General features: G+C 37.0%; 1 protein-coding gene and 1 long non-coding RNA gene across 4 annotated transcripts; one reads left to right on the plus strand and one right to left on the minus strand.

The window, feature by feature from the left end:
- Positions 1-1357: 1357 nt before the first annotated feature.
- tfpia (tissue factor pathway inhibitor a) lies at positions 1358-39073 on the minus strand. 3 transcript variants are annotated; one of them, XM_077216002.1, is made up of 7 exons: positions 38714-39073; positions 19206-19409; positions 13624-13794; positions 8690-8773; positions 8309-8377; positions 3230-3409; positions 1358-2389 (listed from the first exon to the last, which is right to left on the minus strand). In XM_077216002.1, exons 1-7 carry the CDS (start codon positions 38793-38795, stop codon positions 2322-2324), a joined length of 858 nt encoding a protein of 285 aa, XP_077072117.1. In that variant the 5' UTR covers positions 38796-39073; the 3' UTR covers positions 1358-2321. The 3 variants fall into 3 exon arrangements, with proteins under 3 accessions (XP_077072117.1, XP_077072118.1, XP_077072119.1); XM_077216003.1 differs by having other exon boundaries at positions 19206-19406; positions 38714-38973; XM_077216004.1 differs by lacking the exon at positions 8309-8377 and having other exon boundaries at positions 38714-38900.
- A 7129-nt stretch (positions 39074-46202) lies between these two features.
- LOC143723502 (uncharacterized) lies at positions 46203-47912 on the plus strand. Its single transcript, XR_013197133.1, has 3 exons — positions 46203-46321; positions 47540-47692; positions 47786-47912. It is a non-coding gene; the product is annotated as an uncharacterized LOC143723502 (long non-coding RNA).
- The last annotated feature ends 24177 nt before the right edge of the window (positions 47913-72089 follow it).

The raw sequence follows: 72089 nt of genomic DNA on the forward strand, positions 1-72089 counted from the left end.
TTTTGGTCATTTTCATACTGTCCCATCTCTACTGCCAACATGTTACAGAGCTAGTCATGCTAAACATGTCTGGAATATCACCCCACCTTTTGAAGAAGTAAGTCAGTTTCCTCTTCTTGGGTGAATATGCTCCACTCATTTCAATTTATCTCTGAAAGTTGGAGAATAAATGCTTGATTTAATTTTCATTAACCACAGAGCTTGGTAGCTAAAAGTAACTTAGGTCTAGCAAGTCTTACATTTCTGTAATTCACACAGATCAAATACAAATATGCTGACTGAATAGATTGCTAGTTTATTTTAAGTAGCCAGCTAACGTTAAATTAGCAATTCTCTTGGCAGTTTGCTGATAATCCGGTATCTGAAGTAAAATGCTCAAAACATCTCCTGAGAAAAATCACATGGTCAACCTAGTCCTGGTTATTTAATTTTGATTTAGTCTTATTTTTCTTACCTTGTCATTCAAGGCCAGGGCACTTTTTTGACATTTCTGGAACATCCACATCCCGCGCAACCACGGTCTCCCAGGAACATTCATTATTGCTGCGTACATTTATCCGTGTCAGATGCGCATGCGCGAGCGGTGCGCGATCATGGTCGACTGACAACGAGATTAAGCAGCTGAACAAAAATACGGCCGTGTTCCGATTTTTCTCATCTCAGCTCCGCCGAGACAAAATAGACATGCCATTTCAAAAATCTTTCATTTATTGTCAGAAATATGTTTTCAAAAGCATCACTTTCATCAAATTGTATGTGACATAATTTCCAGTAGGCAACTGACTGCAAACGAGCAGGCTTATGTGCCGGGGCTGAGCCCCGGAGAGCCCCGGCCCAATTTAACCACTGCCTATTAGTATATCCAAACAATACTAGCTTCTACAAACTAAACATCTTTTTAGTTTTATTATTTGCTGATACCTTTTTTCTTAATTTACTTTTTTTTCTTAATGTAGGCTACATTACATTTTATGTTGCAATTTAAAGTTTTATGTCAATTTGATAATGGGATATTTGATGACAGTAATTTAGGTAACACTTTATTTGAGTGTCCTCCTTGTTACACATTACATGTACTTACTATAGTAATAACAGTAAATACATAATGATTACATGCAACTAAAGCAAACCCCATTCCTAACCTTAACTCTAAAGTAAGTAGCTACATGTTGTTAATTAATATCACTCAGTACTTAAATGCATAATTACATTGAAACAAGGACACATTCACATAAAGTTTAACCTTAATCTAAATTTGAAGAATGTACATTCTTATTTTGAAGTAAAGAGTTAGACCCTCTAGGAAAGATGACCCCCATCTTATGACATTTTCACAGAAAAATATGTACACAATAAGTACATTAAATCAAATGCTTAAAAGTTTAATAAACTCCACTAGTCAACTCTAAGAAACATAATGAAAGATAATTCAAATGTAATTGTTTAAAAAAAAGTTCAGGTAGAGGAATATTAACAACTGGTAGTGGATTCCAAAATGTCTTTTCAAGAGTAACAGCTCCATCTTGTGTAGTATCTTAAGCATTTTTTTTGTACAAGTCTATCATCAAGTTCTACAATATTTTTCACAAAATAATCACTAGCACTCTATTGGTAGTTATGCAGCTATAGAGAGGTGAGATGTTCTTACTGATGATCTGTTAGTCACATTTACGGTAGTATATTTTATTATACCTTTTTTAAAAATATATATTTTTTAATGCTAGACTCAACTCTAAATGGATCTATCAGTGTCCTGGATAAAAGACAGTTATTTCCCTCAAGTAATAACATACAAACAATGGCATAAGTTCAAGAGCACAGTGCAAGGGCAGCAAAAGTAAACATTTTGGAGTGTTTACTGTATACACATTATAAAAAGACAAATAATTAGTATGTTTAAACATTGAGAACAATTTTACAAAAAAAATGAAAGGATTTAGAATCCTCAGCAAATATTTATAACTGCCATAAATACTCAGTGTTAAAAAGATCCATCGGCGGCATTGTGAAAAAATTATAAGAGTGATTTATAATGTATGTTAATAAGTAATTTAGTATGTAAATTTGTCCTTTTTTCCCCATAAAACAATATAGAGGGGAAAATTATGTTTTACACTTAAAATACATAGAATGTCTTCATATACTGTATGAAGCCCAGATTAAAATTCATTAACTGTAATATTTATATACAAGATAATAATGTGTGGGTCAGCAAGATACAATCACATGCTGCTCACTCTTATTTTCTCGACCACAATATCAAAGCTGCACAATGTGGATTAAAGAGTGGTTTAGCATTCGGTATCATGTAAATATATGTCCTAGACAGATCGGAATAAGATATTTGAGTTCATCGTCTTTATCCGTATTTGCCTTCTTCGACTGTGATCTGAAAGAGAAAACGTTGAGAATCAACAATACACATAAATCTTGCTTTAGTTTTCTTGTGGTTTTTGCTTTCACTCTGTCTCTTTGAGCATGCATCATCATCACTTTTGACACTAAACCATGCAGTTCTTCTCAATCAAAATATTAAAGGTGCAGTAAGCGATTTCTGGTAAATGCTGTTGATATCTGAAATCACCAAAACAAGCACACCCCTAACCAAATGTATCACACCCGTATCTTGATGACTCCCCCCCACATTCACGTACACACTATGCAACACAGGCAACGACTATGGCGAAGTCTGCTGTGCCTGCCGCCCGAGGGTATGATGTCATCAATAAGTGAAAGCAGTTTGTGTTACTATGATAATTCAAGTCAAATGTCTAATAGTTATTTAGCTCCTCTAATCCTTCGAAGGATCCTTCCTTAGTTCTGTGAAACACAGCAAAACCAACATTACCCATGTGTCGAGAAGAAATAAAGCAACCTCGGCATCCGTGTTCAAAAGGCATCCTGGAAAGCTTCTGATATTAACGTGGATCCTACCTCTTGCCTGATCGTAACCCTTTTTTAAAAAAGTTTTATTCCCCTGGCCTGTTCCTCTTTTGTATTTTCCCTGGCATCTCCCTTAGTCTTCTAATCTCTGTCTTATGCACTGAGCTCTCTCTCAAACACATCATGATACACATCATGAGTGTATACGCCCCTTGCTGATGATTGGCTACAAGTGTGTTTTGGTGCTCGGTCTGATCCACTTTTCAACAACGTTTTTCACAATTTGCTTACTGCACCTTTAAACCCTCAAAAAACAAAAAACAAAAACAAGGTCTGCAGTAATCACCTTTTGTGCACATCTTCATGCAGTGTCTCTTGTGGACAAAATTGTTTTTGTTGCCTCCACAGCCAGTGTATCGAAAAGCCTGGCATCTCCCAACCCTGGGGTTGTACACGTATCTCCTCTCAGAGCTGTCACAATCGCCCCGATCAACTGGACTCATGCAGATTTCTGGGGGACTGAACTCTGAAATGCAATAACAAAATATTGACATTATCACTAGCTGTTTAAATACTCTGCATGTTCCACAGAGACAAAACCCATAATAATATGACATAATATCATAAAAGTAGTACAGGTATAGTGCTATATAAATAAAGGTGACTTGACTTGACTAAGCTGTTTGTGAATATAAAAGGTCTGCAAAGTTTGAAAGATCAAAGTGCACACACAAAAAAAAGATGGTCTCCGAAAAGAAAAAAACAATTCTGAACTGCCTAAAACGAGTCGTCAGTATTTCCAGTTTTACTTCCTGCTCGAAGCTACGTAGGCTTGTAACAAATCTGGTCTTCATTAGTTGACCATGAACAATGTCTACTTTGACGCGTCCTCAAACACTGTAGTTGTAGCGGAGGCCTGGAATAGTTTGGTTCGTGTTGTCAACTTGTCGGGAAGACACTTTTCTCCACTACGAAAGCAAATCCTCTTATGTACTTCCAAAAGGTTGAGGACTCGTACTCGAATTGATACTGTATAAAACCGATGCTATTGTTACTGTCGTATCACTGTGTATACAAGCGCAGAGGAAGCTGAAATTCAGATATGGTTAAAGGGGTTTCGTTTCTGACACGCTCTGGTCAGTCTTTTGTGATTGGTCTAATTATTATAATCAAAGCATAGTAGGCTCTCGTAAAGGAGGGGTTTAGAGAGAGACTGGATCCTTTATCAAACTGTTTCAGACACTGTGAGTGACTAGGTGTGACCACCATTTGTCTGACGTAGTGCAACACATCTCCTTTGCATAGAGTTGATGAGGTTTTTGTTTGTGGCCTGTGGAATGTTGGTCCACTCCTCTTCAATGGCTGTGCAAAATTGCTGGATATTGGCAGGACCTGGAACATGCTTTCGTATATGCTGATCCAGAGCATCCCAAAAATGCTCAATGGGTGACATGTCCAGTGAGTATGCCTGCCATGCAAGAACTGGGATGTTTTCAGCTTCCAGGAATTGCGTACAGATCCTTGCAACATGGGGCCGTGCATGATCATACTGCAACATGAGGCAATGGGCCTCAGGATCTCGTCACAGTATCTCTGTGCATTCAAAATGCCATCAATAAAATGCACCTGTGTTCGTTGTCCATAACACACACCTGCCCATACCATAACCCCACCGCCACCATGGGCCACTCGATCCAAAACGTTGACATCAGCAAACCGTTATAATTTTGTTCATTGTACATTATGAGATAATTATTTTTATGTTTTATCCTGAATGCATGTAAACCATGTAGGAGACCTCCAAAATAAAAATAGAAACTTTTAGAATAGCATAATAAGGGCACTTTAATGATTTATTATTATACATTGCACTGCACTTCTGCTACACAATAGACCTTATTCACATCAGCGGCATCTTTGATTTTTAACGGGAATGAAAGTGAGGCTGTGAGGGATAGACTTCCATCTCTTCAGTGGGTTGTACTGTTATTTAATCCGTCTTTGGAGTGTTCTCCTGACGAAACACCGGACAAATATTTTTACAAGGGATTTCAGTAGACAAAAAACTCCAGAAAACAGAGCTTTGGAAAATTGTAAGTTATCTAGGAGCTTTATACAGCAGTTTACAGCAGATGCCATTGAAAACAAGGTAAGTCTATCGCCCACAGCCTCGCTTTCATACCCGTCATGCCGCTGCTCTGAATAAGGTCTACTGAACAATTATCCACTTTTAATAATAATGATAATAATGATAATAATAATGCTTTTTTTATAAAGCACCTTTCCCAAGCTGAAGGTCACTACCGAGTAGCAATACTAAAAATGTTCATGTCCCTTTGCTGCTAAGGACCAATTACAGTCACTGTATTATTTGCAAAGAACACTATTGTGCATACTATAAGTAAACCTCACATCTGATCTCAATTGTATCTTATTTTTTGTTTATTCAGTATGTTTTGTTCCACCGTACAGGATGTTGTAGTTTAAAATATGATCCACGTTGTTACATCAATGTTATTTTATATTATATTATTACATTAAGTTATTATTTAATGACTAATTTGAAGTTATTATTTAATAACATAATTATAAATGTTTAAACAGAAGTGTACTACTTCCTGTATATTCTAGCTGGAATGACATTAAACTTTATTTGACTTGATATACATGATCCACTAGATGGCAGTAAAATCTAAGCATCATCATTCAATGGCGCAACAGAGAATTTGGCCATCTAATCCTGCGTCCTAATTAGCATACTTATTCTACACTCTATGTACTGTATGTACTCTTTCTTTTTGTGCAGAAAAAGTAGACACTTTTCAGTGTGTAGCAGAAGAGTAAGCCAGCTTTGGGGCATAATGTACTAACACGTCATACAATTGTTTCTTTAACAGAAAGCTCTGTCGTATGGTTGCGTGCATCCTGTCAAGTAAACTGGCCTGTCAATCATTTTGTTACAGTTAACATTTTCCACATTTTATTCATTTAATTTCCTACCATTTTGGAGAGAAATGCAGTAGCATGTTGATCTGCAGTCATGGGTCTTTCATCAGAGAACTCTCCTCATATTTTTGCATTATGATGCATTTAAAAGTTAACCCCTTAACTGTCACCCTCCTTTTTGAGAATGGACAATAAAATGCACTATTCAAACTTAAATGGTTGTAATTCAAGAATGCTTTGGAATATAGAATATAAGTTTGATCTTGTTTTAAAGAAAACACTTAGCAGACTATTGCTGAAGTGAAAGTTATGGAAGTTTACATTTACAGTAAATCAAATTTACTGTACTTAATATTTTTTCTTTTATATAAAATATATTTTACAAAATGTTTTTTACTATAAAATTACTATACAATAAAAGCCATATATCCAACCAAGTTGTGTTCCAAATTTGAAGTTGATATCACAAAAATTGTAGCCTGGTTAAAACCAGACCCTTCTCAGTCGTAACTGAGTCTAACTGGGTCTGGGTAACTGGGTCTGGGGAAGGTTCATTCACAGGTCATTTCCAAAGGGGCGTCACCAACAGACGTCGCTCAAATGCCTCTGTAAGCAATTGCATAGACCTTAAAACCAATCAGATCGATCGTCATCTTGTAAAGCCCGCCTCAACGTATGTGATTGGTGCCTCGATTTGGAAAGATTGGAAATGAGCTTGAATGGGCTCTTCGCCAGAGTGAGACTAACTTGCAGAGCAAATCTAAATTTGCCTGAAGTTCGTCTGGTTTTTCCCAGGCTACAAAAATTGAGGTTCCCATGAGATTTTGTTTAGGCGTAATACCAAAAATAGCCACCGGGTGACATACATTCCATTGAATTTAATTGTATGCATTCTGTCGTAACAAATTAATAAATTTCTGTCCAAATATCACTTCTGTCACAAAATATGGAACCTTGAGACTCAGAACTTTCTGACAACATGTGTTTTGTCAAGATTAGAAAAGGTTTTGATAATAAATTATGAAACATGATGATGCCAAAAAGGGGAGGAGCTCGATAAAATAATTTAGAGTACTGTTTTTTATGGTAACGCAACGTCCAATTTCGCAGGGCATTTTCACAGGATGAATTCTGAGTTTGTAAGCTTTCAAATGATACCTAATTATGATAACTACTAAAATATGTGATGTAATAAAAAATGCGGTAAAAAAATATATACTTTTTAGAGGATAATATTATTTTATAATTCTTTATTGACAAATACTAGATTATATGTTTTATTATGAACTTTTAGCATGAAGACCAAATTTTCAATTAATAAAAGTATGTGCATTGACTTTTTGTGACAAAGGTCAGAACTCCTGTTATGATGTAGAATTTTTGAGGTACACTCTTGTCATAAATTCATCTATTACTGTTCCTACATAATTTGTAACAAAAAACAGTGCTAAAATATCTATTTAGGAGTCTTAGACCTTACCAGATATATAGTTTGTCATGATTAGATTAGGATTTAATTGTAGTATAGTGAAGTAAACTTAGGCGTCCCGCTAGTGGGACGGTAAGCAAAACAGATCTTTATAAAAGTTCACATTGCTGTTGCAGATGAAATATAACACGGATAACATTAAATAAATATTTTTACCAGGTTAAATTTTGATTATTAGTCACTCTAACCGAGCACATCCAACATGCCAAGTTTGTAGTTTTTTAACACTTTATTTGTTTGTAGTTCTGAACCAAATCCTCTTACAAAGTGCAATGGGCTTTGGGCAATATTAGCCTTTAGAGTGTGCACGGATCCACAAAAATCTACTGGAAAAGTAGACCATCTGGGGACTTCTGGGATACTCTTTTCAACATACTATGCTTTGGGACACACTCGTTCTAAACTCACATACTATTTAGGATGGATAGTATGCACAGTGGGACACAGGGTGCGTGATCTTTTAACCCATAATCAATTACTGTTATTAATTACAATTAACTTTTGACTCAAATTGTAAATTGCAAATAATAAATTAGTAAAACAGACAACTGACAGGATGGTTTATCTTAATTCACTTATTATACTTCATTAACCGCTGTGATTAAAGAGACAAATGTGGTGTAGTATGAATAGCTACCACTAACACATTGTAACCATGCAAATGTTACAATTACAGAAACTGATTTTTTTATATTAATATTAGGATTAATATTATAAATATCACATATTTGACTGTGATTTTCATGTGTCTCAGTGTGTGCTATCTCTGTGCCAGACTGGGATATGTCATGAGCCCTGGAGCTGAGGAGCAGAGAGCAGCTCTTAACTGTCAAAATAAGCAGAAGGAGTGTGTGTTTGTGTGTGTGTGTGTGTGTGTGTGTGTGTGTGTGTGTGTGTGTGTGTGTGTGTGTGTGTGTGTGTGTGTGTGTGTGTGTGTGTGTGTGTGTGTCTGTGTGTGTGTGTGTGTGTGTGTGTGTGTGTGTTTCTCACCTGCTTCCTGAGCAGCTGGTTGGGACAGTTTTTGCAGTGGCAAATGGGATGCATCCAAAGGAGAATACTCTAAAAATAACCAAATACTTACTGAATCACAAAAAAGATTTATATAAAAGATATTCATATAAAAGGTTTTATTGTTATCATTTGTAAGTTGCATTGGGTAAAGCGTCTGCTAAATGATTAAATTACTAAATGAATGTAAATGTAACAATGGTATTTCTACAAAACAATAAAACTCTTTGTGTGATGCTGCACCTGTACCTAAAAGGTACTAAAAATGACTTAGTGCACCTTTATATACAGATTATTGTAATATACAGTATACATAAAAAGGTTTTCTGACATTATAAACAAGCAGGTTGTGTCTCATCTCACCATGTTTAGTGAGAGGTTCTGTCCCAGGTTTTGCTTCCGCTTCCTCTGGTTTTAATGGAGAATTTTGTTCCATGTGGTTTGAGCCTGTTAAAAGGAGGAAACAAAGTGAAAACATCACATTTGATGACGTTTTGTTACAGAGGATTCTTTCTCATGTTGCACAAACATGCACCATTAAAGGGTTAGTTCACCCAAAAATGAAAATTCTGTTATCATTTACTGTACCTCATGTAGTTCTAAACCTGTACTACTTTCATTCATCTTCGAAATACAAATGAAGATATGTTTAATAAAATTGAGCGATTTCTGTCTCTCCATTGACAGCTATGCAACTACCATTTTGACGCTTCAAAAAGTTCATAAAGAGATCGAAAAAACGAATCCATATAAATCGAGTGCTTCATTCCAACTTTTCTGAAGACTCGATCACTTTATATGATAAACAGATTGAATTTAGATTTTTATTCACATATAAATATTAATAATCTCACACATCAGTTCAGTTATGGTAAATGAAAGCTCAAGCATGACATGCAAGAACCAATGAGGTACGTTTGAGCTTCTTTAAGAACCAATGAGCTTTATTTTTGTTTGTTACGCAGCATTTTCGCACATCATAGAGGTTCGTTTGAGCTACTGTTTATGTTCGCTGATCAATGTATATATGCGAATAAAAGCAAAAAATCTGTTCATCATATAAAGTGGTCAAGTCTCTTCAGAAAATTTGGACTAAACCGCTCAATTCATATGGATTAGTTTTAAGATCTCTTTATGAACTTTTGGAAGTGTCAAAATTGTAGTTGCGTAGCTGTCAATTGTGAGACAGAAATCGCTAAGATTTTATTACAAAGATATGAATTTGTGTTTCGAAGATGAAGGAAGGTCATACGGGTTTGGAACAATATGAGGGTGAGTAATTAATAACAATTTTAATTTTAGGGTGAACTAACCCTTTAATACGTTTCCTGTCTGTCTGTTTATCCAGGTTTAGTGCTTTTGTGGTTATATATTAGTCCGTTTCATTTTCGTTGCTCTTTTACGACATTTAGGACACTTAGAGATTAAAGGTGCAGTAAGCGATTTCTCTGAAGCGCTGTTGAAAGTGGATCAGACCGAGCATCACAACATACTTGTAGTCAATCAGCAGTAGGGGGCGTATACACGGAGGAGAGAGAGTGAGAGTCATTCATCTTCGTTTTTTTTTCGTGAAGCATTATTTTGCTTCACTTCACCTATCATAAAGAGACATCTAATCTTGTATTGCATGTTCGTGCATTTTGGGACCATACAGTGTCTGTATCGCTTTTACTGGCACTACGTAACTTTGGGGTACGGGTAGTAACCCGAGCACAAAAAGAACTACAAAATGCGACTGCTTTACGGCTTACCTCACTTCCCCCGACACCCCCCACTTCCTCAAATTCTGACGCCCAACTAGCGTTTGTTTGCCGTCTGTATGTTGTTGTCATGGCCGAAGCAGCAACTAAAACGAAGGAGGCAAAGGTTTTGTCGGAGGAGACTAGAAAGAGAAAAAGGGAGCGTGACAAAATAAAAGGCCGGACGAGGATCAATATTGGTCCAGCGTTCGCTTGCTGGCGTGAGCTAAAGAAGGAGGAGGAGGGGTACCCGACGATGCTGACCTGGCCGTCATGCAGTTGGAATAGTAAATATATTGCTTGCATACTATCTCTATTTTTTCGAATTTGTTGTCTGCCTGGCCATGTTACGGAATCTATCTGGTCCTCCATTTATCTTCATGATAGTCATGTTTGTTTATTTATTTTTCGGGTGAAAGTGTCTTGCCTCAGGCTATAATGCAAATCGATTTTTCAAATTTGCAGATTCATCTATGGTAGCTTGATATTATATAATATTGACGATATATGGCTATTACCTACCACACAATGAATTGAATTACCAAATCCATTATGTAAAACAGTAGCCAATAGGCTACTATAATGACACTGGCTTGTAAACGTAAGCTACACAATCTTTTGGCTTGTGAAAAAAATAAAACCCATGAAAGTATATTCATATGACATGCTGAAATATATGCCAATGTAACTGGGATGAAGAGATTTCACATGCAATGCTGGCAGTCTGCCCAAGACGTGACAACTCGCGAGAACTCAAGACGGTATCGGCTTGTCAACAAATGCACTCCCCTGGTGTAACCATGACAGATTTTACGACCGTAGTAGAAGACAATACTGTTTCCCAACTGTAGGGGGACCCCGAGAGCAAAAACTACATAGTGCTGCTTTAAATATGATATTTATGGTATGTGGAACAGTTATCTAAACAAAAATCCAATTGTGTTAAACAAATAATAATTTATTGCGTCCACCCTTTGGTCGCCTTAAAGTTTTATTAAAGGGTGTTTTGTTTGACAATTGTTTTCCCAACTTTTCTGACTATAAACAAGCTGCTGCCCCTTTAAAGGTATTGTAGGTAGAAATCCACAAAAATACTTTTTGTCCAAATTTGTTTAAACCGTCTTTATATTTTATACTTTTATACTTCATACTTTATATGAATTTGTAAGATTCATAACATAAGATTGTTTACAGATAAACTGAGTAACATACACTCAAACACCTTCTCACAACTGCATTGCAGACCCAAGATAATATAACACACACACAACATATATTGTATAGCACATACAGATACAACATAAAGACATAGGTAAACATATGTAGAGCATATAACAACAAACCAGAGGTGAAAAAAAGGAGCAGGTAGAGTTCACGTTGAAAATAGGAACAAAGTTTAGGCAGAGGGTAAAGCTAGGTATAAAAATAGATCCCCTAAACTTTTTAACCTAAAGTTAGATTTGGCGAAATTAAACAAAACAGCTTTCAACTGCAGATAGGCCTATTGCTTATTTATCGTCTCAACCCTGGCTCACTAACAGTAACGTTATACCAGTCGACACTAAAGTTAACTGTCATAGCTAAGCCAGTACCGTTTGTTATGCTAGGTAACATTAGGTAGCTATATTAGGTAGCTACGTGTGCTAGTGGTACATGCTTCATGAAAAAATAAATGCCATCAAAATGAAAAGTCAAGTCAAGTCATCCTTATATAACTTAGCGCTTTTAACAATGTAGATTGTTTCAAAGCAGCTTTAGAGAGATAAAAAATATACTTTAAGGTAACAGAGATTGGTTTAGTTTTATAGTGGTTCTTGAAAAATGTTTTTTCCAGCTAAAGTTAGTTTTGATTGATTCACTTCTGTCTATATGATCATTTGTTATTAAATTAGGGGCCGCTAAGATGACACCGTTCTCTCTAAACAGACTTTAAACGTGAACCTGTGATAGACGCTGATGGCGTTCACATGCGCATTAAGAATTGATTCTATAGTTATGTGCGTTTGAATATATGTGCGCAGGTTTGTAATTCCTTACAAACCATGCCTAAACAAACCACTTGTCTTGTCTATAAATTTTGATGCAGAATTTTATTTTACCTTATCACTCAAAACAGCAAGATTACCTGTCCAGCAGAAATAAAGCCATCATGGAGACCGAAACGAAAACATAGGACTTTTCTTTGTAAATCATCTGTGAATTTCATTTGTGCTTTTTTTTTTTTTTTAAGCTGTTAGCTACTTACATCTTACCTCGCACTTGACCGTAATCTGAAGCGTCTGAAACGTCACGCTGCTAAAATTCTGTGAACGTAAAGTCGGCCTACTTTGATTTGATTGGTCATTTCAAATGTTCTGACATTGACAAGCAGTGACAGGCCAATGAGGCTGCGATGAACACACACACACACACATAGGCCTCTGTATTCTGATGATTCTGAGTCTAACGTGCTCTGTGCTTGACGCTGCGGATTTAGGAACGCGCTGATTATAACAAGAGGGGGTGAAGCCAAAGTCATATGTTTTGTGTGCAAAGGCACCGTGTATTTAAAGTACACGCTTCATGGCCCAATGAAAAAAAATGAAAACCAGGACATTTTGATCACTTTTTAAAAAACAGACAGGACGGCCAGGACAGGACGTGAAAACAGGACATGTCCTGGGAAAAACAGGACGTTTGGTCACCCTATATTATTAGCTTCGGTGCCTCTTCAAACGGGTGCGCGCATTTGGGCTGCTCCTGTATCAGCAGAGGTGGTATCCATGGTAGCGAGGGAGAGTGACAGTCGCCCCAGCCAATCATTTCTTTCGTCCCGAATGGAATAATGAGCTGTGTTTATTACAGTCCTGAGAGAACTACAGAAACTCGATTTTTATAATTTCTTTTCCAGAGTACTTACATTTTAATTATGCATTGATATATAAAGACAGTTTAAACAAATTTGGAAAAAAGTATTTTTGGGGATTTCTACCTACAATACCTTTAAAGGGTAACTAAACACTAAAATAACTTTTTTTAGTTAATGATCTGTAAGAATGGAGCTTCATAAATGCTGTTCATTGATTCGATTAAATTTTTTGTCATTTGGGTTTAAAGTGTTTTAATTCTACAATATATGGTGTAAAAATGTTTGAGTGCTGCCCTCTTCAGGTTGAACGGTGGCTACTGCAGTTGAATTTTCCTATTGGAAGTTGTGGTACCCTCTGAGGCTAACCACGCCCTTGCCTACAGAGAGATGCGTCTCAGGTGCACCCCCCCCCCCCCCCACCCCCATACTGTAGTTTTTAACAGTATATATCTTTCAAGGACAATTTAATTCCTAAAGATATAATTTTCTACAGTGAATTTGACTGTTGAAATTACTGCTAAAAATAGAATGCAACAAGCTGGATTTGAGTCTAAATTAAAAGTGCAAATTGCTCAATAAAATGAAGGTTAGAATACCAAAGGGCTGTAACCTTTGTCATGCAGATGACTTTAATTACTGAGCTTGTACAAAAGCAATATGTTATTATTGAAAATTGCAGAGAAGAGAAATGTTTCATTGCTGGTACATACGTAGACATCTCTCATTGCATTCTTTTATGGTCTTGAAGTTGTTGGCATTCCCAAAGCAGCCACCATAATAGAATCGTTTGCATTCATGGCTCTTGGAATCAAAAAAATAGCGAGGCACCAGTCCTCTGCATGGCCCCGGCTCGTCCTCCAGATGACATGGACTCTTGTCCTCTAAAAAACAACAAAAGCAAAAAGATTGGACAGCCATAAATCATGTGCTCCTTTTCATCAACTTCAGTCTCAGAAAATGTTATGTGTTTTTTTTCTTTCTTCTTCTTTGGAATACCAGATAAAATATCTATGATCATGATAAATTATCACAGCAGTCTCTGTGACTGATAAACACGAGTTGTAATAACTAAAATTTCTGGCTGCAAAAAGCCATGCATTGACAAAATAATTATTTTGCAAGCAAAATAGAAATTGTAAACACTTAATTATATTACAGTAGCTATTTTACCAGTGCCTGATTTTTCATGGTCTCTTCATTGAAATTAATATTTGTCCCCATTTGCTAGCTTTAATTTCACAGCTCTGGATAGTCGCTTACAGCATTTTCAAAATAGTTAAAAGTGCGAGAAACTGCCTGCACAAAAAAAAAATAGCATTCATTTTCCCATTATTTTTATGCAAGATGGATTGTACAATGAGAACACAGAAATTAGCAAAACAGAGAAGCTATGGCATATTAATATATATATATATATATATATATATATATATATATATATATATATATATATATATATATATATATATATATATATATATATTGAGTGGTTCATGATTAATCTAGACAAATATTGGAATTGAGTATTAAACCAGCGGCTTTCATCAGAAGCAGTTTGACCGTTGCCTTAACCGATCCCCTGGCCATAAGCCACAGACAGGCCAGAGTGATTGATATATTGTCTCTCCATCTAGCACATACCCTGTTGATAAATTAATGGCTGGATTCCAAAGTTCAACAGATTAAAAAAATCACTTAATTTCCTGCCACGTTTTTGCCCTGTAATGCAGAATTTATTTATGGCTGCTGCTAATTAAAATATTTAACTTAAGTGGCAATTCATCATGGAGAAAGGCAGCTTTAATCCAATCAGCTGGGAGAAATCGACAGGGTATTTTGTTGTTCTCTCTTCTTTTGGATAGATCAAATTTACAAGCAACAATGAGTTGCACAAACTTAATCATAAACATCACATAGTGACCATACAGATTGAAGCCGGTTACTGCTCAATTGCAGTGTTACCAACTGCTTGAAAGTGGTTAAAATGTGATTATGGTCGCGGGGGATCAGAAAATAGCAGAAAATAGAAAAGAAGATATTCTAAAAATGTATTCTAAAAAGCACATAAGTCTATGTGGCTGCAGCACAGTCATGTGGGTGTCCAAAAAAACATCCAAAACCGTAAATATTCACTTTATAATCATAGATATAACAGGCATTCCACCAAAATACTTTTATGGGAACAGGGAAGAGTTCTCAATGACTCAATACACACACACACGTTCTGTAGAAGAAATAAAGTCTACATGTTTGAAACATTAGAGTGAGTAAATAATTTAAAAAATGACTAAATACATTTTTAGGTAAACTATCCCTTTAAGATACTATAGTTGTTGTCAGATTTTATTTGCACGATTACTGTGTTACCAAGATGGTTAAAAGGTGGATTAAACTTGCAAGCTAAATAACAAGTAACATACATCAAGTAACAAATACAGCCCCTGCAATTTCTACACTGTTTTGTACATGTTGAAGTGGGAGGACTCATCAGTCAGCAGCTAAACTCACTGCATTAGATACTGACTGTGTTCTGATACTCTACGCCCCAGACAGTCGTCCTGACCGAGAACGGTGGAGGAATGCTAATCAAGCTTAGCAAATGACCACTCACATACAGCATTAGTCAAAAGTTCACATTCATAAGGACACTTAACAAACTGAATGAAGGTAACTGAATATTAATTCTAATAATGGATTACGCAATTTTAAATAGTCAAAGTCAATATTCTAGCACAGAAAAGTGCAGATGGGCTGCATCTAAAACACTTATCAAAATGAATAATTCAAAACTGCTGTTCTCCTGAGCAGTCTCATGGGTGCTAGGAAAGGAGATTGTATTGATGCCTGCCTAGTGTCTCTCACTGTGTGTGTGTCATTTACTCAAAAAGACAGGACTTATGTGTAATATGTTTAACTGAGTGCCCATTAACAAAGATGTCAGCAAGACAGGTAATTTCAAGTAGGTTCTGCACCAGCTGACCAACTATCATTGAGATGAATATAAATGCTATGGAAGGCATAATAGACCTCCTCGGCTCAAACAAACAGATTGCAATTCCATTTACAGAAATTGCACACTTTATATTTCAAAAGAAATATGTGTAATGATACTGGATCAGTCTAGGAGGAAAAACATTCAGAAAATTATGTTTCTCTCCTCGTATGTCTTTTTGTCTCATACTTGAAATACAAAAGAAAAAACAAGCCACTCTTTAAAGAGCATTGATGATTTAATTCACTAGATGGAGACATTCATCATAAATTTCTCACAATGGTTTATTATTTGATGTTGGTTCCATATACTGATTCCAAGTTCCAAGTGATTCTCTTTGAATCTGAATTTTAAAAATTGAGAACAGCTTAAATGCAAACAGTGTGGACTCATTAAATTGTTCCCTCTTTATTTTGAATATGCTTTTATCCAAAGTGACTTGCAAATAGGAGCATCACAAGCAAGAGCCAAAGTACCGCAATACAGAGTTACAAGTGTTACAATGCAGAAAAGCAGAGAAAAAGGAAAGGAAGATGAGATTCTTTAGTGTTATGGTTAGGTATATACACTCAAAAATACTTAAAAATACTTAAAAATAAAGGTTCTCTATTGGCATTAATGGCACTATGAAAACCTTTATCATCATGGCAACTTTCCATTTCAAAAGGTTCTGTATAGTGGGAAAAGTTTCTTTAGATTATTAAACCATTCATTACACTAAGAAAATAAAATCGTTCTTTTAAGAACTTTCACTGAAAAGTTCATTGGGGAACCAAAACTGGTTCTTCTACAGCATCACTGGAAACCCACCTTTTTGGAACCTTTATTTTTGAAAGTGTAAAGAAGAGTTTGTGATGGTGCTGCTAACATCAGAGCTTCTACCAAGAGGAGTGTGACATTAATCCTCTTTGGTTCATTGAAGACCAGATGTTATGTTAGAAGGGTTGTTATGTTTAAAGGGTTAAAATGTTCTTTCTATTACCAGGAAAAACAAGTTTGGTGGCCACAGAAATTATAAACTGACTTGGCAGAGCTGAAAATAAACAGGAGCATGTGGTGAAGAGAGCAGGAGAAATGAATCCAAACACAGCAGTCGATTTCCTCTTCTGCCTCTATGGGGGATCTTTGGCAATCCTTCGCAGGCATTTACGAGTGCTCATGTCCTTGGAGGTGTTTTTCCAAATGAGCTGCAAAGTTTCTGTTTTCCCCACTCTGTGATGGGACTGAGGCTTGTTTAGTAGTCACATGACAGAGTCTGTTTTGTGCTGATTATTACGATGATCTCTCACAGGAGGCAAGGTTGCAGGGGCCCGTCCAATTTACAATGACCCCCACTGGAAAGCGTAATGAGATATGACTCACCCAACCAACCAAAGTGCTTTAAATAATCCAATGTGGCTTGGCTTTACTGTGAACCGCACATTTGTCCTCTTTTTAATTGGAAAAGGACCAAGAATTCTTTATTATTCTAGCAGAAATAGTCAGATTGTTTAAATTGTATCTCCCTCATCTCAGTCTTGGCTTGTTGCCATGAACTGGACTCTTTGTTCTCGAGTAATCTCCATTTCCCCCTTTATATACTAATTTAATGCCAATATTGAAGATGAAACGTAATTTGCTATTTGGTTTGTTTGCTTCAAAGCACTGCTTTGAAGGACTAGAAAAATGCATTACTCCACGTATGGCTTCCCAACATACACATATATGTATTTGTGACATACACAATGTCGTTGTTTGAAAGCATTTGTTCTGAACAAAACAACTGCTTTTCTTCTGGTCTGAGTCTCAGTATTTTTTAAGCATCTGTCATGCCCTCTACAAAAAAAAATAGTTCAAGTAATAATCATGACACTTCTATACTAAACCATAATTGCAATACCGCACCAATGCATTACATTATTGTTTTTTTATGGGATGTTAAAGAATCGTTGGGAATTACTCCCTCATGGTGAACTCTTCTCTGTTCCCATAAAAGTATATGTTGTGGTGGAATGCCTGTTATATCTATGATTATAAAGTAAATAGTTCCAGTTTTGAATGCTGATTGGTCAATACAGGATTCCAGATGTAGTAAAGTACAGATATGACATGCAACACCCACATGACTGTGCTGCACCCATAGACTAATGTACTGTTATTGTTACATGTCAGGGATTACACTGGGGTCCATAAAGCTGATAACAATGCTTCATTTTTTTCATATAAACTTACTTAAAAGAAAATATTTTCAGGAAAAAAGGAAAAAACAATGACATTCTGAAATTCATATTAAATCATCTTTTCAGTCAAGTTGTTATGCTGATAGCAAAAAAGATACAATTTTAGTAGTATATACGGTATATACTACAATAGTATTTAGCTTTTATTTTTATTATACTTTCAGTTTTAATTTTAGATAATATTTTAGTAATGTTATGGGCTTTTGTCATTTTCATTATATTTGTTTTTGTCTATATAGCTTTAATACATTTTTATTTCAGTTTTAGTCGTTTTAGTATGTAAACTTATTTCAATTAGTTTCTAAGGCATTTAATATATTATAATAATATAAATATAATATTTTTAGTTAACAGTAACAACACTGTTAAAAAATGGGTAACACTTTATTTTACACTGTCCTTGTTACATGTTACAAGTACTTACTGTAGTAATAACAGTAAATTATGCATAATTACATGCAACTAACCCCAAACCAAATCCTATTCCTAACCTTAACCCTATAGTAAGTACATGTTGTTAATTAATATTACTCAGTGAGTACTTGTAAATGTATATAACATTAAATAAAGTGTAACCGAAAAAATGCAAAACAGAAGCACTTTAGTACTTTAAGACTTTTGGTACTATTGTATATTGAATTAATGGATTAAGTTATTCAAAATAATGCCTTTCCTTAATATTTTTCTGTAGCAGGTGTTTCATAAAAGCAATAAAGCCCTCAAAGCTGTGCTATATTGTGATCATTGCTCTTTATCTTTGAGTCAATCACAATATTGCACAGCCTCTCATAACTTATTGCTTCATTCTATATTAGTAATATGTGCTTTTACTTAACCCAAGATACGCTTATCTGGAATGCTGTTTATAGCATAGGTGTGTAGAATACTGTCATGACACATGAGTCTGGGTCAGTTCATCCAATATACAGAGTGAAAATGAAATAGGACTAACACATTCTGAAAGGTGCATTGATTCTGAAAAGAAATTTTTTTTGCCATTTCCTAGTCAAAAACAACATTGACATTTGTATTGATTTTAATGGTTATTCGTCATTGAAAAGTTAGGTAAAGATTGCCTTACCTTTCACATGACACATATCCTCGCACTCCTTCAGGGTCTCGAAATTGTTTGCATTGCCTTGACAGCCTCCATATTCAAAGAGCTCACAGCGACCTGTGTCAGTGTCGAAGTAGAACCTGTCCTTCATTGCCCTGCATGGCCCTTCGTCTTTCTTCAAGGCGCATGAGTGATGGAATATGTGGAGTTCAGACCTCACTCCATCTGCTGAGGGTGGAAGGAAGCCAGAAGTTATAATTTGCTCTGTACATAATTTACAAAACTCTGCGTGCTAAATTTAAGCCATCTATAAGCTTTCACCTAAGGCTTTGTATGGGATAAAAAAGCTTTCTGGCATTGGGAAGTAACCATACACCTAACTTTTAATAGAGTCAGCACCCTTGCTTAAAGAGATCTCATTGACATGAAAGTCTTTAGATTTTTAGGGATATCACAGCTCTGCCCTTGGTGTTTAACGCTTGCGTAAATCAGGATGAACCTCCTACACCATTCCACTCTTAAGCCAACGAGGATGATAAAGCACTCTTTCTTGAATATAAATTTGGACGGTTTAAATGAAAAAAATATATATATTTGATCTTAATCCCTACCAAGAATCAACCATATTAGTCTGTTCTAAGAGAGTGTGCTGGGTAAAGTGAACTCAGTGGTCCTTCCAGTTCACACAACAAGGACTGAATCCAAAGTGCCACAAACTAAAGAAACAGATGGTCTTGCACTTGAGTGACAACATCCTGCGGGCGGCTGGATTACTTATCCTGTCACATCCTGATGTTCATCTCCCCACTGCTCTCAAAATCCTCTCTCAACCCTGCCCTCGGGTTTGAGAGAGCTCTGCTGAGGTATTCCACAGGCTCTGGATAAATTTCTTGCCTGCACAAAAGCAGGAAACACAACCCCCATTGCGTGATGGGCTTTCCATTGTAGAAAATAACAAAGGCATACATTTTCTTATTTGCATTATGATCTAAGAAGAAGACGAAGAAGAAAACACTAAGCCACTCATAGAAAGTGCTCACATGAGTTTTCACTGATGGTTCAATTTGCCTACACAAATTTAAAGGGGCATTCAGCAACTATTTCAACTTAATAAAACCATTCATAAATAATTTAGATGGTTTAATAACCTGTTCTGGTGAGAATGGTGACTTTCCCCGCTTCTCCCAACGTTCCCAGGCGGAATACCAACCTTGCCACATGGGGACTAACGTCCCGGTAAGTTGGAAATAGGAAGTCTTGTGAGGAGCAAGAACAAGCGAGAAACACAAACTGCTTTACGGCAAATTGACATAGACACACACACCGCCCTCAATGTGTTTGATGTATTACCCACCTCGGTAGACATAGCTCCACACGATAAAGTTGGCCGGCTCCGATAATAACAAATGCACATGAGCGGCGGTAGAAAGGGGGAGGAGGGTGCCGCAAGTGAGTTTTTTTTACAACAGTGTTGTGAAATATATGCCTCACAGCTGTAGGGGGAGCTAGTTGACAAAACATGCGACAACAAAAGTGAAAATCAGCGAAGAAATAGCTAGAGTTGCCGAGTGCCCCATTAAAGTAGGGATGAGCGAAATATATTGGCCACCATATCGGAATCGGCCAATATATGTTCATTTTTAATGTTATCGTTATCGGTCCGACAAAAAAAAAAGTATGGCCGATAAATTGAAGCCAATAAATAAGGGATTATTTCCTTAGCTTATGTACATAGCTCACATTAACTTCCGTTCAAAAGTTTGGGTCTTTACACTTTTTTAAATAAGATTTTCTAATGTTTTTCTTTTGATTGTTGTGTAAGGCTAAGTATTTATCAAGCTAACCAGAGAACTCACTTGCCTTACAAATCTTCAAACACATGATTCAGGAAGTTCGGTTCCATAAACTTGATGAAAAGTACTCCGGTCTTCAGTATCAATGTTGAAAACAGTTGTGCTGCTTAATATTTTTGTGGAAACCATGTTGTTGTTTTTTTTCAGGATTCTTTGATGAATAGAAAGTTGAAAAGGACAGTGTTTATTTGAAATAGAAATCTTATATAACTGTCACTTACTTAATGTTTTTTTAATCAGTGTTTTGTTGCTGCGACTTTTGAACAATTTATAGCTTCATTGCTGAATACAATTTCTTTAAAAAAACAGTGATTTAATCTTTGAGGACTTTTCACAGAATTTGGGGTTTTGCTAAATCTGAGCACAGTTGAGACAAGAGACTTTTTTACTCAAGAGAAGAAAAAAGAGAAGCAGGAGATGCAAGTTAAGTCTAGAAAGTCTTTTCCTTTTTTAAAGTCTTTTTTTTCTCCATTTCCATGGATACAACAGCTTTTTAGGACAACAAGGTGGCATAGGTCCTTTACAATTTAACTTTTTAAATGTACCAATTAAACATGCATTCCAGTGTATCATAAAAATGTTAATTCAAAACAATAGCTGGCCCTGCAGAATTTCCCCAAAAAGTTATGTTAATAATGGTAAAAAATATGTCTGGCTGTTAAATTTTCAACCGCCAGCTGCTTTTTTAAGCCAGCGTGAATTGTCTGTTCTGCTTGGCTTCAGCCTCAACACACCTCAATTTGGATATTGGTCAGAACAACCTAAAATGGTTCTTTGCCAAACTCATTGCCAATGCTGAGCTTGGGCAGGTTGCCCCATGTTGAGACTCAGCCCTTTCTTGTTTTTATGCCTGTTTGAAAGAGAGGTGTTGATTTTATCACAAGCTGGAATTCAGCACATCGGTCAGTATCTGAAAAGTGTAAAACATTCAGGAACTCTCAGTCTGAAGAAAAGCACAATGCATGTAAATATCTGTTACAGGTGTCAAAGTGTCATGTTTGCTCAGGGTTTGCTGTTACCTTTGCAACAATGCAGTGATTAATAATACCGTCAGCAGCGGATCTACAGTAATGCAATGCAACTATGAGGATGAGTGGAAAGGTATTTGTCAATTGTAAATTAGTAACCAGTGAGTCAGTTTTAAATTCAGACCTTTTCTATATGTGACATAATAATACTTTCCTCATCTCTGATTTGTCAGAAAAAATGTCAGAAAAGCTTACAGTACAGTACTTACAGTGTACTTACTTAGAAAGTATAAGGTAAGTACATGGGTTTAGGGGTAGGTTCAGGGTTAGTACCTAGTTATAACCCAGTTATTACCCAGTTATTGTAATTACTATAATAAGTAAATAGTATGTACATGGGAAACAGGACTGTAAAATGAAGCATTACCAAAATATCCCTGGTACAGATGTGTGTTAGACACAATAGTCAAAGAAAGAGAGGTTTCATACTCAGAGGGTATGATTTTACCAGTCTGAGTCATGCTTCTGATTTAGTCACCAAATAGAGTCCAAAGTCCAAGGGAACAGTCACTCAGGTGGGAACACTCACTAACAAACAGGAAACCAAATGGCCATCCTTCTACAGTAAATATACAGTATATAGATATTTGACATCAAGTTACAAAATTCTGTTGATTTTGTCTTTAAGGAAATGGAACTAAATCAAAAACTTGTTGCTTGCTAACTTGGTGTAAGGCCGAACTGTGAGGAAAAGGAAAGGCAAGGCAGTCTTGTTCCCGTGATAAATCTGGCAACATGGACTTTCACAAAATCAAACTGTTGCTCCTTAAAAGGTCAATTGTGTAATTTCTTTCACCAAACTGAAGTGCATTTAACAAATGTTTAAAGGGGGCATGACATGGGTTTTTAAAAAAATGATTTTAATGTTTCTGGGCTAGCTGTGCATTAAACGATTTTAATGCACGACGTGGAGGCAAAGAATAATCAACAGAGAAGTGCATTAAAATCATTTAATGCACAGCTTGCCGTGGATTATCCCACTTTATATATCGCTATTAGCTATTTAGATTTAGCTTTATTTAGCGTTCGGATTCATCAGAGTGATTTCATTCTGATTGAAACAAAATGTGTCCATGTAAACATAGCTACTGTTATTATTGGCTAATGTCATATGAAATATGAAAACGTGCATATGAAAAAGTATCAATGCCCCCTCACTATTGCACATGAGTAAGAACATTAACATTAAAACTGAAAAATCATTTATAGATAAAGCATTATGAAATTGTTTACTAATGGTTTGTGATGTACTGTAGCTGATGTCAGATCCAGAAGAGTTGGCTGCTTCATCTTTAAACAAAAGTTTATTTGCCAACTCTCCATTACACTGTTCATCATTTACAAAACAATCTGCAAATGCTCCATTTGATTGAAGATTACTAGGGCACATGAATAAAATAAAAAATGTGCATAGATAAATAGTTTATAAAAAAAAACACTGCAATATTCCATAAAAAATAAGAATTGTCAATTTTGATTTCATGGTGATTTTAAACATGACCCGTCAAAGCAAACATTCCTTTACTCTTCCATTTGTCATTTGAGCATATGGTGCGATGTTGTGAAACTATTTGTCTATTTGTGTCTTGCTCTAGATGCAGTCATATTCAAATGCATTTCACAGATCCATCAGAATGTCACAAATCCCACTATATCCAAACAAACCATTATTGGATCTTGGTTAAATAATTACATTGTTTTTTAATGAGGAGGATGTTTTAAGCTTTGAAACTTCCAGAAAGTTTTAATGGTACAAAAACATCTTATACTTTGTCAAAAGATCAAGACAAATGTGATTTCTCATGTCATGAAATCTTTAAACTAGGCCACAGTGCGTGACAGTGAAGTTATTTATATTGTTACAAAAAAAATTTATTTCAAATAAATGCTGTTCTTTTGAAGTTTCTATTTATCAATGAATTTCTGAAAAAAGGTATCAATTTCCACAAACTAGTATACAATTGTTTTCAACATTGATAATAAGAAATGTTTCTTGCAGCAAATTATTTTAAAATATATCAAAATTGAAAACCGATGTTTTAAGTTGTAATAATATTTCACAATATTCCAATTTTTACAGTTTTTTTTTTTTGATCAGATAAACGCAGTCTTAGTGAGTATAAGAGACTTCTTTGGTGTTGTCTGGTTATCTTGATAAATATTACAACACAGGCTTGCACAGCAATCAAACTCTTGCTCAGGAAAGGAAAATGTGTAATTTCTGTCACTAACTGGTTCCCAGAAGATCTTTTGTGCACCACAGGTTTACCAGGTTTAAAATGTTTACCCTTTTTAAATAGCTTTCAAAAATACATTTGAAATAATTTACTTATATAGTTGTCTCTGCAAGTTAAAGTGTGATTAAAGCATTTTAACATGGAAAAAAAGAAAAACGATATGGGTGTTTTGATTTGGTTATCTTTTGCACTGACTTGTAACCTAGCTTTTTTCACTTTGTTGTTGTCAGGTAAACTGACTTGATCCGCGTCTCGGCCTGTTTGCCAGTGACATTGCAGATCGTCTTTGTCTACAAAATCCTTTGGTTATTTGCAACACCTTAAAATCCCAGATAGGTCCGAACTTGTTTATTCTACTACCGTTCAGAAATAACAACAATGGGTGACCTAGTAAACCTTGCCGTGTCGGATCCATGAAACTCTTATGGGACAGAAAATCCACCTCACTGTCACCTTGTGCAATTATCTGAGGTCTGCAGTTCGGGGCTCGCTGAAGCAAATAATCCCATACACTCCAATTAATCATTGTCAGGTCTGCAACTGACTGCATGAGAGGATTCTGGCTCTTTAAATGAGTGTGTGGCCACGGGTCTGCTCAACCGGGACACCTGATGTAGACATACGTAAAATGGGAAAGATATGCAACAGCATTGCATGGTATGCTGTATAGCTAGTTAACCGCCTAAAGTAAAAGGCTTATCTGGTTTCTCTCTGTCTCTGCAGTAAGTCTGTACACAAAACAGAAAATGTGAAAAGGAGAGCACTGATTAACCACCACAAGGCTGTTGATGTAAATGTGCCAGGCAGGAATACATGCATGGCTTCTGGATGTTTAGAGGCCTCATCATGTTAAATACAAATTTGAAAAATACAAATATATTTAAGCTCACTTTCAGTTAATTGCTTGTTCAACCTACTGATATGGAAAGAGTTTTTAAATTTTGCCATATCGCCCACCCCTGCAGTGCTAGTTTTGATCCGAATAAGTTAATGCAACAGATCAAACAAGGTCTTGACAAACTGGGAGACCTTTTGACTGTTTTCTACACATTAATTATCACCATGGGAACAGACTCATGAAACAAGTTGATACTCTTGGGCACAGAATGTTTGACTTGAGACAAGCCTTCTGGCACTATTATGTACAAGGCTAATAAGATGTTGCATGATAAAAGCATACATTTTGGAATCAATATCAGACATAAAGTATTAAAAAGAGGACAGATACATTAATGGTGGAAATCACAATATGATCATTTTTAGGAAATTAAGTCATGCCCTTTATTTAAAATGCCACATTTCCTTATTGGTAAAGTAGTAGCTAGTCAACCTACATAATTTGGGGTTATTTTAGGAAAATAAAAAAACAAAATGATTTTGTAAAATATGATACCATGTTTTGAAATATGAAGCATAAGCTTAACCAACAGTTTCTGAGATTTCTGTCTTTCCACATTCAAGTAGATAGGACCTGTACTTGCATGCCTATTGCGATAGAAAATAGCTGCCAGGGGGTGTTGTTAACATAGCTGCCAAATTCACTGACATGCCTTAAAAGGAACTTTGGATATTTTTTTATAGACTTTAAGATCTCACACACATGCTTTTAAAGGTTTATAAATGAGATGACATAATGCACTAAAACGCAACATCCTTCCATCATTTTTCAGTCAGTGATTAGCTGACTTTGGCATGGGTAAAAAAAATGTATCCTGCCACAAAGAAGTCTAATAATCCAGTGTAAGAAAAACACAAGAGAAGATATGACAGCAAGGGTTTGTTGATAATATTGATAGAACAGCCCATATGAGTGATTCTGACATTAATCTTGTGTGTTTTGAATGGAAATCCCATTCAGCATTAAAGCTACTCAACCATGCTACTGTGTATCGCTAGAGTGACAAACAGCCCAGAGGGCATTTGCAATAAATTAGTCTTGATAAGTGATCTTAATACAGTTCCTTTATGATCAGACGAGAAGAAAAAGCACAATGTCAGAACGTGCCTTGACACAACCCTATTGCTGAGCTGGTTTGTAATGAAAGCAAACCAATGATGTCATCTCACGAAGACTCATTGTGGAAATTCTGATACATGGCATACATGATGAGCAGGCCCAGACAGAATCGGCACTTTTTTTTATTTTATGTGCTGATTTTACAAGAAATTTATTTTGAATTCTTTATCAAAATTAACCCAATATATAAAGTGTGGGAATGTGAGGAACCGGATGCATGATGAACTTAGTTCTGTAGAAATGTCCTGAACTTTCTGTGGAGTTCTGTGGGCACAAATTCCATGTGGGCCTGATGATAATTCTCAGTGAACATGTCTCACTGGTAATAATTCTCTTAGAACTCCTACACACAAGGGAAGTATTTGTTGAATATAAAATATGTTTTAATGGCAGAGCGGTATAAAGTATCTGCATAATACTTAGGCTACTCTTAGTAGTACATCGCTTATTATTTTGGGGAATCTGTACTTTACTTGAGTTCTGCTAAGACCAAATATGTTTACTCATTTTACTCCATTACAATTTCATCCGATCTTAAAAGTAACAAAGCACATATGTCATACACAGTGCTTGGTAGTGACTGATTATATGAATCAGGATTATGTTATTAGATTCCAAAAATGTTGTACTTGTAATTAGATTGTTATGTTTTAAAAATGTTCATAATTAGATTACAGTAACTTAGATGACATGATTACATGCCATGCAATGGCATTAAATTATTCATAATCATTCATTCTTTTTACTCTTTATTTCTGCTTTCCAAATGAATTTCCTATTGTTATACGGTTTAGCTTTGTCTATATTCACAATATAAAATGGCCATGTAAATGTCATGTCAATAAATTTGTGATGCTTCTAAATTTGGGCACAAAAGCACCTCTAAGTTACACCATGTATGAGATTAATAATTATGCAAATTACTAACCACTGCTGATATATAGCTGTGAAACATGCAGTGACCTTACCTTTTTGCGCATGCGCGTGCGATCTGTGTTTGTGTTTGGAGCTCCGTCGAATTGATTCATTAATCCCTGATTTTCTTCTTTACCACTCATTTATAAACAAGCACTTTCTATTTTTTATATCATGTGAACTTATCCTCGACACTATTCCTTATAAAAAACAATCGGATTGCTTTGATATCGCTACTTAGATCCAACTTTCCGAATCTCGGCTACTAGCCTTTAGCCCGCTAGCATTTCACGCGTGGCCTCGCGCCTATCGACCCTCTCATTTTACACCCGTTTGACTGAAAGGATACGGGTTATATCCATCATTTCAGTCCTAAATTAGTAGTGATATTGGTAGTATCACTACTAATTTACTGTTCATCTGTTATAATGGCGAACATATCGGATGTGTGTCTAACGTTACCTCTGAGTGCAGGTGAGGACACATTCGAGCTGGTTTCGGTACGATTGGAGCTGGAGTCGGTGGAGAAACAGATCCGCGTTCTGCTGGTGAAGCAAGCCGAGCTGCGAGATCGGCGATCAACGCTTGAAACATCACGCGCCGATGCTCACAAGTCAGTGGTTAGTAACTTTTTGACTCCGACTTCGTCTACTCCGTGCGTTTCTCTGCCCAGGAGGACGCGATCATCTCTGCCTTCATTCACTCCGGCACCGAGGCAACACCATGGACCCTGGGTGATCCCACAGCGGAAGACACGAGCCAGGACCAGACCAAGGACTTCCCCGCCCCTCCCGGTCTTCGAGATCTCCACCCGGAACCGCTTCTCCCCTCTTCGCGAGCCGGAACGTGACGCCGCCGTGATCATCGGCACTTCCATGGTCCGTCATGTCCGTGCTACCTCAGTTAAGCGTAAGGTGCGCACTCACTGCTTTCCTGGTGCTCGTGTTCTTGATGTCGCTGCACAGATTCCCGAGATCCTGAACGGTGACGAGCGCGTCGGAGCTGTGGTCCTACACGCGGGGACGAACGACATCAGGCTGCGGCAGACGGAGGTTCTGAAGAAGGACTACAGAAGCCTGATCGAGACGGTTCGCAGCACATCGCCTGAAGCAACGATCATCGTGTCTGGACCGCTTCCCACGTACCGACTAGGACAAGAAAGGTTCAGTAGATTATTTGCTCTAAATGAATGGTTAATGTCATGGTGTAATGAACAGAAACTGCTCTTTGTAAATAATTGGAATCTGTTCTGGGAGCGACCTAGGCTCTACCGTGCTGATGGCCTGCACCCCAGCAGAATCGGAGCGGCTGTTCTGTCGGACAACATCTCCAAGACGTTACACACCATATGACTAGTAAGTCAAAGTCCAAATCACAGTCTTTGCTGTCCCAACTTAATTGATATAAGTAGTGTAGAACATTATATAGAAACTGTGTCTATTCCTCGCTTAGTGAGGCCAAACAATAAATCTAGTGTAGGATCTAGCAAAAATCTTATTGTAATTAAACCAGAAAATCTAAAAATCAGTGAACAAAAACAATTTCTAAAGCTAGGTCTTCTAAACATTAGATCGCTCACACCTAAGGCGGTTATTGTAAATGAAATGGTCACAGATAATAGTTTCGATGTACTTTGCCTTACTGAAACCTGGCTTAAACCAAATGATTATTTCGGTCTAAATGAGTCTACTCCACCAGGATACTGTTATAAGCATGAGCCCCGTCTGATCGGTCGTGGCGGCGGTGTTGCAACAATCTATAGAGATATTCTTAATGTTACTCAGAAAACAGGTCACAGGTTTAATTCGTTTGAAGTACTTGTGCTAAATGTTACGCTCTTAGATGCAAGAAACAAATCCATATTATCTCTAGCCTTGGCTACCCTATATAGACCTCCAGGGCCCTATGCTGATTTCCTAAAAGAGTTTGCATACTTTCTCTCAGATCTATTGGTCAATGTCGATAAAGCAATAATTGTTGGAGACTTTAACATACACGTAGATAATACAAATGATGCGTTAGGGACTGCGTTTACAGATTTATTAAACTCCTTTGGGGTCACGCAAAACGTCAGTGGTCCCACTCATCGTCTAAATCATACACTAGATTTAATTATATCATATGGAACCAATCCAACTGATATAAATATTATACCGCAAAGTGATGATCTCACTGATCATTACATGGTAACTTGTATAATACGTACTGCTGAAATTTGTCATGTTGCGCCACGTTATAGACCAGGCAGAACAATCGTTCCAACCAATATAGATAGATTCTCAAATAGCTTACCTGATCTATCTCAGCTGCTCAGTGAACCCAAACAAACAGATGAACTAGAGGAAATGACTAGCAGTTTGAGCACCATGTTCTCTAGTACACTAGATATTGTTGCACCAATTAGATTAAAAAAGGTTAGAGAGAAAACTAAAGCACCATGGTACAACAGTGCTACGCATGCAATCAAGAGAGAAACTCGTAACTTAGAGCGTAAATGGAAACAAACTAATTTAGAGGTCTTTAGAATCGCGTGGAAAGACAGTATGTCACGTTATAAAAAGGCTCTAAAAGCAGCCAGGGCTGAGCATCTCCGCAAACTAATAGAAAATAACCAAAATAATCCAAGGTTTTTATTCAACACCGTGGCTAGACTAACAAATAAACAAACATCACCAGAGCAAAATATTCCATTACAATATAGTAGTAATGATTTTATGAATTACTTCAATGAGAAAATAGAAAGCATCCGAAACACAATTGTAAATATACAATCCTCTATGATGTCTTATGATTCAGCCTCAATTATGGCCCCTCTAGAACAACTACACCGCTTTACAACTATAGGACAGGAAGAGCTAAATAAACTTATCATTGCATCTAAACCAACAACATGTTTATTAGATCCAATACCCACTAAACTACTGAAAGAAGTGTTACCTGTAGTGGAAGAGCCTCTTCTCAATATTATTAACTCGTCTTTATCTTTAGGTCATGTTCCAAAAATATTCAAACTGGCAGTAATAAAACCTCTCATTAAGAAACCGCAATTAGATCCAAATAACTTAGCAAATTACAGACCCATCTCAAATCTTCCATTTATGTCTAAAATACTAGAAAAAATTGTGTCCGCTCAATTGTGCTCTTTCTTACAAGAAAATTATATCTATGAAAAATTCCAGTCGGGATTCAGACCGCATCATAGCACAGAAACTGCGCTAGTTAAAATTACAAATGATTTACTTTTAGCTTCTGACCAAGGCTGTATCTCAATACTAGTTCTACTCGATCTTAGTGCTGCGTTCGATACTATCGATCATAAAATACTCTTGGATCGACTACAAAACTACACTGGTGTTCAGGGACAGGCATTAAGCTGGTTTAGATCGTACTTATCAGACCGTTACCATTTTGTCTGTTTAAATGGGGAAAAATCAAAGATAACGTCAGTAGACTATGGTGTGCCGCAAGGATCGGTGTTAGGCCCTCTGCTATTCTCAATATATATGCTGCCACTTGGTAATATTATAAGAAAACATGGAATTAATTTCCAATGTTATGCTGATGACACTCAATTATATATCTCATCACGACCAGATGAAAACACTAACTTATCTAAATTGACAGAGTGTCTAAATGATATAAAATGCTGGATGACGTGTAATTTCCTGCTATTAAATTCCGATAAAACGGAGGTACTACTTATTGGTCCAAAAAACTACCCACAAAATCCCTTACAATACAACTTTAATTTAGAAGGATGTCCTGTTACTTTATCCACTACAGTAAAAGACCTGGGTGTTATACTAGACCGCAACTTGACTTTCGAAAATCATATTTCATATATTACAAGAACAGCCTTTTTCCACCTTAGAAACATTGCTAAGCTACGCAACATGCTATCTGTTTCTGATGCAGAAAAGTTAGTTCATGCATTCATAACCTCGAGACTAGATTACTGTAATGCTTTATTAGCTGGCTGTCCTGCATCCTCAATCAACAAGCTACAGTTAGTGCAAAATGCAGCTGCTAGAGTTCTTAGTAGATCAAGAAAATATGATCATATAACACCAATTTTATCATCTCTACACTGGTTACCTATTAAGTTACGTATCAATTACAAAGTATTCCTACTGACCTATAAAGCCCTAAATGGTTTAGCTTAGGGCTGCAACTAACGATTATTTTGATAATCGATTAATCGGACGATTATTTTTTCGATTAATCGATTAATCGGATAGAAATTTAATTAGATTTTTTTTTTATTATAACTAAATAAAACCGTAAATCAGGGTATTTATGTGTAAAAGTGTACTTTAAAAAGTGCAAAAGCCACACATTGAGTTTTACTAATATCAATATTTGCATTGTTTTTAATGATAATTGCTGATGGCAAGTTAACAAACATGATTATTGTTAAAAAAATGATATCCAACATATTATGTTTTAACACAATTTTTGTTAAAACAAATTTACACAGACATGTTGTTCAGATGTGAATATCTGAACTAAAAACAAACTAAAAACATCTAAAATATATAATTCATTTAATTTTTATTTAAAATTAATTATATATAAGGAATATAAGGATAAAGAATATAATATATATTATATATAATATATAAAAGAATAATATAAGGATAAATTGATTAAATAAATATAGAAAGACTGAAAACAATTGTGTGAACGTAGAGCCGCAGTAGATCGCGTTTGAAAAACAATTAAAACTTAGTAGACAAATGCTATAAAAAGAGAACGGAATGGAGGTAACGTTACCCAGCAAGCTAACAGGCTTGAGTAAAGGACAGGAGAAATTATGCATTAGTGCACAAGCATTCGCTGAAAACCACTGAGTACAGTGACTAAAAAACAATATTTTACTGCTGCTGTTATTAACTGCCTTTTTATTTAGTGCTTCGCTTTGTAAAGACCGTTTTAATTTAACCTATTTCTGCGGTAGCGCTATTTTAATCCATCACCTACGTTGCGAGCGAACTGATTGCGCAACCTGATGCTCGAGACAAAATACAGACATCCCAAGATCCCGGAAGTCCCGGGAGTCTCCCGCATATTGATTGCGGCTCCCTGATGCCCGCGAATTAGTTCAAACTCCCGAAATGAAATCTAGAGCGCGCAAGCAAGAGCGCGCATGCGAGACAGAAGAGACTGCTCCAAACCGTGTAGCGCGCGCGCTCGGCAGAGCGCCTGAGGGAGAGAGACCTTGCGTGTGTGTGCGTACCAGTAAACGCTCCCCGTGACGTAAGCAGACCAACTAATCGATAATGACATTCGTTGACAACGATTTTCATAATCGATTATAATCGATTTTATCGATTAGTTGTTGCAGCCCTAGTTTAGCTCCTGTGTATTTAACAGACCTTCTATCGCCATACAATCCATCGCGCTCTTTAAGATCACTAAATTCGAGGCTTCTGGTCATTCGTAGGATATCTAAGTCCACTAAAGGAGGGAGGGCGTTCTCGCATTTAGCTCCTAAACTCTGGAATAGCCTTCCTGATATTGTACGAGACTCAGACTCGCTGTCCCAGTTTAAAACTAGATTAAAGACGCATCTCTTTAACCAAGCATTCACTTAATGCTTAACCTTTGATACTACTGCTGAATCAGTTCGAATGCATTAACATTATGAACATCAGCTATGCTAATTATTTCCCATCTGCCTTTCTGCTGTTATCTCGGGACGCTAGTCCCGAGGTAAATAGCGTTCGTCAGCTCCAGTTTGTATCCAGCCTCTCACGGAGACTTCAGATGCCCCAACGCCTGTGAAGAGACGACGACGCCTGTGAAGAGACGACTCAAAGCCGGCGATATGTTATGCCATAAATTAACACTTGATTAACTAACTGTATTTTTCTATGTACATTTCCGAAATGCAATTTCTGTAAAGCTGCTTTGAGACAATGTGTATTGTGAAAAGCGCTATACAAATAAATTTGAATTGAATTGAATTGACCATCACAAATTATTGACCTAGACTTAAGTCTGTATATAAATATTTAAAACCTGGAAAACTTTTAATGTGTAATGTCATTGCTGTTTTCATGTTTATTATTGTTTGTTCAAGCAGAGATTCCTGAGATTTTAAGTACATTTTTTAATAATTTCAAACATTTGCATGTTCACACAATTCTCTGGTATTGGATAATGGTCACATTGACATGCAGGTAAACAAAACTATGGTACACAATGATCCCATTCAAAACTAAGTGATGAACAAGTTAGGTCAAAAATAATATGATAGTAATGTTTCATTTTTGATACACAATAATCCCATTCAAAACTAAATGATGAACGAGGTCAAAAGTAATCTAAAAGTAATCAGAATACATTACTAAAATGAGTAAACTAGATTACATTACTAACTACAATTTTCAGTAACAGACTACAATTTGTAAGTAATCTACCTAGCACTGGTCATACATCACTATGACTTAAATCTCTCCCAAACGATTTGATAATAAAAATTTCCTTTTTTTTCATAATGTGACTAAATAAATGTAACTTGCCTTTTATGAAAATAGCCAACAGGGTGGGAAATTAACTTTTTTGCCCACCAGCCACAGTGGCTGCTGGATGCCCAATTTTACCAGCCACTTGTATTATCTACCAGCCACTTTTTCTGGAATTCAAATTTATGAATGAGAACTGTGACTTTGATAACATTGACGTCCATTAAAAATATGTCATTCGTTTTATCCATTTAACAATATGAGTTATGCTGCACTCAGGCGCAAATTTATGTTTTCCTCCGTGGATGCTCACAGGCGCACGCCCTTTTTTTTTTTTTTAAGAAAAAGCACTATTTAGCACAAACAGGGCTACCATAATATGTGAGCAACATGTATGTACATGTTTGTATTTTGGAGAGAATTTTATGCATGGTTATTTTACAGTTTAGTTTTTAATATTAGTTAAGTCTGTATGACCATAAATGATGGAGTATTTAAATGTATTTTGCTGCTATTTGAAAAAAAATCCAGCAAAACGCGCCAGCGCGTTTGTCGACCCCAGAGGCTTAACTCGATAATAAAGCCGTAAAGTAGGCTATCTTTCAACTCAGGACAGCACCACTTCTCACAAATACAGATAGGATTGGAGATGAAAAGTTTAACTGACACATAATCGAGCTCCGGAGCACCCACGGTATCGGCTCCTATCCTCGCGGCTGCTAAAACTATCGCTAAACTAAAAAAACGATAGGTATCTAGCCATCACAAAACACAACTTCAAGTTAGTAATTTACTTACTTGCACATCCAAACGTAGTCCCGAAAAGGTCTGCCCTTTTTGCCGATCACATGGACGTTTCTGAATAGAATTGGTCATATTCATTATTGACACTATTTTAAGGTTAGTTGTTCCTCTAATGAACAAATTGTTTGCATTTTCGGACGACGCATAGGTTTGACAGTAAGTACAGTGCATGGACTGTTCGACGGGAAGGTAGGCTAACCATTCCCTCGTTTTCCCTTCGTCATCAATGCGCCACTTGTTCGAAAAGTACCTTCACTTTTTATTTACTTTGCCCTCAATAGTTTGTACATTCTTATACTGCTGACTCCGCGGCGGGCCTCTTAACACCGGGCATATGTCGCCACATTTTTTAAATTTTCCTTTCGTCTGTAGGCTACCTCAGCTCAGCTATATGTGTCACGGTCCGTTCAGCGCCGTGTCCGTGCGCTGTGTCCGTGACGCACAGCGCTGAAAACCAATCAAATTAGTTACTTGACAAAGTGCATTATTTTTACTTAGCAAAAGCATTCTTTGACAAAAGATGTCCAATCCGTTACAAGGAATGTTTTAAATAGTAACCAATAAAATTATGTTTTACAATCTACCCGCCACTGTGGCTGGTATACAAGGCAAAGTCACCCGCCACTTTGAAAAAGTACCAGCCATTGGCTGGTGGCAGGTGCTAATTTCCCACCCTGATAGCCAAGTACTACGGAGCCCCTAAAGGGACGTGGTGTTGGAAAAATTTTGGGATGGGAGATTTTTTTTCTTTTTTTTTGCATTCCCTCGCAAAACGTTTGCTTTTCCCCGCAAAGATATTTGCGTTCCCGCGAAAAAGCTGTTGTGAGCTCGGACAGACACTTCCTGTTTAATGTCCCGATGGCAGTGTTTAAGTGTTATGATTTCAATAACTTAACATCGCACATCCTGCGATGTGACTATCGTGGATGCCCACATTGCGATGTCGATGCTGAAACGATAATATCATGCAGGCCTATTTGTCACATTTGTAAAAACCCTTGCGTTCTCCCTCTACGCTCTTGTGACACACTATTGAAATCAATGTATTTACAGGATTCTCTGACGCAGTATAAAAGTGTGCAGGCGCCTTTAATCTCATCGAGCTTTTAACAACCCACACAAGGTTACTCTTCATGTCTTGGCCTTTTTACACTGTTTGAGCAATACAGCTGCCATATGAACACATCTGAGAATAATGAAATTTTAAGCATGTAAGTCTATATTTAATGACATCAGTCTTGCATGGATTCATCTGGAGAAAAGTGTTAGCAAAGACAGATGCAATTACAGTCTCTGTCGTAGTCCAATCAAAAGAGCACACTTCTCCTTGACCTCTCCTGATGTTTCACTGGAACTTCAGATATGGCACTTATAGACCATCCAAAAAGTCCCTTAAGGGAGGAACTTTCTGCAATTCTGCGAAGGGTCTCAAAAAACACTGAAATAAACCATTCTTCTCGAAAAAGGGTCAGACCTCAGGAAAAAGATAGAGCTATCGGCTCAGACAAGCCTTCCTCTAATGACTCATTCAATGAGGCATGACTAATAGCTGTATATTTAACCCAGAAAGAAAAAAAAAATGCGAGGATTATGCATCTAGCAGCTTAGGATGGCTTTGCAGGGTTCAGTAAAATTTATTGATGAAAATGAATATCCACAAAATATACAGAGCCAACGACAACTCTGTGAGGCTGAAAGTGTTTCTTAAATATATAAACAAATACAAAACCCTTCAGAATGTGTTAATTTACATAGGCTAACCAATATTCAAAACGCTGTCAGTTATGTCATTAGCATAACGAGAATTCATTACATGTTTGTTCATTGAAAAGGTTACTAATAAATCACTGGTTCACACACTGTCGAGCCATATCAGAAGCCTGATCTCTGCATCGCACCATTCTTGAGAATGGAGGTTTGCATTTGGTTGTCTCTTTATGAAAGCTGCACAGCTGATACTAGAGTACAGCCCCATTATTCACAGAAAGGAACATCTCTTTCACTACCTTCTACATTTTTCAGGACTAAAAAGCATGTGTCAGAAGAATCTTTCAAAGGAAATTGAACTACTATTTCTATGCACTATGCCTGGTGACAACAGGGGGAAAAGAGTATATATATTGAAAAATATATACAGTATGTACTATTTAAAAAATTAAAACAAAATCACCAATAATCACAATTTTTCCAAAGTAATAAAAACAACAACTATGTATTGGTACCTAACCAATAACCATGTTTTGGATAAATCATGGTTACATTTTGTCTTAGGATATTATTCTGGTGCTCAATCAAGTTTATATATGGGCTTCTTGAACCATATTTAATCACACTGTAGGCTTCAAAGGAAAGAGGCATCACTTTAAAGTAAGTCAAAGTAAAATCTGCCCAAACACGAAGCAAGTAGTCAAGCAGGCACATTTTTTATAACATTACCATATGCACAAGCCAGAGTTTTGCAGCATCCATATTTCATTACACCCATACGTACACCAATCTATTTTTAAAGATCATTTAATTAAAACAAATCCTTTCATCATAACAGCAACAGTGTTGAGTTGAGATTGTGACCTCCAAGCATTCAGAGACGCTAAAGAGATTTATGGAGGATTGAGAGCCAGCATATTGATTGGTGCAGTTAAGTAGATCTAAAAGTTTACAATGCATGGACTGCAGCCAAGAAGAACAAAACATTTATTCGGCATAAGCGGTTCCCATACAAATTATTAAAGAGCTATGGCACCAAGGGGTGGGTTCTAAGAAAATCTTAGATTAATAACAAATTAATCACATTGTACTGAAACATCCAATTCTTCATATATTTCATATATTTTAGTCAGGGACCAAAATTAAAAAGGGCTTGGGACAAAAATTAAAAAATAAATATAAAATAAATGTCCAAGATATTTCAAATAAATATGGGGGGCAAAAAGTTCCCTGTAATGAATTCATCTTATCTAGCAGATTTGCTATTATATCTTGTGTATTATTAACAAATACTTTTTTTTATGTTTCATTGGTTCAATTCTTTAGATACCAGCCCTGATTGTTTAGACTTATTTCACTGATTTAAAATAAATATAAATGGATGGCGGAAATGGATTGCATTCTCTGTGCTTATTGTAGCCAATAGAAAATAAGAAATAAATGCCTTATAAATAAAACGCCCACTGAAAATTAATTAGTTTTGATTTTTGTAAAAATTATTAAGAGGCAATATTTGCTAAATATTGAATCACTGATTTTGGTCTGAATGACTGACATGAAAATGAACTGATTGATGAAATCTTTGCATTTAATGATATCTGTTGGTGTCACCAATTAAAAAAGTCAAGGAATACACTATTACAGTAGCCTATATCTAAATGACTAATTTTTTTTATTTTATTTTTTTATCAGATTTCCTACACTTAATCTAAGAACATGTAAAATTACATTTAGCTATTTCCTCTTATAATATAATCAAACATTACATACTTGCAATAACACAAAAAATATAGCCATTCAAATCTACGAGACATCTACTGACCCTTTTGTTTGTATTGTAGGGATTAAATACACCTACAAAATAATAAGTTAAATTCCAATTCCCAAAAGTTAAAATGTCATCTTCCCATGTTTATCACAGCACAGAACAAAAGTGGCACAAAATGCTCGTTTTAATGTCAAATCCTTTGAATCCTTGACTTTCATCTCCTTAAGAAATTGTGATTGTAAATACACACAGCCTTTGTTGACATAAATAAATCCTGAAGATTATTTTGGATTTAACCATCAAAGTTGAGCTGAAAGTTTTGAGCCACCAGAGCGCTTGAACTCTCAATGGCGGGACACCTTAAGAAACCATAGGATTTAGTATGCAATCTTTATAATCCTGTCATCTAAAATATAAACTTTATAGCCTATGTAACGTTAGATTTAAAGCAGCTTTGTGTCTCTATAAACACTTTAAAAGGTGAATACTGATTGATTTGACTTTAATTTCCTTAGTGGTCGTGTGAGGGTAAAGTTACGAGTTCTGACAGAAAATAACTTACATTATTACACTCGAATCATTATTGTATTTAAATCGACAAATAGAAGAGCACAGTTGAGTCTTCTGTTCTTAAAATGCGTTTAGAACTTCTAGAAGTGCTCCATAAAGCGGAATATTACCTCAAACTTTGGGAAAATGCACTTTAAAATTCTAATCATAAAAAAAAATAACTCACCCCTTGCAAATTTCGTCAAACATACTCCAATAAGAGGCAGTAGAAGCAGCAGTCTACATGACAAGCTCAGTAATGGAGCCATTCCAGCAGGAGAGGCAATCACACGCGCTCAGAGAAATGTGGACTAGTAAGTAAGTAGCCTATGCTGTAGTTTAGTTTGTGGCTCCAAATAGTCAACTACTCCAAGTATTCATTGACTGCACGGTAATAATATCACCCACTTCCGGGTGACCGTTCGTTCTGGTAAAGTGTTCTAATCTAAAGAATTTCATGATTCTGATTCCCTTTAACTATTCCGGTTCCATTTACGATTCTTTTAGTAGCCTAGCCTACTTTTGAAGAAAAAATATTTGTAAGAATGAAATCCAATTTCCTATTGTATTTAGTCTACCCGCAGTAGTCAGTTGCTACATTCATTTTAGAGTTCAGAATAAAAACACATAGCCTATCATTACAGTAATAGGCTACAAATAATTCAAAGATTAGTTTACAGACTTTTTAATGACTCATGTAAGCATATACAGTCAAATTGTTCCTAACTTAGGATATACAAAAACAAACAATGTGATAGTAATTTATTCACGTTTTTAATAAAAATACTGATTACAGGTAAATAGGCTATCTTTAAGTTCTAATGCAGAATAATTTATTCCGTTAGTTCTTGGTTCATTTAGAGTCGGACATCATAATTAAAATAGCATACTCATTAATACATTATCGACAATAATATAACCTGCGGTTCATTTATTTATTTATTTTTCTCTCTAAAAAGAACCGGCTCCAAGAGTCGTTCTTTCGGGCATCGAACTACGCTAATCGCTCTGTACATTTTGACTCACTCAAATGAATCAGCTCATAAGAGTCATTTTACTCTTATGAGCTCCCCCCTCCACGATAGTGATAACCCTGATTGAGGGCATGACACTCAGCTTACAGGAACTGGATTTGTATTCTTTAGTGACTCACTGCTTTTGCTTGGCCTTTTGAATAGATGGTCTGTATCTGTCTTTAGGGGAATTATGATTCATTTTTAGAGGAAGTATTAAACCTAAATGAAACTTAGACAATTATATCCACTTAAAAAAAAAGAAAAACAGCTGGTGTTTGCCAAAGTGCTGTACAACACAGGGTCACAATAAAATAAGTAAATATATATGATTCAACATATAGCAGCTCTTATATGTTTGGGCCTGCCTAATATAGAGGCAAATTATTCTAGAGTTCAGGGGCAGCAACCACAATGATACGGTCTCCCTGCTCTTCAACCTCAAATGACCAAAAGCAAATTGTCGGCATACCCAAGTGCTCTTGATGGAGCATATACGGCTGTATTAAACCTGAGAGATATTTTGAAGCTAGTCCATTTAAAGATTTAAACACAGACTCTAAAATCTTAAAATCAATCCTAATATAAAATGGAGGCCGATGGAGGGAGGCCAATTTGGGCTAACTGTGTTCACATTTGGTTTTAAAGTGCCGAAATCCATATGCTGGGCTTCACAGGCATCACTAAGTCCAAAAGCAATGATTTAAAAAAAATAATAATAATAATAATTAAGGCCATCAAGGCTTAAATATCCTCAAACCACTTCAACAATGGTTTTAGAGAGTTTGTATCTTTCCATTTCAAGGGCAGATAAAGTTGCGTATCATCTAAGAATGAAACGAGATGCCTTAAGAATTTTTAAGAATGGATCCTAAAAAGTATAGGTGCAAATGTTGCAGTGATGTCCAAAGACAATCACCTAAAACACTCTAATGGATTTTTATGGGCCAACGTATTTATTCAGCAATGGGAGAAAAATAATGCGAAGATTCAAGATTGGAGACACTTTAAAGGGTTTATTCACTCAAAAATGAAAATTCTGTCATTAATTACTCACCCTCAAGTCATTCCAAACCCATAAGACTTTCGTTCATCTTAGGAACACAAAGGAAGATATTTTTAATAAAATCTTAAATCTCTCCTCCATTGACAGTCTATGCAACTTTGATGCTTCAAAAACTTCATAAAAAGATCGTTAAACTAATCCATATAAATTGAGTTGTATAGACCAAATTTTCTGGAGAGACTCTATCACTTTATATGATGAACAAATTGAATTCAGGCTTTTATTCAAATACAAACATTGATCAGTGAACATAAACAGAAGCTCAACCGAACCTGCTTGAATCAACCTCATTGGTTCTTGTGGAAGCTCAAACATCCTGCGCAAAACGAGAATGAACCTCATTGGTTCTCGCACATCAAGCAAACATGCATGAGACTGATGTGTGAGTTGATGAATGTGTATATGTGAATAAAAGCCTTGGAACGACATGAAGGTAAGTAATTACTGACAGAATTTAATTATAAAGGCATGATAAAAAAAATACATTAACTTTTCTTTATCTACATACATGCACAATTACAGTGTATACACAGACACAATAAACTGTGCAGAGTGTCCTGATTATGTTTTCTTTAGAGTTAACGTTCAGTGCTCATATGAGTTTGTAGATTTGGATTAGCACAACCACAAGTTCTGTGTGATTGTTTGCAAAATGGGGAAAAAATGTGATTCTGATTTGTGTGTAGTTAAGGCATGAAGTTAAAAGTGTTATTCTGCTCTGTGTAATGCATTATTTGAACAGTCGGGAGTGTATTTTCTTTTGGTCGCCAGATCTGTTTTTTTCTGCCTGTCTCTGGCTGTTCCTTTTTTAGTTCAGTGTTGGACTACTGGTCAGGTCTTCCCGGTTTTCTATTTTGTCAGATAAATAGACAGACCACATTCCAATTCAATCTGTTTATTTGTTGTTTCTTTCTCAATTTTGTGTTTTCATTTCAGTGATAGAGTTTTTATACTGTGGCTGATCCGGGCATGTTTTGATTTGCGACCTTAATACCAACCTTTTTTCATTTAGGCCTATTTCTATTTCACCTCCACTTCTTCCTCAACTGTAAACAGTCATCATAATATTTGCAGTCTGCTTTTTCTTGTAAGGTTTACAAAAAAATATAATATACATTTTCAGGTTTTAAAACAGTAAAAATATAAATTTGTATGACTAATCAACCATACTTAGTTTGGATACATCAACAAAAGTTATTTCTACTGGTCAGATTAAGTAGAAATAGCTTCTTAATGTAATAACTGCACATATTCATCTTTACAGTATTCTAAAATATAAAGTGAGAACTTTTCTTTGGCCTTGTTGTTCCCACGATACCACAAACCTTGCTTTATTCATTAGCCTAAAAAAATGCGTATCAAAATATTCCATCTCAATTCAGACCCTTATCCCACATGAAATTTTATACTGCTATCATAACATCTCAATGTAAAAACAACAAATTTACAGGCGTGAGCTTGATTTATACTTTATGGTCTCAGGTGCCTATTAAATGTTCCACCACCGTCACTCAGGATATTAGCAAAATAACAACATATAGCCAACTGTTAAAATTACACTGCCCTATATTGTATTCAGATAGATAGATAGATAGATAGACAGACAGACAGAAGATGTTTTTAGTGGAAGTGACCTCATCGGATGTTATTGAGACGTGGTTATTCTGCTAAGAGACGTAAAACATTCTGGATGGTACATGTAGTCTGGATAATGTTTTTGTGGATGCGTCCTTGTTCATCTCAAATGGGTCCCACAGATTGGTGTTTACGTGAAGGCAGGTTTGAAAATATGATTGGGGCAGGCGTGCTCTCATTCCCCTGTGTTGTGCTGGCGGATGTTGCCTGGAAACAGATGGAGAATCACAGTCCATCATGCATTTATGGTCGTGATCTCCTTGAATATAAACCAGCAAGGCCACATTCAATTAGTCTGCAACCACAATAACTTGAAATGTACCAGGTAAAGTGACACTTGTAGACATCCTGTTGAGAATTAGTCAGTAAGAAAATGTAGCCTTTTTAGCTGAAATTGCACCATTAAAAAATGAGTCTTGTGATTCGATCCAAATTACTTACATTGCATTTGCCACCTACGTATATGTCCACACTATCCCCATTCACATCATCAGTGATGGGGGTAACGCAAATTACGTAATCAGATAACTTTTTGCAAGTAACTAGAAAAGTAATGCATTTTTTGTAATGCAAGTAATACTTTTTCAAATAAGTAACTCAAGTTACTTTGTTTCCCCATTATTGACTGACACCTCTTCTGTCCCCATGTTGAGAGAAACGAGGAGTAAGTGCAGAAGCGTTGTGTGCGCTGTGTAAAATTGATTGTTATTATAGTTCTAAACTAAATGTGAGCTGGCAATTACTCTTCTCACATGCACAAAAACAGATTCAGTATTCCTCAAAATGAATAAAAACTGTGAATCCAGAATGGCAGCACAGCTGTTTGAGCTGCGCCCTCTACTGTTCAGACATGAATTTGCATTTCCTTCAGCCTGAGGCTTCTTAATTTCACTTTTGGTGTAAAAGGGCCTTTACATTTGCCAGAAATACAACTTTATATATATATATATATATATATATATATATATATATTCCTTTACAATCTGCAATATGCATATTACATGATAAACCCTCTTGATTTTGTCTTAGTCAATATTACATCCCTGTCTAAAGATAATCAGCATTTCCTACAGAACATTGATCCACTGACAAAAGAGGGCCTGTGAAAATAGTGTGAGAACTGACTATTTCTGAAGTGTTGTCTCTGTTCATGCAAAATAGTGCAGCTAACAGTTTCAGGATGCTACCCAATCAGACTCAACAACAGCTCAGAACACTGATAGAGGATAGCGTGTCAGATCAAGTTATCCACTTGTCCATCTTACGGAAAGCAAACTGCTTCAGGTCACCTTGAACAATGCTTTGCACAAAGCAAAGTATCGCTTTTCCATTTGGCCCTCGGATACACTTAGGGTCCTGTGATTTCCTTATAAAGTTAAATTTGAAAGAGAGAGTTAACTGATTAATATGTATTTGGGTCTTGTGTTCATGTTATGTAAAAAGCCTGTAGGGTTTAATCCGTTGCCAATTATCCTATACAGGAAGTTGCGAACAAAGGCTTGCTGCCATAATAGTGATTCTAGCATAAATATCACTGATGAATCTTAGAGGATGGCTTGAAGACAAATATTGGACGAGAGACTTATCATGTTAGGCAGAACTTAACCAGTGCTAGTATACCAGTTATGTTTAAAAAAAATGAGACTCACGCAATTGAGCCTTTTCACACGCTCTCACGCCACACATCCATTTTCTCACGCAGAGAAAAATTGCTACGCAAAGAGGACACTGACACCGCGACAGACAAGATAGACCAGGTTACTTTTGATATGAAACCAATTCTGTCAATTTTATTATGGAATTCAAACAATAAATACCGTTTTGCCGCTTTCAAATGTTTTAAATCTGCTTTTAAATGTAACCTAGGCCTACCAGTCATTTTGCATATAAAAATATATATTTTTGATGTAGGCTAATATAATTTCAGAGGGGCTGATGAACATATCAACTATTCTGCAAAAAAAGGAGAGGGGGGTGGATTTATTTTTGGAAAACAGTATGTCCATTTATTGTAGGCATAAGCGTGCTTTCCCACACTGTAGGCTACATTATTTAGCCTACTGGTAGAAAAGAGGTCTTTTACTGCGCTTTCTCGCGCCTTTGCGTAACAACGGATAATAACACAAAACTTATTTGTGTTATAGCGTAGGTAGCGATAGTTTATTAAAGAGATTATTACTAAGAAATGTTAAAATCATAAAATGCTTATAGCAACTTACCTAAATAATAACACATCCAACAACTCCTGAATGTGCTTTGGCAAAGCGCTGGCCTCCACATTCACATAGCCTACTAAATTTATAAGCTAGCCTACTCTGTGTCGTCATCGTCCATGCAAAAGTTGCAGACTGCTCTTCTGGGTAACTGTAGGCCTACAATGTGCCTAACTGTAGGCCTACAACTGTACAACTGTGCCAATCTAATTGGGTTACTTTTAGACTGTTGTTGCATGGTTGTTTTTATTATTCTGCGGATTGAAGAATAAAATGTAATAATAAATAATAAAAAATGGTGGTTGCTGTAATAAGTTAAGCTAAGGTGCCCTTGTTTAGCACATCGTGAGTTACTTATACTGGCCCAGTTCAAATGCCCACCCTAAGTGTCTCTATATTTTGCTCTCTATGGCTCAGGTAACTCCATAAATATAAGGACCAGTTTACACGACGGTGTTTGTTTAAACTAAAAACAGAAAAATTTTAATGCATTTTGGCCATTTATTAACATGACAAAGGCGTTTTGGGGGCTTCAAAACGGGTTCAAAGTGCACATTTTTGAAAACGATACTGTTATCTTCGTGTAAACTATAAAAATGCTAATTTGTAAAAATGGTGACCTCATGTCATGGCATGAGCATTGACATTCATAATACTGACCTGACATTAATAATACAGCGTTTTAGTCATATTTGCAGATTCATGTGAATTTTACAACATTGTCATCTGTAAGCTACACAGAAAAACTTTAGCATTTTTTGTACATCGTTGTTGTGTAAACGTACCAGTCTATAAAGTTATTTCCTTTGTTATTGTCTGCCAGGTGAATATTATAAGCCTGATTATGTAGAAAATAATAGCACACCTCACCTAAACAAGCTATATGAATTAATGTTTAATTTATGTCCATAGGACTTGGGGTCTAATATTTAGAGTTAAAGACTTTGTTGAGTTTGAGCAATATTAATAATGAAGGAGGTCTTTGCATCACTACTAATTCTGATTTTCATTTACTGATACAAAAATTTAATTTGTTTCCCTATGATAAAACCTGAAACTGATATGTTTTGACTGGAAGTTGACAGATCAAACTAATAAAGAATTGGCATTGTGCAATTTTAACTTTATTATTCATACTGCTCTTATTCTGGTGCATATATGAACACCAAGTACTGTTCTTACAATTACGGGATTACAATTTAAGAAAGCAAATGAATCAGGGGGTAAAACAAACAACAATTCCAGCATAGTATCTTAAAGACCAGCTGGAGTTTAGACCTCATGAGGGATGAAAGCAAATAAGCACACTACAATAATACAATAAATGGCACATTTATATCCAGTTTCTTCTTACTTGGAAACAAATATTGACTCTAGCCATGACATTGAAGCTGCTCTTTTTAAACAAACAGATTTAAGGATCATATTAAATTGCACATTTTATTGAATAGTGTATATTGTTCAAATTCAAGACCACACAGACAAAATAAACTTGAAATCTTTTATTTATTTTGTTATAATAAGTGATAATAAGTGATCAAATAATTACTGTACATAAAATCATCCACAAGTAAGGAAAATATGCAGGAAAAAAACATATTGTACACATTTAATGTTATATATATATATATATATATATATATATAACACAATTGTATTCATTATATTTCTTAACAGGTTTACATTGCTTTAAATATTAGAGGGTGACTAATATGGTATTTTCACCATTAAATTCTCTCTGTTAAGCAGACTGCCACTTCAACAGTGCCCACCCAGACAACTCAAAAACTGCATTCCACAGAGGACTGGATGATTGTGGAATTTCCCTATTTAAATTCAGTTACCCACTGAAGTGAGACTCCCATAAGGTATCTAATGAAGCAAATAACTGATTCAGGGTTGGTTTTGAAGAGGCAGGAGGGAAGAAAAACATAGCGATGAGGCTGAAACCCACAAGCCAGTGCTGTCGAATCTCATTTAAATGTCTTACTGGAGACTGTGCCAAAAAGTGCTTTTCAACATTTGCTTGGAATAATCACAGAAAATCTCTGAGCTCAACTTTTGCTTTGAGGCAGCGAAGACAAGGCAGGCATGCCAGGCCCAACACCAATCTGGAATACCAGATTAGCAAGTCATGAACTTTATCCAGAGTATGTAACAGCAATTCAAATTAACAGATGAAATCACCCCAAAATGAAAATTCTGTCATTATTTAATCACCCTTATGTTGTTCTGAACCTGTATGACTTTTGTTTTTTCTTTCATGGAACTGAAACTCTCTGGTGAACTCTGGTATGAATTATATTAGTCATACAATAGATTTGTGTGAAATTTAAATCATTATTCCCTCATTATCTCCACCACTAGAGGGCTGTTAACTGTTAGGACCGGTTCCGAGGAATGAGTTGAACTCAAGAACCAAATCATGTTCATGATGCACAAACGAATCATTCGGTCCAGCTTTGTATTTTAACTGGATCAAATTATTTTTTCATTGATAAAATCAGACTCAAAATTCATCTTCAGATATCACTCCTTTTCTTATATACATCATTATCTCTTATTTTAGCAGTTTGGAATGACATGAGGGTGAGTAAATATTGAGTAAAAACTATGTAATTTTACATTTTACAAAACAATATCAAAAATAAATATATTTTAATCAAACCACCATAGCTTTTATTTAGTTTGCTCTGATTTGCTTTTCAGTGTTATTATTTTGCATCATTGCACTAAACACTGTAAAATATGAAATGGTCAAAAGTTATTAAAACATATGTTTTTACATTGCATTAACTAAGTTATACAAGATTCCACTCATTTGTCTAAGTCAGTAATGTGATAGAATTTGAAAATCGTAAACAGCTGATGTACTTAAAAGCACAAAAACTTTTTTTACAGTGCAGTTTATTGTTCAGAATTAGTGCATTTAGGCTGTGATCAATTAAGGGACTGGAAGTTTTAGCATTCACAGTAAGCTCAAGTTCAAGTACGGTTTTCTGATTGTGCATAGAGTGCTCATTGACATGACACAAAAACAAAAAAAGCCCATTTACACATTTTAACTGAAACTCTTTATCTTACAGATAAGCATTTTTTCCCATAAACCAGACATCTTTTTCTGCCACTGCCAGTACATGTGCTGGGCCTTTAAGGGAAAGTCCAGAAAGGTCACAGACTCCTGACTGAAAAGTCAATCCCGGGAAGCAGTTCCAGCAGGCCAGAACAAAACCATCCTTGTGAGTTAAAAGAAACTATGCCAAAAGAATTCCAAAGAAGATTTCCCTTGAACAAATTTACTGTTTCTATGACACTGCTATCTCTTATTTCAGTTTTTGGAGAAAAGCCCAAAATTCCGTAGGTTAAGCAATCCAGTGTTCTGGAACATTCAGTCCAAGCCTTCCTTATCTGCAAAACGCAACTGTCAAACTCTGGACAGAGATGGTTGTAAGGAGAGAGGTGAGACTGCCTAAACAGTAGATCAATATGAATTGAACACATTTTCCTTATGGCACATTATGTTCTAATGGACAAAAAATAAAAGAGTATCAAATGTTACCTGATATATACAGTATATATATATATATATATATATATATATATATATACACATAGACTGAGTTGAAAATCAGAGTCCTAACATGGCCACATATTTAGGTCTGGTTAGATTAGATGATATGCCAACAATCTCGTAATCAACAAGTTGGATGCAGGAGAACTGGGTAGGAATAAAGATCTGAGCCATTTTAACAAGGGCCACATTTTTATGTCAAGGTGACTGGGTCAGAGTGTCTTTGAAACAGCAAGGCTTGTGGGTTGCTCCTGGTCAGCAGTTGTGAGAATTTACCAAAAGTGGTCAGAGGAGCGACAAACCAGCAACTGGGTGTTGGGCGCCCAAGGTTCATCATCGATGCACAAGGGCAACAAAGGCTATCCCGTCTGGTCTAAGCTGTTATGAATGTATATATATATATATATATATATATATATATATATATATAGATAGATAGATAGATAGATAGATAGATAGATAGATAGATAGATAGATAGATAGATATACAATTAAATTAATACAACATATTAATGTCAATTTTTTAAGGGATTCTATCAATCTACTAAAGGAATAACCAATTTTCAACTACAACTGATTACTGTTTTTGCCTTCTTCATCTTTTGAAGCTGCACCGAGAATGGTTTTCCTTTTTGCCTCTAAAGGCTTCAGGTAGCGTTCAGTTCAGCCACAGTCATAATCACCGGAGAGCAGCTTCAGCATCTTATTAATTCGCTGTTTCGAGGTTGTGGACTTCTGTGATGAGTGATGCGGTGTCCTATAACTCAATTAGAGAAGACACAGGCTAAAGATTTTTTTTCTTTAAGAATCATTTTCTATTAATCTGTGCAAATACATCGTGAGCTGTCAGACTAGAGAATCCTAACCTGAAAAAACAGACAGGCCCTATAATGAGATTCTCTCTGTGCTTTTGCAGTCTCACACCAAACAGCACAGGGTGCCGCTAAGTAACTCTCTAAAAGCATGTAAAAGGATCAAGAGAAATGTGATTAAGTTGTTTCAATATGAATGAATGCCATATGAGGTTTTGCAATTGGCTTGGCTTGCAATTTCACTTTCACTAATGTTACGTGCATTAACAATGGTATGACCCTGAATGGTCCTTTGTTTTATTGAAAATTTCATTTTCAAAACATGGGAACAAATGATTTTTCATATTAGACAATCTAATATGTATCTGTGTCTGTTCTAATTATTGTTGTATTATCAGGTATAGGCAGGACTTAAATCAGACATATGTCACAACTAAATAAAAAGGACATTTTTAGATTGTGACTATTGTCACGACTTGGCAGACAAAAGTAGATTTGAATGGTAGACAAGGTTTAATCCAACAAGCAGGTGAATAGAATGTAACAGCGTATTAACAATGACATGCACACGTGAACAATAACCGACAAGGGGCTGATCTGAACAGGGAGAACATACAGAGTAAATGAGGGAACTAACTAAACACAGGTGGAGAAAGATGAAGTAATCAGGGCCTAATAAGAACAGGTGCAGACAAGTCAGAACATAATAGTGACAACTATATTTCATTATAATATCAATATTGGAAATTGATCTTGTATAAAACACCATGTTTATTGTTTTTGTTTTTTATTATTACAACCGTACAAAGATTTGTTCACATAGGCCTACATTTACTCACCTTTTCTTCAGGTTGAAATTTTTAAGTATTATATTTAACGTTACTCTTTACATGATTTCTGAGGAGACATGTTGGATAGATCACACTATTTCATTTAGTCATATTGGCTACACAGACTCACCAATTTTGAATACGTTTATTGCAATGCTAGTCTAATGAATTAGTCTGCAAAAAAATTTATTTGGTTGTTTGCCGTTCATTTTTAAATCAATATTCATGCCTTTCCGAATGAAGTTATAGGCTACTGGCTCTTTTGTCAGGTGTCTAAAACAGTGTATTTTTTTTAAGAGGAATAAATACTGAAACAAATGTATTGCTCATTGTTAGTTCATGTTAGTTCGTATATTGACTAATGTTAACTAATGAACCTTATTTGTCAATATAGTGTTACAACCATTAAAGGGATCATGAATTGAGAAATCAAATTGTCCTTTGTTCCGTCACAATTTATATATATATATATATATATATATATATATATATATATGAGGTAGTTGTACTATATCCTGTAAGTTAAAATATCCTGTAAGTTTCAGAACTCAAAACTTCCTTGTTAGTCCAAAAACAGCTTTTATTGAAACAAAGCTCCTAAGCGAAGTCAGTATGACATCAGTGCGACGAAAGACCGTATCTGCAGAAGTATATCAACGTCTACTTCTACATCACTGCCTCTTTAGTTCCGCTCACTGATTCTTGCATGTCATGTAGTAAATACGAGAGAGACGCAAGTACACAGGATTACTCCAGCAACAAAACAATAGAGATGCCTCTGAAGATTGCATGACATTTTCCAGTGGCAAGATGTGGAAAAACAGTCCTTGCATTTCCTTCCTTGTGATCCTAACATTAAGAAAACATTAATGAAGTTTATTTAAAGGGGTGGTAAAACACGATTTCACTTTTCTAACTTTGGCTAGTGTGTAATGTTGCTGTTTGAGCATAAACAACATCTGTAAAGTTACAATGCTCAAAGTTCAAAGCAAAGGGAGATATTTGCTTTTAAAGAAAAGGACTACAACAAATGGCTGGTAGGGACTACACCACATTCCTCCCGGGTTAGTGACATCAGCAACCCTAAAATGTACATAAACCCCGGCCCCGAGACACGCAGTCCATGTTGAGAAGAGGAAAAGTTGTTGTATAAGAGTAGATTTGTGAGTCAGCTCAAATTTTAGCATCCTTCTTTTCACTTGCAATAAAACGTCACTCTGTGTGCATCTCACAACAGTTCCTATACAGTGATTTATAGAGTATCATGACAGAATATGCTAATTGACAATAGTTAACTCCACATCAGCAACATAAATTCATCAACTAACCATTCAGAGACGTCCTGTTGCATTCCTCATGTTGTAACTTCTTCTCGAGTCTCTCCATCTTTGTCTGACTCTGTTTTAACATTAAAGGCAGAACAGTTTCTGTCATTTTAATGTGTCTGCGTGAGTTAATCCAACGCTATCTCACGACCAATTTGCACGAATTTGTACTAGTGATTAAAAAGTGGCTAATTCGTATTAATTCGTACGACCTCACTCGTACGATTTGTCTAAACCCACGTGATGGATAGTTTTAGGGGCGGGGTCAGGGGTAGGTCATTCGTACAAATTCATACGAATTGGGCAACTCGTAAAATATGTACGATTTAGCAAAAATCGTACTAATTCGTACGAGTGAGGTCGTATGAATTCGTACGAATTAGCCACCTCGTAAAATTCGTACAAATTGCCGCGAGATCGGGCTGGGTAATCGCAGCTGCTAACACACAATAGCTCTTGAAACCCCGTTTATTTTACATCTTGTGAAAAGGGCATTTTACCAACCCTTTAAAATGAATTTCCAAATCACACCTGTTAATTTGTTTGCTTCATTTACTGCGGTATTCGTTTTTTTGAACAAGACAGAGTTTGACGCAGTGTCACTATTGATTTGTCTGTAACAGATTGTTTGACATATTACTTTCACTTCACTGAAAACATTGAATGATCAATTTAAGGACAGTGAAACAAACGATGGCACGTTCATTCTTAATTCGTATTCACAAAACACTGTAAGTTATCCTGTCAACTATAACTGTGTTTACTCCAAGTACTTAAACTTTATTTGCTACAACCAAGACTTATAAAGCACGTAAAACATTTTTCAACTATGTAACGAGATAAAAAACCTTTCTGCAGCATCTTATCTTTCTGTATCGCAAGTTGTCTTTTATGGTAGTAATAATGTCAAGATGTTATATTTTCCCATGCACAGAATTTATTGAAGAAGCTGAACTGAATTCATTTTTTTAATGACCCAATAATGGAAGGCAATTGAACTGAAATCCAAAAGGTCTTTTATCTAAATACATCCAGGAGGGGATCAATCCTAGTTTTGGTTCTAAAGCCTATTTATTTGAAGTTGAATTTAAGGTATTAAGGTCTTCCTTTTGGCTTAAAGGTGTTGATAATATAGGTGCTCTTTCCGTTTAAGGGGCTTCTTATCAGAATCTGTCATTGGCTTTTCTCTAATTTGTAATCTCATCACGTACCAGGCTGACCTTGATAATAATATCACTCCCATCAAACACTTAGACAAATGTCATTTCTAGGATAAAGTTGGTCAAAAAGTTTCGGTTATAACAGTGATTCCTATAAAAAATGAAGGGAATTGCATTGAAGGCAATGAGTTATTAGCACAGTTAATTCTACTGCTTCTCTATCAGACTACAAAGTGTGAAGAGTTGGATGCGGATAATAAATGAAGACTGAATTCAATTTCGGGTGAAAAATACAATTTTTAACTTGAACCCGATCCATTGTGAGTGAATCTCTCCATCACTTGTGACATTCTGTCAAGGTTAAGAATTTTGTTTACCAGTCAACTTATTAATGTCACCGTTCTCATCTTTTCTATCATTTTGTTGTCACCCAATTTATAAAACTGGAGATGAAGTTAGAAATTCAACAAGAATCAGACAAACCTCTCCGTCTTTGCAGACTGGGTATCAGAGGCTCTAAGATAAGACCCTCATATTCATTCTACATCTGTTTTCCTTATAGTACTTATAACATCTTGTTTACTTTAGCTGTACTGAACAGTTATGCTTGATCTAACATATTTTGACATTTGAAGTCAATATGGGAACAGCATTTTTAATTACCAATTTAAATAATATGTGTTTTATGTACAACCCTTGAAATTTCTATACACTTAAAGTTGAATAAGAATTATAAAAAAAATAAAAAAAATTGGGGGGGGGTGGGGGGGTGGCTTTTATCTAAACTACGCAGCAAGATGATCACCTATTGGCATATTCTTGTTCATTTTATCTCAAGGGTGGAATAGAATTTAAATAGCAAAAGGTTAATGGTATTATAATGACTTTCTCAAACAGGTTATTGATTAAATGCTCATTAATGTTTGGATGTTTCCCAGCTAATGCCGCATATAATGTAATGCTCTAGACTTTGCCTTATGGCCATATGATCCTACTATTCACATCTGATAGCCAATCCAGCAGTTTTGTTGCTGTAGCCTTTTACTGCTGATATATATTTTTTCTCCTTTCATTGGTCTACCACAGTATTACAAATATTACTCTCTGTGTGGGAGCTGAAGCACTCACAGTTAATTGTGTGATTAATGCATGACAATGTTGAACGTGGACTACTTTTGCAATATATAAAACAAGTCATTATCAGTGAGACTGGTTTGTTTTGAATCAGAGATTTGCAGTGCTATCAGAGTCCACATTTGTTCTGTTATGTTAGGCTCTTTCCATTGATTTATATTGTTTTGTACACTAAGTTAATTAAGTTTTTTTTTATCACCAAACCTTAAACCTTCACATAAAACATTTTAGATTTACACAAAGACTTTACTTAATATGTTTGTTAATCATTTTTATAATAGTCACCAAAATGCAGGTGGTTTTACTATCCTTGGGGAGCATTATGGTCATTTGATTTAAAATAAACCAGCTTTAATTTGGCTGAGACGACTGGATCTTAAACTCTTTTGAGTAAAACGTTTGTGTAAAACTTTTTTAAATGAGGAAATAATTACTGAGTTCAATAATTACTGATTTTCTTTGTAAGTTTTTTATATTGCTGTCTTGTCAGAGCCGATAGCCTCGTGGCCATCACTCTGATGTCTCACTCTTTTGAGTCAATGTGATTTAAAAAAAAAAAAAAAAAATGAAATGCTACCAACCATTGTGCATTTAGGATAGCAAAGCTTGTAAAGATTATCTGTTTAATGTTAATCATTTTTCGTATTGTTGTACTTTTGAATTTTGTTTACTTTTATATGATAAACTGTATTGAGCTTGATGTCATTATAAAATCCTGAAGAAAAACAGTTAAGAATTAATGATCAAAACATTGAGGTTTCATTCAATTGCTTTCATTTAACAGTACGTTAAAATGTAACCTCTGAACCTCTTGTCAGAGCCGATAGGCTTGTGTTCATCTCTCTGACGTCTCACTCTTTTGAGTCAATGTGATTTTTAAAGGCAAAAAAAAGTTTGTGTAAAAGGAAATGAGGAACTAATTACTGAGTTCACATTTAATTACTTTGGTTATGTCATGTTTCTGTTGACCTTTTGCACAGAGGACTGGCATCTATTGTCTGTCTACAGAGACACTGATTGCAGATTATAAGAGTTACAATTGCAGGATTGTTCTTGGCATGTATCTTCTCAGGTAAGTAACTATTATTTCAACAGAATAAAGTCATTAATCACTAAAGATTTTTGAAATTAAATGAACATCTAATGCTCACTGCATGATAAATGGATTTATCTACTGAGATAGAACATCTAGTTGAAGTATAATGTATAAGGTAATAATGTGATGTAATAATGTAAGTACAGGTGATTTGCACTACCCACCCTGAAATCAAAGAATCTGCAAAATTCTAAACACATTTTATAAAAACAAATACAAATTATGCTCTGCCATCATCTGTGTTTCAGTGACTGAAAGGAACCATCATGAAACCTGGCAGGCTCCATGGCTTGCTGGCACTTTGAAGCTAGACGTTTTGGTCAATGGGTTTTGCACCGGTGAGAACTTTCTGTGCCAAATTCATAATTGATTGCAAAGAGGCTCATTTGACATTTTAAATGGAAGTCTTAAATCTTTTGCAAGGTTAAAGCATGGTAGAAAAAGCAGTACACAAGACCTTGATAAAAAAAGATTGTAAAAGGCAAAATACAAGAGAGAATGCATACGTATAAAAGGTGCTGTAATCCTATTTGATAGATATAATTTAAATTGATGTCCTGAGATATCACACTCATCTATAGACTATTCTAATACTGGAGAAAGCTATTAGCATTCCCATTGAGAGGGCCTGCAAAATGGCTGGAATCAGTTACTGCACTTCTACGCAATTAAAAATTGTCAGAGCGTTATTTCAAGTCACCAGATTGCTTACTCTAAGTACTTATGTGAAAATTCTAATTAATGTTTTCAGCATTACTCTTTTGGAGTTTTTGTTTTTGAATTGCCTTCTAGAGAGAGCCAAGACCGGATGGATATATATCATTTTCTGTCGATGGAAATGCCACTGACTGCAACATGTCCTTTCATTTGTTTTCAGTTTGGAACAAAGGCTCTGTTTGTCAGTATATTTAAGTTAGATAATAGTCACTTAGACTGCGCTGCTGCCTCTGAGGATGGAGTTCCACATTTCACTCTGCGGGACGTCTGCATTGACTTGTAGCAACATTAGATAAAATGGACAGTTGGGCTGCAGGGCATAAACAAGAAAGTTTGCTGTCAGATTCAGCAATCATTTATAACAAAGTGCAGAACAGTGGTTTTAACTGGTGGGGAATGACCCAAAAAGAGTCAGAGTCAGAATCAGAGGTCTGTTCTGCAGACATGAAGGAACAAATGGGAAAATTAAATGCTACCAACCATTGTGCATTTAGGATAACAAAGCTTATCAAATTGTCTGTTTAATGTTAATCGTTTTTCATATTGTTGGACTTATGAATTTTATTTACTTTTATATGATAAACTGTATTGAGCTTGATGTCAATATAAAGTCCTGAAGAAAAACAGTTTAGAACTAATGATCAAAATATTGACAGTGGGTTAAAATGTAACCTCTGATTTTTTAAATAATTTTTTTAAATTGCTGTCTTGTCAGAGCCAATAGGCTCGTGGGCATCACTCTGACGTAGGTCGGTTGTGCTTTGGGCCTAAGCTTGTGTCCCAGCTCATGGTTCTTTCCTGATCCCGTTTCCCTCACTTTGTTTCCCGTCAGTCCTCTACTACACTATCCTATCTCAAAGCAAATAAATATTGCTGTCTTAAAAATATTATATTGTTTTTGTCATGATGATGCAAGGAGATGAACCCAAATGCAGACAGTGTACAATGAACACAAGGTTTATTGGAACAAAAACAGGAAAACAAAACCCACGAGGGGGCAAAACAGACAAGACTAGGAGAGACTAAACTTAGACTAAGACTTGACTGATTACTTGACGAAAAACAAACAGTAGAACCTTCTCTAGACAATACACTCGACAGGATACTCACAAGGAATTATACAGGTAAGGTAACACGCAGGTAAGAATCACAATGAACCGACAAAGGACAGCAAACACAAGGGGATGATATAGGGAGACACTAATGACAAGAACAGGAGAAGCTGACTAGACAATAATGACAAGACGAGGATAACAAGGCCATGTGCTTGCAAACAAAACATGGGTCTGTCATGATCCTGCCTCAAGACTAGAGAAAATCAAGGACACGAGGGCAGAATCATGACAGAACCCCCACCATAAGGAGCGGCTTCCAGACGCTCCTCAAGGGAAATCAAACACGGGACATGACAGACTGAGACAGACACAAACCAACAAAACATGACAAATAATAACAAAGGCATACACGAAAACAGGGTTGGGATGCAACAACAAAAATAACAAACACGGGAGGGGGGGCGGAGGAACAAGAGAGTTCATGGGCATAGTACAGGGTGGATGGGTGGACTAGGGGTCTTGGGTTTTCTATCTGCGCTCTCTGCGGCTGGCGTGGGATCTGCGCTCTCTGCGGCTGGCGTGGGATCTGCGCTCTCGGCGGCTGGAGTGGGTGCTGCGCTCTCGGCGGCGGCTGGAGTGTGTGCTGCGCTCTCGGCGGCAGGCGTGGGTGCTGCGCTCTCGGCGGCAGGCATGGGAGCTGGGGACGAGACAGGACAGACAGGGACTTCAAGGATCTTGACAAGACGGGACAGGTACTCTGACAGGGTTCTTGCAGCAATGACGACCGGCATCTCTTGATTAGCTGAAACCGAGCGCAAAACAGCCTCAGCAGCTGAATCGGCCGCTTCCCTCTCTGCAGCACTCACGACTGCAAGCTTGGGAAGAGCCCTTACTGCTGCAGACTCTGGAGCCGCGCCCTCAGCAGCCAATTCAGGAACAGTACCTTCGGTTGCAATGGGCCCTGAGACAGCGCTTTCAGTTGCAGCGGGCTCAGGGACAGCGCCATCCGTAGTAGGCTCTGGGACAACGCTATCCGTAGTATGCTCTGGGACAGCGCTTGCAGACACAGGGGATGACAAAGGACAAGAGACTCCCCTCCTCCTCCTCTTCTTTCTAGGTCGTGGAGCAGAAGCCTCTGCCAGGTTCGCAGCTGGTTGGGGGCGTTCAACAGAATCCGTTCCAGGTAGCGAAAGAGCAGCCTCTGGAAGGATTGACTCCGTAGCGGAGGACTCCGAAACTGACTCCCACGAAAGACGTCTTCCCCGTTTACCGCAAAGACTAATGGGCGGAGATGACGCCTCAGGAGTTGAAGCGGCGTGGGCCTGGTCCCCAGGCGTGACCACAGCTAATACACGACCCTCCGGGATCACGGGCAGCTTGGCAGATGATGAGCTCGTGGGTGCCTGTGATGCTCCCAGAGATAAGCAATCGACCATATTAGTGAACGAACGGCAAACCAGCCTCTCCCGTTCAGCCAGGGGTGGAGGAGAGTTGAGACCCGCAATGATGTAGCGGTTTAGGAGGACATCAGGCAGGAAAAACCTCCTGTATTTCACGACCCGGGCATACTCCCTCATTGATAGCTCTCGCTGGGAGGGGCTCGGGAGTTTGCCCCTCTTCGAGTCAGCGATGGTCCTGTGCCATCAATCTATAAGTTCATCTGGGTTATGCTTGACATAGGAGGACATTCTGTCTGCTGGGTTCCACTCTGGTCGGGTCATTCTGTTATGATGATGCAAGGAGATGAACCCAAATGCAGACAGTGTACAATGAACACAAGGTTTATTGGAACAAAAACAGGAAAACAAAACCCACGAGGGGGCAAAACAGACAAGACTAGGAGAGACTAAACTTAGACTAAGACTTGACTGATTACTTGACGAAAAACAAACAGTAGAACCTTCTCTAGACAATACACTCGACAGGATACTCACAAGGAATGAAACAGGTAAGGCAACACGCAGGTAAGAATCACAATGAACCGACAAAGGACAGCAAACACAAGTGGATGATATAGGGAGACACTAATGACAAGAACAGGAGAAGCTGACTAGACAATAATGACAAGACAAGGATTACAAGGGGGTGGGGTATGTAACGAGACAACACAAGCACATGGCCCAAACAAAAGGCCATGTGCTTGCACACAAAACATGGGTCTGTCATGATCCAGTCTCAAGACTAGAGAAAATCAAGGACACGAGGGCAGAATCATGACAGTTTTAAATACAAAATGCAGTATGTATAAACATATAGGCTGCATAGGCATTTCTGTACACAGGTTAACAGTTTGCAAGCTTACTTTGTTGTTTCATAAGGCATTAGGTCCTTCTCCAAACATTTGTGATTAAACAAATTTGGATTTGGTCATAAGTCAGGTGGCATCATATTACAGAATAAGGATGATTTATGTAATTTCAAGTGTAAGACAGCCCAACCTGATTTCATGGGAAAATGTATCTATATTACGAGGTGGTGCATTGAATTCATACAATATGAATCTTAATAGCAAAATAGTAAGTTGGAAGGTCCACCACTAGCCCCACCCCTAAACATACTTGTCAATAGGGCCTAATTTGAGTTTGTACGAATTCATATAAAATTAGCTACCAGATTGTCCAAATGTAGTAGTCTAAATAGTTACAATTGCCATTAGATTGTGTTGGACAGCAGTGTTAGGTAAAGTTACTTTTAAAAGTAATGCTTTACAATATTGTGTTACTCCATAAAAAAAGTAAATAATTCCATTAGTTACTTTTTATGGAAAGTAATGTGTTACGTTATTTTTGTATTACTTGGGCTGGGCTCAAATTTGTTTTTTTATAAGTTCTATTTTTGGCAAATGTGAAGGTGCTTTATTACGACCCATCTAGGTTAAATCGTAACCAAAGGAAATAGACATGACTCCCACACCCAGTCGTCAGACCAAAAGATACCAATGAGTTCAAAATTCAAGAAAAACTAAACGTTTTATTAAGATGAAGAAGATAAACATAAAATTGAGTATTTCCAGAGTAACATAAACCAGTGGGTGTATAATCTTCAGGAAGACCCAATCAGTGGCGGATTTAGCAAATTGGGGGCCCAAAGCGAAGGTACGTATGGGGCCCCCCCATCCCATCTCAGGTCAGGTCAGGTCAGGTTCAATTATTTATACCCGTAGGTAAATTAAGAACAATTTTTCCAGAGAATTCCAGAGAACAAGTTTAGGCTATTTCTCAAAACATATAAACAATTACATCATACAAACAGACAAAACAAGACACTAAAAAACACTAAAACAACCTACTCCATCTTAATACTATTCATGTGATTAATCACTACTGGAACAAAGCTATTTTTGTATCGTTTTGTTGTACACCGCAGTACTCTAAGCCGTCGGTTGGACGGCAAGTACTGGAACTCATAGTACAGCGGATGCAACTGGTCACTCAAAATTGAAAAACCCATGCGCTGTACCTGCCTAGTATACAGCGAGGCTGGATTCAATAGGGGTTCCCCAATCAACCTACTGGACCATTTCACAATCTGGTTGATAGAATTCTGACTCTTTAAAGTTAGATTCCCGTACCAAGATACCAGAGAAAAAGAGAGTACGGATTCAATAAAAGCACGATAAAATAGGTCTTATATGATCATATTTTCTTGACCTAGTAAGAACTCTAGCAGCTGCATTTTGCCCTAACTGTAGCTTGTTTATTGAGGATGCAGGATGCAAAATGATCTTTATCATTTTGTCTGTTTAAATGCGGAAAAATCAAAGATAACGTCAGTAGACTATGGAGTGCCGCAAGGATCGGTGTTAGGCCCTCTGCTATTCTCAATATATATGCTGCCACTTGGTAATATTATAAGAAAATATGGAATTAATTTCCACTGTTATGCTGATGACACTCAATTATATATTTCATCACGACCAGATGAAAACACTAACTCATCTAAATTGACAGAGTGTCTCAAAGATATAAAATGCTGGATGACGTGTAATTTCCTGCTATTAAATTCAGATAAAACGGAGGTATTACTTATTGGTCCAAAAAACTACCCACAAAACCTTGTACAATACAACTTTAATTTAGAAGGATGTCCTGTTACTTTATCCACTACAGTAAAAGACCTGGGTGTTAAACTAGACCGCAACTTGTCTTTCGAAAATCATATTTCATATGTTACAAGAACAGCCTTTTTCCACCTTAGAAACATTGCTAAGCTACGTAACATGCTATTTGTTTCTGATGCAGAAAAGTTAGTTCATGCATTCATGACCTCGAGACTAGATTACTGTAATGCTTTATTAGCTGGCTGTCCTGCATCCTCAATAAACAAGCTACAGTTAGGGCAAAATGCAGCTGCTAGAGTTCTTACTAGGTCAAGAAAATATGATCATATAAGACCTATTTTATCATCTCTACACTGGTTACCTATTAAGTTCCGTATCAATTACAAAGTACTATTACTGAACTATAAAGCCCTAAATGGTAAATGGTCTCCTGTGTATTTAATGGACCTTCTATCGCCCTACAATCCATCGCGTTCTTTAAGATCACTAAATTCGAGGCTTCTGGTCATTCCTAGGATATCTAAGTCCACTAGAGGAGGGAGGGCGTTCTCGCATTTAGCTCCTAAACTCTGGAATAGCCTTCCTGATATTGTTCGAGGCTCAGACTCGCTGTCCCAGTTTAAAACTAGATTAAAGACGCATCTCTTTAGCCAAGCATTCACATAATGCTTACCTTTTATACCACTGTTGAATCAGATCGAATGCATTAATATTATGAACAGCAGCTATGCTAATTATCTCCCATCTGCTTTTCTGCTGTTATCTTGGGACGCTAGTCCCAAGGTAAATAGCGTTCGTCAGCTCCGGTTTGTATCCAGCCTCTCACGGAGACCTAAGATGCCCAAACACCGGCGATAAGATGACTAAACGCCTGTGAAGAGACGACTCGACGCCTGTGAAGAGACAACTCAACACCGGCGATATGTTATGCCCTAAATTACTACATGATTAACTAACTGTATTTTTTTTCTATGTACATTTCTGAAATGCACATTCTGTAAAGCTGCTTTGAAACAATAAGTATTGTGAAAAGCGCTATACAAATAAATTTGAATTGAATTGAATTGAATTAAAAGAGAACGAAAAAAAATGTACCGACTGAAAGCTAATCTACGGGGAAGTAAAGGTTGGAGAGGAGAAAAAACCCTTCCCCTTTAAACCCTGCATACATTTCTTTACTCCAAAATGAAGATGGAAAGCAGAGAACACACAAAGTGTAGTACTAAACAAACTAATAGTCATGATGGAACCCAACAGAGAATACGGTTTCAGATAACACCTGTCTTTGCCAAAATGCCAGGAAAACCAGCACTGTTTATTATTTTTTTTAAGATTCAATATTGATTCAAATCAATATCAATATAACCAGCAAGACAAGTAGTTAGGGTAGACCCCCACAAACAGCCATATACTTATTTTAGCAATATACAAATATTGCCAAGAATAATAATTTACTTTGTATGAGTGAGTGAGGGAGGTTGCAATTGGCATTGCACTTGAGATTGACATTCAAACATTCTACAAACAAACATTTTTATATGTTTATACTAGTTTATATATTTTATAATGTAATAATTTCACAGCTAATCTACAAATGAATGCAGAGACAACATAAAGACAGTATATTAAAGACATAAAGACAGGACCCCCCCCCCCCCCCTAATTTTAAACATTAATTATGGCCATCCAACATGACAGTGTAATTGAAAGCCGAAAAATTAACATTTATTAGGCTTCAAAAAATATATAACATCTTTTAATTTACGTGAACTTCAAACAATCATCACATAAACCCATAATAAATGTCATATTTACTTTTGCACTTTCTGTAGGATGTAACGTTGTACACGTTATCCTCACCTAGCGTCACTTCACATCTAACTGCAGCTGCTATAGCGGCATGTATCCCTAACAGAAGGCGTAAAAAAGTTTGTCATTTTTTGGCAGCATTGCCAAATACATATCGGCGTCTTTTTTCTTTTATTTAAGCCGCTTGGGTTACTTAGTTTCATTTTCGCGTTTAGACTCGTCTTGCTTCGTTGTGTACTTCCCAGTTCTCCTGTCATTGTGTTTATCTTTCGCCGTTTCGCGAGTCCATTTCATTGAGAAAGTAAGGGGTGTTATGTGTAGGGACAGATAACCATGAACTGGACATTTTAACTACTACTTCAACATTTCAACGTATTTCTTAAGAATATTAATAACATTTACTATGCTTTTGAAGCGTTCACGATGATAAGAGGCTTTTTCATGTTTTTTCTTTTCTATACATATATTTTTTTTTAGGTTGGTTGGGGGCCCCCCTACTACGACGGCTGTTAGGGGGCCCCAAGCAGCCGCCTACCTATGCCTCTATGCAGGGCCGGCGCTAGCCATTTGGGTGCCCTAAGCACAAATGCTTGAAAATGACCGCATTATCCGCATAGAACAACAACGAAAAAACTTATCTAAGCGGTCTTCCTTTTCTTCTCAAACAAACTAACTGGATCTTAAACAGCCCAAGTTTCAAAATTTCCCGGGGGAGAAACCCCCGGACAGACCCCCGTTAAAATAAAAGATTCATCATGCAGGGCTAAAAAAGCCTGCCCCGGATCATTTGCACTACTAGCGACGCCCCCCTGGACATGCATACACGACGCAAGGGCGCCCGCGCTACAAAACTAACATTTTTATTTAAAACATTGTCTTACCTGCAAGCGACGCGCGAGTATCGTCCCGCTGTCTCTTCTTTTTCCTTTTTTCCGCCCCCGACTCTTGGTGCCTTTTCGAGGCCATGTCTGAGGTCGGTGTCTGCAAAATTTGACATTGATTGAGGCATAATCGAACAGACCACTGGGAGGTGGGGAAGGGGGGGCACCAGAGGGAGACTGGCACAGGAGATTCACCTTTTTCTTGACTAATTTGGTCTAGGCCTATATTACTTTTGTATTGCTTTTGTATATTAACATGTTTTAGACATATTTTATATGTTATTTATACTAGTAGCCTATTGTGATGAGTTTTCATGACCCAGATTTTTTGGTGCCCCCCCCCCAAGCACTTGGTGCCCTACGCGCAGTGCGTGATGTGCGCGTGCGGAGCGCCGGCCCTGCCTCTATGTTAAGAACGCCACTGGACCCAAGGCCCAAAGTAACAAAAACAAAAAAACAAAAAAAAAGATAATAAACAATATATCAAAGTAACCACGAAGTATCCAAATCAAAATCCAGCAAATTACCCTAAATACACTAACAAAACAGAACAAACGTGATTTCAAAGAAAAGGGCAGGTCAACCCTACAAAACATCATCATTGCAAATAAAAGACATAGCAGATTCTAAATCAGACAACAATGGTCTGGCGGCTGGAGAGGAGACAGGAGAAGTGCGACCGGCCCGGAATCGCAACAGCTCAACTTCAGAGAGCGGAAGGGTAGTTTTAAACCCGTGTCAATCAAAGGGGTGGAGCCATACCACAGCTGATCACTTATCAGTGATCAGGGGATCCTGCTTAGAACAATATATAATATATTAATATTATAAATATATAAAACATAATTCCGTAACAGCTTTCACACCAAAAGTGAAATGAATAAGCCTCAGACTGAAGGAAATACAAATTCATGCCTGTATAGTAGAGGGCGCAGCTCAAACAAACCTTTCAGCTCTACTGCCATTCTGGATTGCGGAAGAATAGGATGCAGGAGAAGAAAGTTCAACACGATGGCTGCATCCGAAATCGCATACTCTTTTGAATAGGTACTTATTTTAAATAAGTTTTACTTCACGACTAATAAAAGAGTATGTTCCATAGGGAATGTGAAGGTGACATCACGCCGTGTTGCATTATGGGTCCGCCGCCATATTTACAGGATCTCGCCCTACCCCGTTGTATTTGAATTCGTGTGTTGGAGGCTGTGTTTGGATTTTCTGTCGAGATTTTAATAAACGTTGATATGGTTTGTCAGTGCTGCTCGATCAAGAACTACCATAGCAGGTCACACGATTGTTCAGGGAGGAAACTGAACAACGGAATAAATGGTTTCAGCTTTCCTTCTTGGAAAAAACAACCAATGAAGCAGGTCGAGGAGCTGACGAGAAGACGCCGGATCGCGTGGGTTGCCGCAATCAGGAGGAAAAACTGTAACTTATTTAGTTATTGTTCTCCACTGCATACTACGTTTGTTAAAAGTTGTATAAAGCGGGAGGTTGTGTATTGTATATTCCATGATGACTCGGAGGATAGTTGATGAATGATGTTGAATTTGTGGTTCATGTTAGCAGATGATAAAGCCAGGCCACATTGCATGAATCAAATTATATTTATTTTGTTTTCAATGAACAATTTGCTTTGATATTCTGTACATCTTTTTACATTCCTTTTTAAAATGTTTGTGAATCAAGTTTTTATATAACTGCTTAATAAATACATTAATTGACTTATCTGTTTCTGTACTCTGATTGCATCCACAAAGAACCTTTAAGTAGCCTAGACATAAACTGGGATGGGCAAAGATACATCAAAGTATTTTAAAATAAACTACCAAATACCCAAATTTTTACATGTGTCAACATTAACTGATGACAATAAGGCACAGTTGTATTTAACAAGTTACCCCATCTTGTGGCATTATAAAGTAATGTACAACAATTTTTTTCTTGCACGACCTATGAAAACGTAACATATGCTGAAAATAGCAAGCTAACATTAACTATGAGAGCTGCTTCTCAGATCAAATAGCTTGAACATTATGTACAATGGTAATCAACTTAGCATAGGCTACCAAAACTAAATCATATATCAACGTTGTTTGTCCAAATAACGTTTTTTGGCAGTGGCATTTAGTTTCTCCCGGTAGGGTCCCTTCTCTTTTTCTTTAAACATCTCAATTTCTTCCGTTCTTCTTCAATTTTACCTCGTTTTAGCCAAACACACCCACTATTATACAAAAGGTAAACAGAGATTATGCCTGTAAAGATGGTGCCCACGTCCCATAATGCAAAACTGTGTGACGTACCTTCACACTCCCTATATATGAATGTGTGTAGCATGAATGTTTTCCGGACATACCACATTCGCCATGTTGTCATTATCATGTGACCTACCAGTGTCAGTTACGCCGCTTCACTGCCAATCATAAATTCTCTCCATGGGGTAGTAATCTGTCCATTGTGTCCATTGTATGCACACTTTAGAATCTCGACAGAAGAATAGGTCATCCGGGTACTTTTTGCCTACTCTTTTATGGGTACTGTGAATTCGCTGATTTTCCCTTTTGTTGTCGCATATTGTCTCAACGAGCTCCCCCTACAGCTGTGGGGCGTATATTTCACTGTCGTAAAAAAACTCACTTGCAGCACCCTGCTCATACCGCTGCTCATGTGCATTTGTTATTATCGGAGCAGGCCAAATTTATCATATGGAGCTATGTCTACCGAGGTGGGTAATACCAGAGCCCGTCTACGGAGAGCCTTGGCACTTCCTATTAGCCCCATTGTATCATCTTGGTTGCAGTACCATTAGAATTCCACTGGAGGTGATCACGGGCGAGTGCAGAATGAATGGGAGTCTATGGAGCTAGACGGCTAAATGTATCCCTTTCTCACGCTTGTCGTTGAATCAACGTAGATTTTATTGTTGATTCCGCAACTTCAATATACTATAGATTATAGTCCAAAAGTCGAATGAACGAGTACTTATGTCCTTTCGATTTCTTACAGGTTAGGTCGTTGTTGGCCGGAACACGCTAGCATTCTCCTATTATGTGACGTCATCACATTTTTGAACGGATTTTTAGAACAGATAAGTGAACTTAAAAATGCAATTTTCAGCTGAGCGTATTATCTTAGCCCCCCCCCCCTTTTGAATGCAACTTTCAAATTACTTGACAAAAAATTACATCCTGAAAAAAGTGGATTTCTGGGGGTGAAACCCCATAGACTCCCATTCATTCTGCACTTGTCTGCCAGCGGCCCCACATGGAGAGAGACGTGTTACTGCAGCCAGTCCAGAAACCGGAAGTAACCAGACAGTGCCAATTCTCTTCTATTAGACATTCTCTGGTAATACATCATACACAGTATCATATGGCATGTGTGTTAATGTCGAATTGCCGTAAAGCAGTTTGTGTTTCTCGCTTGTTCTTGCTTCTCACGAGACTTCCTATTTCCAATTTACCGGAACGTTAGTCCCGATGTGGCAAGGTTGGTTTTCCACCTGGGAATGCTGAGGGGAGTGGGGGAAGTCACCATTCTCACCAGAACCGGTTATTTAACCATCCAAATGATTTCTAAACGGTTTATTATGTTGAAATAGTTCCCCTTTAATAAATTTAGATTAAATACATAAACTATATTTTTGTTATTTAACATTAATTACTGCAGGTTTGCATAATATTCTGATTTTACATTTGACTGTTTTAATTCATTTTGAGGAACACTGAATCTGTTTTTGTGCTAGTGAGATGAGAAAATACATGCTCACATTTAGAACTAATCAGTAATCTGATTACGTAAATCCCCCAATTTTGAACAACCATGTAAAAACATGGCAGAGATAAACATTGTTAGATGTAGATGTTAGTGACAGGTCCAATGTGAGATATTTCGATGCACAGGGATCAGACACTCTTATTTATTTATTTCATATAATCTTTAAAACATCCATATCCCTGTGGGATACGACAGAGACTTCATCTTTATATTGAAGTCAAAGACAGGTTCTATTTTAATAAATGTCTCTGGAGAGTTAATACCGGTGTCTCTTGGGGGGGTGGGGGCGTTGGGGGGGGGGGGGGGGGGGGGGTGTCTAGCTAGATGAACACTCAAAGGAGCTGGGAAATGTGTGCACAGACATATACATGGGACTTATCTACTTAAATGAGGGTAGGGGCGTATTTTTGTGCACTTTGAGCACCGCTTACTATCATCACGATAGTTTGCACACGATAATTTACAGTACTTTCAGCATTATGAGTGATTTGATATTGAGCTTGCTGAAACATATATCTCTCCATCTTTTGACACTTTAGAAGCCACAAAATAATCAATCTTACTACCATAAGAATTTTGTTGAAAATGCTATGTTTTTTTAGCAGACAGTTGGCCGATTCTCTTTAGAGTACAAAATAGGGCTTACAACTCTTAAACAACAAATGGTCAGTGAAAAGAGGTGCTTAAAATGTAGGTCATTATGCTCAGAATGTCAAACTACTTATTCTATAAGCTGTTTTTTAGTATATTTTATCTCTAAATACAGTTTTAAATAATTATGTTATATTTTATTGTAGTAAACATTCAATTCAACTCTGTGGCAGAATGGATATGCTACTGTCGATTAGCTACTTTTTAATCAAAAGTTCTATGATCATATAGCATCTCTTTCTTAAAAACTTGATTTTAACACTTTAACACATTCAATCTAAATCAAACAGGTACATTTATACCTACTACCACAAAAAAGACATACATAAACCATATAGAAAACAGTACTAAAGTCACTGAAATCTGTGAATCTCTTTTAAATCAGTTACTGGACCGTCCAAACAAGCTGATTCACTAGGATGAAAAGGACTTCCAATGCTACATATGAGACTGATGACTGTTTAAGCTCCATCCAGACAGAATAGAATAAACATTGATTAAGCCACTACATCAACACCTCTCATAATGGGAGTGGGGGAACGGATTCCGACAGCTGGTTTGTTTGCCGTGGGATTCTATTCCCCCCAATCTCTTACACAAAGAGGTTCTAATATGTATCAAACGGATCTTGGTTAAGCTCCGTCCACACACAAAATAGAATAAACATCCATTAAGCCACTACATCAGCACCTCTCATTATGGGAGTTGGGGAACGGATTTCGACAGCTGGATTGTTTGCAGTCGGATTCTGTTCCCCCATGTTTCTTACACAGTGAGGTTCTAATATTTATCAATCTGACACTGATTACTAGGCCCTTAAAACCTAGTGGTCAGTGCACTGACATTTAACAATATTGGACTTTGGGGGACTCGAATTGAAATCCCAGCTTGTAGATTTTTCTTGATCCCATACAGTCCTATCATAATAAAAGGCAAAAACTCCCAAAAATTATTCTTTAAACTGATGCCAGTTAAGCTCCATCCACACAAAATAGAATCAGCCTTTTTTATGCCAATACATCAACACCTCTCATAATAGGAGTGGGGAATGGATTCCGACAGCTGAATTGTTTGCAGTCGGATTCTGTTTCCCCCATGTTTCTTACACAGAGGTTCTAATATTTATCAGACTGACATTGGTTAATTGGCCTTGATAGCCTAGTGGTCAGTGCACTGACATTTAGCAATGTTGAGCTTTTGGGGACCCGGGTTTAAATCCCAGTTTGTGTTTTTTTTCTTGATCCCATACTGTCCTATCAAAATAAAAAGCAAAATATTCAAAAAAAATCTTTAAAGGGATAGTTCACCCAAAAATGAAAATTATGTCAGTATTTACTCACCCTCATGTTGTTCCAACCTCGTAAGACCTTTGTTCATCTTCTGAACACGAATTAAGATAATTTTCATTAAATCTGAGAGCTGGATCACTCCTCCATACTTTCTTAAAGGAACAGGGTGTGTGTTTTGGATGTTTGTGCATTGGGCACATGAGCCGAGATTGTAGGAAGCGTCTCTCATGCAAAGTATGCAGTCTGAACCAACCTACTGTACTCCACATTTATCCAAAAGGGAAAGACATTGATTTAGTGCAAACCAACGGAGAATCTGAGACAGCAGTGGGCAGTGCTCTGATCTCTGTTCAATCCACTGGTCTCCCTGGGGCCGGTGACCAAGACTGTACACTCTCCAAAGTTCCAGTTCAAGTTAAACCTAGGAAAGGGCATAAGGTGTGGATTACCTATGCCTTCCTGGATCCTGGGAGATCAGCGTCATTCTGCACAGAGTGGCTGATGAACAAGCAGAATGTGAGAGGATGAAGAAATGGTATTCTCCTTCGGACTATGGGTCAGGAGAAAGTCGTTGGATGCCATTTTGTTTCAGATTTGGAAGTGGCTGAATTAGATAGTGATTGTTTTTGTGAACTGCCTGATATTTACATGCAGAAAAACATGCCTGTTCATCGAGGCAACATTCCTCGCCAGAAAGACCTCCAGCGATGGCCACATCTGAAACATGTCCATATAAGGGAGATTGATTCAGATATTGATCTGTTGATTGGAACCAAAGTTCCCAGAGCACTGGAGCCATGGCAAGTCGTTCGAAGCATGGAGGGGGGCCCATTCGCAGTCAAAACAATGCTGACTGTAAATGGACCTCTTAGAGGCGATGAAAGTAGAAAAACTACTTGTGGACAGCCAGATGTCACTGTCAATATGATCTCTATTGCAAACCTCAATGATCTATGGAAGCAGCAGCTAAAGGCTGGATGCTCCAAAAGGATGCTCCATTTCATGCTGATTACACGGCATTTATGAATGACAAGGGTTATGTAGAGAAGGTACCAACTGAGAATCTGGATCGGAGCGACGGCAGGGTATGGTATATACCACACCATGGTGTATATCACCCGAAGAAAGAAAATATCAGGGTCGTTTTTGACTGCGGAGCTATATTCCAGGGAACATCTTTGAATGCTCAGCTCCTACAGGGACCCGATCTTACCAGCATGCTAATTGGAGTCATGACCAGTTTCAGAAAGGAGCCTGTTGTACTCATGGCAGACATCAAGGCTATGTTTCACCAAGTCAGAGTACCAGCTGAGGATTCGGATCTGTTGAGGTTTAACAGTGGCCGGATGGAGACCATAAGCAGAGCCTAGTGGAGCATAGAATGTTTGCGCATCTGTTCGGAGCCACATCTTCGCCAAGTTGTGCAAGTTTTGCTCTTAGAAAGTATGCGGAAGATAATCAGGAGCAATTCAGCTCCAAAGTAATCGAAACAGTCCTGCACAATTTTTATGTGGATGACTGCCTTACATCAGTGGCTTCTGAGGAGGAGGCGACAGCACTCTATCAAGACCTTCGTGCCCTTTGTTCGAAAGGAGGCTTTCAACTCATGAAGTGGATCAGCAACAGACGTGCCGTGCTGGCAGCAATACCTGCAATAGAGAGAGCAAAAGAGGTTAAGGATTTGGATTTGGACAATGACACACTTCCTGTAGAAAGAGCATTGGGCGTACAGTGGTGTGTTCAGTCCGACACCTTTAAGTTCAAAGTCCTCATCAAAGATCGACCCCTAACCAGAAGCGGGATCCTCTCCACGGTCAGTTCAATCTATGACCCCTTAGGAATCTTGGCACCTGTGGTCTTATCGGCCAAAAAGATCCTTCAAGACTTGTGCAGAAAGGATCTTGGGTTGGGATGACCTTATACCAGATTTGGCTGCACAGGAGTGGAGAAGTTGGCTGAAAGAGCTCTGGCGGCTTGAAAAGTTTGAAGTTGACAGATGCCTAAAACCAATGTATTTTGGGGAAGTGATTTCTGCTCAGTTACATCACTTTGCAGATGAATGTGAGAGCGGCTATGGACCAGTGACTTACCTGTTATTAAACAACATAGACAGACAAGTTCACTGTGCTTTCATAATGGGTAAAGCCAGAGTGGCTCCATTAAAACCAATCACCATCCCTCATATGGAGTTGACTGCTGCGATGGTTGCAGGTCGAATGGATGAGCTGTGGAGGAAGGAGCTGCAGATGCAACTTCAGGACTCATTTTTTTGGACTGATAGTACTTCCATACTGAAGTATATCAGCAATGAGATCACAAGGTTTCGTACCTTTGTAGCCAACCGGGTTTCAAAGATACTGATTGTATCAAATCCCTCTCAGTGGAGATATGTTAACACCAAAAGCAATCCTGCTGATTTAGCCTCCAGGGGAGTAAAGGTGACATCACTCCTGAGAGATAACACATGGATGTCTGGACCTAGGGTTCCTTGTTGGACCTGAAGAAGGGTGGCCTGAAAACCCTGAAGGCTCTATGAGAATCCTGCCAGATGACCCTGAGGTCAAGATGAGCTTGATTGTGAATGCCGTGCAGGCTGAAGAGAAGATTGATGCAGTCACTCGCTTGATTAATTACTTCTCCTCTTGGATCCGTCTGAAGAAGATGGTTGATTGGATCCTTAAGCTGAAGAGTCTATTACTGTACTTCAGTCAGAAAAGGAAGCAACTGAGCGTGACTCTTGCTCATTCTGGCTTGGATAAGGACCAACAAGAAAAAGAAATAGAAAAGGAGATGCAGAGCATCAAGACATAGACTGTTAGTGGTCTTCTTTCAGTTGATGAACTCAGAAGAGCTGAGGTGGAGATTATTAAGTTTTGTCAGAGAAATAGGTTTCCAGGAGAGTTCAACAGCTTGCAAAGGGGAGAAAGTGTGAAAGGAACTAGTCCCATTTACAAGCTCAATCCAATACTTGAAGATGGTGTTCTGAGTAGAGGTCGACCGATAGTGGATTTTACCGATACCGATATTTAGGTTTGACCATAAATTCCGATAACCGATAATTCAACCGATATTTTTTTAAATGGATACTGGATTAAAAACAAACATAACACTCACAAGTAAAACAGTGCTGAACTGAAATGTGCTAAATTAAATAAATATATAAATATGAATATATTAAAATAAGAAGTTCTAAAGAACGAACTCTATATAGAAAATAATTTAAACATTAAAATATTACAAGTTTCGTTAGCTATAACCTAGAAACATACGTAAATTTAAGAATTAAAACTCCATTTCAAATGCATTAGTAAATGTTGAAATTAACAAACTAACAATGAATAATACTTCTACAACTTCTATTAACCTTAGTTAATGCTAAAAATGTAATCTTATTGTAAAGTGTTACCATTTCATATAATTCCAAAGAGTCATTCTTAAAGATGGCCATTAAAATTGAATAAAGACA

The sequence above is a fragment of the Siphateles boraxobius genome, unplaced genomic scaffold, assembly GCF_051911475.1.
Source record: "Siphateles boraxobius isolate OS27281-9 unplaced genomic scaffold, OSU_SipBor_1 7, whole genome shotgun sequence".
In the NCBI taxonomy this organism is placed as follows: domain Eukaryota; kingdom Metazoa; phylum Chordata; class Actinopteri; order Cypriniformes; family Leuciscidae; genus Siphateles; species Siphateles boraxobius.

Coding starts and splice junctions, on each gene's coding strand:
- tfpia (XM_077216002.1), bottom strand. CDS start 38,795: ATGGCTCCATTACTGAGCTTGTCATGTAGACTGCTGCTTCTACTGCCT. Junction 8,774..13,623: donor ATGCAATGAGAGATGTCTAC/GTATGTACCAGC, acceptor TCCTTTTAACAG/GCTCAAACCACATGGAACAA. Junction 3,410..8,308: donor ACCAGCTGCTCAGGAAGCAG/GTGAGAAACACA, acceptor ATTGCATTTCAG/AGTTCAGTCCCCCAGAAATC.